Here is a 72,089-nt window from a genome sequence, read left to right as displayed (position 1 = left end):
TCCGTTAGAAAAATTGGCTGAGTTGTATATTGAGAAGATTGTAAGTTTGCATGGTATTCCGTCGAGTATTGTTTCGGACAGAGATCCTAGATTTACATCGAAGTTCTGGGAAGGTTTGCAGAGAGCTTTGGGAACTAAGCTGAGATTGAGTTCTGCATATCACCCGCAGACTGACGGTCAGACTGAGAGGACGATTCAGTCATTAGAAGATCTTTTGAGAGCTTGTGTTTTGGAAAAAGGAGGTGGTTGGGATTGTTATTTACCGTTGATTGAGTTTACCTACAACAATAGTTTTCATTCGAGCATTGGTATGGCGCCGTTTGAAGCTTTGTATGGTAGGAGATGTCGGACACCGTTATGTTGGTGTGAGTCCGGTGAGAGTGCTGTGGTCGGACCGGAAATTGTTCAACAGACTACAGAAAAGATTAAGATGATTCAGGAGAAGATGAGGATGGCTCAGAGTCGTCAGAAGAGTTATCATGACAAGAGGAGGAAGTCACTTGAGTTTCAAGAGGGAGATCATGTGTTTCTTCGTGTTACTCCGATAACAGGTGTTGGTCGGGCTTTGAAGTCGAAGAAGTTGACACCTCGATTTATTGGTCCTTATCAGATTTTAGAGAGGATAGGAGAGGTAGCCTATCGTATCGCTTTACCGCCGTCACTTGCGAATTTGCATGAGGTTTTTCATGTGTCTCAGTTGAGGAGGTACATTCATGATCCGTCGCATGTAGTCCAAGTGGATGATGTACAGGTGAGAGATAACCTGACTGTTGAAACATCGCCTATGAGGATCGAGGATCGGGAGTTGAAGCAGTTGCGGGGTAAAGAGATTGCCTTAGTGAAGGTAGCTTGGGGAGTACCAGCAGGTGGCAATGTGACTTGGGAACTGGAGAGTCAGATGAAGGAGTCCTATCCAGAGTTATTTGTTTGAGGTATGTTTTCGAGGACGAAAACTCTTTTAGTGGGGGAGAGTTGTAACACCCCAAATAAAGTAAAAGAATTATTTAATTAAGTTAATAATATATTTAATAATTTAATTAAATAAATTGAATTATTGGATTATTATTATTATTTTGGAATAATAATTATTATTGGAAAATATATAAGTGGAATAAGAGAAAAGGTTTTCATTTTTTTGGAAAAGGTTTTTTTACGTGAAAACTGAGAAGCTGCAGAGAAGAGGAAAAGGGCAAAGAGCTGTAGAGCAAAGGTTGGAGAACGGAAAAGCTTGAAGCTCGAAGAGTTGCCGGATTGTTAAGGTAAGGGGGGTTTATCGTCGTTTAATGGGTATTATCGATTAACATGTAATGGGTAGTGATAAGCCGTCGATTGACCCTAATTGGGATTTAGAATGCTGAGAAATTATGTTGGATAAGTTGTATTAAAGCTGAAATTGAATTTGTGTTTGAGTGTATTGTGAATTTCTGAGCGTATAGCTTTTTACGGAAGTTGAATCGGAGGTTCGGAAGTCCTCCAACGGCGGAAAATGCGGAAACTCTGCATTCTGCCTTGTGTTAGCGCAGGAACTGCTGTTTCGCCTGCGTTAACCGGTTAACCCAGGGTGTTAACCGGTTAACACTGTTATAAATTGTGAAAAATGTTGAGTTTTGCCTGCGTTAACCGGTTAACCTATAGCGTTAACCGGTTAACACTGTGGCGTGTTGCCTGGAAGTGTAATTTTCCTGCGTTAACCGGTTAACCTATAGCGTTAACCGGTTAACACTGTTGCAGTATGTAAAAATGGTTGATTTTTATGATGTAAGTGTAATTGGTGATTGGCCTATTGTATCCAATTGTGATAAATAAATTCGTGGAGTCTATGTTGTGAAATGTTGATGCAAATATGTTGATAAGTTGTTTGTGGAAAATATTAAGTTGTAGGCTGATGAGCCAAAGTTGAATACAAGTTGTTGTGTTGAAAATGCTGAGTTGTAGGCTGATGAGCCAAAGTTGATTTTTAAGTTGTTGTTGCTGAAAAAGCTGTTATGTTGTCGTTGTTATTATGTTGTTGAACGTTCAAGTCGTACATGCCATATACATTCATATGCATTAAGTCGGGGCTTTTGCTCACACCACGTTGGCCTGGATTGGCAAAATTATGGGGCTTTTGCTCACACCACGTTGGCCTGGATTGGCAAAAATTTTAAGTTGAAAGTTGAAGGCTTATGCCTTGATGCCCACTAAACTGGCAATGATTTTAAGTTGGGAGTTTTACTCCAAATGGTACCACATGCATGAAGAGTCGAGTCTCATTTGAGTTGCATTTACGTTGTGTTTGAATATGATGTTGAGTTGAATATGCTGCTACCGAATGCATGATATGATGTGGGTGATTAACGTGTAAAGTTACTTAACATAACATGATGATTTATAATATTTGTTATATCGATTGAGGAACTCACCCTTACAGTTATATTTTTCAGGTAACGAGCAGTGAGTTGAGTAGAAGCTAGTGCTTGAAGTCTAGAGTGGTTTTAGTGGGTCATGCTCTGATAGATGTAACATCGGGACGGGATGTTTTATTTGTTGAATAAATGTTAATTTTAAGATATTACAGATGTTGAATGTTTCTATCCGCTGCGAATTGTTAAAGAAGTGTTTATGTTGGATTAAATAATGAGCATGACTGATTTTTACGGTGAATTATGTGAAGTATTATGTGACACCCTTGGTGCATGATTACTCTGATATTGATTTATATGCTATTGTTTTAATTAAATATTTGGGGTATTTAGAAGGGTGTTACAAGAATAGCTAGAAGCTTCCCATGGCGAGCTTTGAACTCCAAGGGCTCTAATACGTAAGATGTCAGACGCCTTAACTCTCTCAAGTCGGGTTGTCTGAAACTGTACTTCTTCGTATTCCTTCTTTGCTTATCCATGTCTAAAAATTTGCAAATACACCTTTTAAGTTCCTTGTAAAAATCTTATTGTCGATGACATGAATGCGGATGCACGCATGAATGCATGGATGCAACAAACACACTCAAGGATCAAGCAAGTCACACCATACAAAGGTCACGGGATGGTTCAAGTCATCGTCAATATCAATCATCCATTTTGGTGGATTATGGTTTACACCTTATCAACACCCAAGTTCCACTGATTTTGAAGATATACGAGAACGGATCGACCGTGAATCACGGGTTTGTTGTGAGTCACGAGCATGGAGTCTCGGCTAAGAACCACCCAACAGGAGTGTACTATGGTTAAACCTGACAATCATGTTCTAAAAGGTTCCCATAGTCATTATCCCATCTTTCGGATATTATCGAACAAAATGACTACTCGTCCTCCAAAAATATTCTCAAGAGGGACTCTTATGAGTGTAGTATCGCGTAACAATCACATCAAGTCTTACACTTGAACGACCTTCACACTACGTCCTAAAATAGGCCAAGATAGGCTAGGTATCTAAGGTCCTTGGCTTCTAGGGTTCCTATTGGAAAGAGTAATGTCTAACCATGACTACTCGTGTGACATTAGTGATCCCAATAAAACCTCCACCAAGTGAATGAGCTTGCAAGTTAACTTGTTAAGGAATAACTCCACACAAGTCAACAAGATTATGCCATTCTCCTATCATAAGTGCACTCGAGTTCAGGTATAGAACTCATCTCACAAGAAACCACTAGGCATACAAGCAATTAATATGTCAAGCAATTCATACATTACAAACAACACATTCATCCCAAATTTGCACAAAAATATGCCACAAATAAATATAAACATACAACACATACAAGCAAAAAGTAGGCTAAACCCACGGGGCTTGAGTGTCCCCAGTGAAGTCGTCACTTTTCTGTAGCGGGGTTTTCGTTACCTTTAGGTTTATTGACTAAACCAAAAGTCAACATACAATTCGAGTCGCCACTGCACTTTTATTTGTCCAAAGGAAAGGCTAAAAAGTGAACAAAAGCCAAGTAAGAAGTTTTTCAAATCAAAAACTAATAAAAATTCAGAGATCTAGGTAAGGGGGTTGGTTATAAAATGGGAAGGTTTTACGCACCCAAAACATCCTTAGTACTCTAAGGGAACCTCTTTTTGCAAATATGTGTTGTAGGTTGATATTTGTGACAATATTTATGCAAAAGATTGGAGGGATGAGAAGAGAATAAATTATATTTACAAATTTTGTTGTTTGAATGGATGAACCCATTGCCTACGTACCATCACAAAGGAGGATCAAAACCTCGTAGTTCGTGGTAAAAATTTCAAAGGTTGGTGAATTGATTTTAACCAAAAGCCTTGAGGTCTTTTGTTATCAAAGGGAGAAAACTCAACCTAAACCAACAATCCACCATGTGAGGAAGGCTTCAACATGCTAGTGATGAGTTAACCCTATAATAAGCATGGAAGGCTTATAATCCAACACTAAGGATGAGGTGAGATTTACATTAACCACTATGATAACTCAAACCTATGACTAATGTTTTTGAAAAGGGTTTAACAAGTGGCCATTGGAACCACAAAACAAACTTGAAATGAGTTATATTTACAAGTTAGATTTATTTACAAAATGAAGTCAAAGTTGGATTAAAGTTTATTTACAATGAGTATTTATGAAAAGGGTTTTGAAAAGTCAAAGGCTTAAGGCCTAGATTTCTAATTTGAAATAAAGTCAAAGTTTAGAAAATGATTTTCGGCTTGGTTAGAATGGGGAGAAGAGAGAAAGGCTATTCCTAAAGCATACAAAGATAAGAGGGGAAAGATAACCCTTGGAGTTACTTTTCTTGGAGTCATAGAGATGACTCAAGATGCTCATTTCCTTTGGATTTAGCATATAAAACAAGTAATCAATAATTTGAATTCAAGCTCCTAGGATCTTCATTGGGCTTGGTTCTTAATTTGGCTACTCATGACAATGGACCTCTTTTCACAATCTTAAGATGAGGTTCCTATCACACAAAAGCACACATCAAAAAGCTCACAACATAATAAGAGGAATGGGCAAAGAATAAGTTTGAGGAGAAGTCCTTTGAGGTCAACTTTGAATTTTAGCATTCTAAAGGCATGAGGCGTAGTTTCTCTTCAACAAATTTTGCATTCTAAAGGCATGAGGCCTAGTTGCTCTTGAACTCCTTTAAGCATGGGTAAATCCTAATTCTAAGTCCTTTCTCTTTTTGCATTTTGGTTCACATTAAAACAAACATAAATAACACAAAATAGCAATATATTTATATACAATAATGGGCTCAAATGAGCAAAAGAAATATGACATAAACATAAAATATATGCTCAAGTGAGCAAAATAAAAATCAAGATGAATAATGAGCAAGAAATAAATGACATTAAAAGTAAATGACAAGAATTTAAAAGCTCAAATTAAAGTTAGTAGTTAGTAGAGTTATGTTAGCTTGTCATAAGACAATGTAGCGCTATGTTAAGCAATTGTAAGTGGACTAATGTAGTAGCCACACCTATCTGAGGCCGGTCAATAAGAATATAGGCAAAGAACACAAGTTAGAGGTCATGACTAGTAAGCCAAGCTCCATAAACTTGCCATGCCAAACAAAAGGGGAAGGGCCTTGTATTGACTTTTGGTTATTTGCTTGACCAAGAAGTAACCTATCTTTGACACAAAATAACTCACTTGATCATGGATCAAGTTGAGTTTGGTTTGGATAAAAGAAGGTTAAACTCCTATTTGTCAAGACCAACCTCAAGACTTTAACTCATTGGCCATTGAGGGAAAGAAAGGGATGAAGATGAAAGGGAGGGGTAAGAAGTCAACAACCAATCCCAATTGATCAAGGGATAACTCATCCTTGATCAAATTCATTCATCTTTCTAGGTGATGATCCTTAAGGATTTTCAAACCACAAGATCCAATGAATTTGATCAAAGTTGAATCAATTCAACCTCAATCAACACCAAACAGAAGAGAAATGATGATAACAAGTCAAGGAGTCAATGATATTTTTTTGGTATTTTTTGAACTAAAAGAAAATACAAATAAAAATAAACAAACAAAGTTGAACCTCAAATTCAATTCATATCAACTTGAAAAAGTCCAATTAAATTCTCATAGGTTTAACTTAGTCAAACAAACTTTGACTAATTTACTCACAAATTTTTAAAGTCAGAAAGTAATTAAAATCAATTAAAAAACAACCAAAAGTAGCATATTATGAATTAAAATCTCAAATAATATCAAAACAAACAAGAAATTATTGAGACTATTTTTCATTGACTTATCATGATCCATAGATGCTATGAAAATATTTTTGTATTTTTTAAAAGTCAAAAAGTATTTTAAAATGAATTAAAATCAATAAAAACTAAGTAATTCATAAAAAATATCAAATGAAGTCACAAAAATAATTAAAAATCATAATATGAAACTAGATTTTTCAAGAAATTTTTTTGAGTTGGTCTCATTTTTTTCTGACTTCAAATGAATTATTGAAAATGAAATAAATTAACAGAAAATAAAAAGAAAATGAAATAAGCGAAAAAGTCTGAGCCACTAGATCCAGATTCATTAATTGACGTGGCACAAGGCACGATTTAGATCTGATGACACACGATATACTCAAGTCAAACGCGAAGCATGGTGCATTAAAATAAGTAATTAAAACGGATGATCAAGATTAGATCGTGGGAGCAAGATCCAAAGGCCCTGGTTAACACACGTGGTGGTGGTGGAAACCACCGTCTTCTCCGGCCAACCACACAAACTCCATCCAAATTTGCAGAAAAATAAATCTCAATAAAAATGGAAAACAAGGACATGGAAATGAAGCTCGTGTGATGTAGATCATCATTGTACTAATGGATTTCTTCCAATCTTCCTATATTGAGAGAAAGATGAAGGAGAAAATCATGGTGTCCACACGGATTGTTCATGAAATGGCAAATTGAATGCATCAAAAGCTTGCCTCAAGTATGAGGACTTCAGAGAACCACCAAAACACAAGAAAACCACATTGAATTAGGAGTTTCAGATCCAAAAAGTTTGAGTTGATACCTTCAAATTGATGAGTTTCTGGCCATGATTTCTTCAAGTTCTTTGCTCCTCTTTGACCTCTGAATGTATGGAAGATGATTGGTGAAGGAATCTAGCTTTGAAACTCAGCTAATGTTACTAAATTTCAAGCTCGAAAATCTGAAAAATTATGAGTGATTCCTTTGGTGAGGGTTATGGTTTCTGTGCAGCAGTATATGGGATCTCCAAAAGGTTCTGAAATGAAGCTCATGAGGTATTTATTTATAGGTGAATGCAGCTGAGTTCACACTTTGCTCATGTGCATGAGATTTGAATTTTTGGATGCATGGGCCTTTGTGGAAGTGTGAAAGGCCCATGGATGATTGCAGAAACTTGCTGAATTCATGTGAAAGGCATTTGGTCATGCACATTGGATGGTAAATGCTTGCAATTCAAGTTTCAACATAAAATATCAAGAATGCACCTAAATGGAAATAAATTCGAATCTCCCAAATGGTGGACCCCAAGGACTATTGTAAGTAATGGTTGGAAAGAAATTGAAATAAGGAACAAAAGTCATGTTGGGAAAAAAATCATTTGGCATGTGCAAATTGATCAAAACTGGCTTGGAAAATTCAAGTGTAAAACATATTCAAATCATTTTGAAAAAGTCACCCAAAAGTAAGCTTAATCAAGCCCCTATGTCCTCATGATAAAAGCTTCAAATGAAACAATCTCCAACATCAAAGTTGTATATCGTTTCAAGATGGTCAATCTAGACTCAAAGTTTGCATCATTTGGATTTTATATGACAAAGTTATGGGCATTTGAAGTTGGGTACTTTTTTCAAATTCAATGAATTAGGTCCGAGATGACCTATAATGTTTTGCATTATCGCATGTATTTACTTTAAGATTATGAAATTTTGTACAACATAACATTTGAAGTAGACATACAAAAATAACCAAGAAATGAGGAGTTTTTCAACAGTTTAATTTCACTTGTCATGAGACATTTCACATTTATGACACATAGCAGGACATGTTCCAGAGGTGAAGGTGTGAAAAACACAAGAAATGGGGGTTTAAATTGGGTTTTACAAACAAAAGCTTTTTACTAACTCAAAAAAACCACTAACGAGTTAATAACAAAGAGATAAAAACACAAGTATTTTTATCCTGGTTCGCTTAAAACTAAAAACTACTCCAGAGCACTCGCCAAGGTGATTTTTCCTTATACGCAAGGACTTAATCCACTATAATCAACAGATTACAACAATCACAAAGAATAATCTTCTTTGTATTCTCAAGGATCCAACTATACCCTAGTATCCTTAAGTACTCACAAAGAATAACCTTATTTGTCTTCTTAAGGATTCGACTATACCCTAGTCTCCTTAAGGAATCAAACAAACAGTTTGAATAATATTTGTGTGTTACAAGTTCCTTCTATACAAGTAGATTTTCCACAAATGATAAATAATTACTTAAAGAAAAACTGTGTACAAAAGTTGATAGCTTTTCCCAAAGAAACAGACTTGTCAAAATGTTTGTAGCACCGACATTTTCTTCAAGTCTCCAAGTATCACTTATATAACATAAGAAGAACATTGTTGGAGGGTAAAATGGGGAAATCTCATAGAGCGGTTGTCCACTGTTGGATGGTGAAAGGAGTCATACTGTGTACTGTCCTTCTCCTATAAAATTAGTGACATGTGTGATGTATGGTACTGTCCTTTGCCCATGAAATCAGGTAGTGGAAAGGATATTTGATTTGTACTAGGTACTATTTAATCACATTCTCATTTGATCTTATCTTCAAGTTCATTGGCTTCTGATAAAAATTGATGAAGCATGAGATGAAGAAACATAAAGCTGGATTCAGAAACTTAGGAATCTTCGATCAGAATCTTGACAACGTCAATAGTCTGTCTTTAGATCTTCAGTATCTCAAAATCTTTAGAGTCTTCAGAATCTATAGGCAGAACCTTGATAACCTCAATCGTCTAGCTTGAGATCTTCAAAATCTTAGCTATGTAACAGAACTTCAGAAGCTTGCAATTCTTTAGAAGTTTGGTGATCATATCACGTTTAAAAGCACAAACTGAGAGAACGTTGCAACAGCAACATAACGTCTCCTCAGAAGCTTCTCTGGAGTGAATCAGCACATAAGTAGAAAGATCGTTGCAGCAACAACATTTAACATCTTTTAGAACTTCTAATAACTGGCATAGAAGCGGATTTAGAACTCATTATTCAGAAACTGATGACGTTACACGACATATACACAGAATTAGAACTGGTTATTAAACCTACACAATAACAAACCATTAGGGTACCAAATTTGTTCTCACACAAATACAACATTGTTATCATCAAAACTCAAGGTATAGATGCAAAACCAAATCTTGTTCTAACAATCTCTCCCTTTTTAATGATGATAAAACATGTATTTTGATGAACAATTTTATTCAGGGTAATCACAGAAGAATACATCTTACAGAAGTACAAAGCGCCCCCTGAGATGTATAATCCTTAAAAAGATAAAATCAGAATGAAAGAACACTTTCCTGATTAACCTTTTTGAAGTGCCAAAGTAAATTTTCAATCAGAATTTGGTTTATCTTCAGAAGTTGATTGATGTTGTCCAAATAACTAGATTGTTATCATCTACATTCTAACGAGCTTCACTTCAGAAGCTTGGTTTAGTTTTTTTGAAGAAGCTTTAGAGTTGGTTGTGTTCAGTCAGAACATGAATTCTGGTTCTCTTTGAAATTCTCTTTTAGAGCTAGATTTTCTTTGAAAAGTAGAACTCTTTAAAAAGAACTTTCAAAACCTGGTTAAGAATTCTTCTTAAAAACCAAGTCTGATCACTATGGAGGAGACTCTTCCTCATAGTTAAATGCCAAAATTTTCTAATTCTTCAGAACTTGATGCCAAGTACCAAATGTTCTAAGTTAATAAATGGTTATTAATTCCTTGAAAATTCATGTGCTTGAATCTGATTTTCAATCATCAGCGTGAAGGTTTTACGGACTAAGATAGAAGACCGTTTCATCAGAAACTGGTAACTTTTATTCTGATCTTTAAACCTTCATAAAATCTTATGATGTTTGAACTAAACCATTATGGCTTATGAACTTAACCTTGCAAAACAGTTAACAAACTATTCTCCAAAGTAGTTCTTACCAGAAAATATTAAACAATGTTTGGGTTCTTTAGTTAGGCATTTAGGCATGTACAAAAAATAATTACGAATCTTCCCCCTTAAATATGTTTCTCCCCCTTTGTCATCAATCAACAAGACATAAAAAAATAAAAATAGGAAAGTAAATAATGAGAAACAAACACATTTTTCATTAATCAATGCCAACAGGCAGAAAAGGTACCGTCTGAAACATCAAAACACTGAAAAGAAGAAAAAAAGTTAAGAAAACAAAGTGCTAAGGGTTCTGAGGAGGAGGCGGAGGAACTCTGGATAGTATCATTTGAAACATCATATCCTGTTTGTCCAGACGCTCTTTCGCCAACGCATTATCAGCTTTGATTTCCTCAATGGTCTTTAAAAGTGCATTAGGAATATCTCTAGACGAAGTTTTAGCAGATTGTTGAGGAACAAAAGCTTCAAATTGTTGGATCTCAGAGAAAACTATCTGAGAAATAGCTTCTTCCATGACACAATCTTGATGTCCAGAATCAGCCTTAGCATCCTGAATAGTTTCGTCATCCATTTCTTGAATGACTTCCTTAACCTCTGGAGCAGGAAGACACAACTGGGAATTTCGTAACTTCTAGACATCCATTAAGGGAACAAACCCATAACATAAGTTTCTTTCAAATACTTTATACCTGAAGTTATTCAGCTTAGAGATCTTGGAATTAATCCACCTTCTGTAGGCTTCCCAAGCAGAATCACTATCATCCGGATTTGCTGAAGAACAACTGATTATCATTGCTTCATGCAGACGGCTTCTTGACTCTGATTCAAACTTCCTCAGAATCATACCAATATTGGGAGTAGGTTTAGGTGGTTTGGGGAAACTGAAAATTACGTCCATTTTGGTTTCATCAAGATCGTGATCAAAGAGAGTTAGAAGTGAGAAGAAAGTGATTGGAGGTGTTTTTCGATCAAATACTACTGGTTTAGGTTCAAAGTTGAACATGCCCTCAGGAGTACCCTTAGACATATGGTTTCCAGAATCTCTTGAAGGATATGTTCTAGGGGTTGTTCTATTTGGATTTTCTGTGTGGGGAGCAGAAATAGATGGTGGTGGAGTGGGTGAAGTTTGTAACTATGAAGGAAATGATGTTGATGGTATCATGTTGTTGTTGCGACTAAGTTTCATAAACTTGAGGAGTTTTTGTAACAGGTTCTATAATATGTTTTTTTGGAGGAGGTGGAAGTAAAACGGGTTCAGATATTGGTTGGGAAAATATACAAATGGGTTGAGAAGAAGGAGGTGACTGGATTGGTAAGATCCTTTCAGAAACTATAGAATAAGAAAAAATAGAAGTCCTAGCTTTAAGAAGCTTACCATAAGTAGTGTCAGAAGCTCTTGAAGATTATTGGACAGCTCTAGATGTGTCCTTCAGAAGCATAGCTTTCTGGCGCTCACTGAAAGGCACCTCATCTTCATCCAGAAGGACAACAACATTCTTATTCTTTTTCTTCTGAGGCCTTCAAGATCCTTATCCTCTTGATTCCTTTTTCCTTTTCCCATGAACACTTAGATATGTTTCTGGTAGATTTAAAGGATCCATCAATAGATCAATTCTATCCTTATGACAACTTTCCAAATAGTACTGCATAACCTCTGGAGGATTAATCTGAGTGAAGATTGGGATGTTGTCTACTAGAATCCTCATACCATAGATATCATCCTTTGAGGGAATAAACTTTGGCCTTACAAATTTAGATATGAGACCCATGCTCTTGAGATTCTTCCCCTAGAAGATATTTCCAGCATCCTATATAAGTTCATCAATTAAGCCACTAACCAAAAGGTCGTCTACCAGACCATTCTCAACAAGAATGTCAGAAATAAGCCTTCCATTGGGGATGAACTTTATTTTTCTCTTATTTGAAGAACCTCAAGTTCCGGATTCTCTAATTGAATCCTGCATGAATTTGAATAAGATAGAAGGGAGTGCCAGCTTGAGATCCTTCTCCAGAAAGAACAACATAAACTTCTGACGAGTGTTGAGATAGTCAAAATTGTTGGTGTTAAGCCTATGATGAATGCAACCCATAATGATCTTGAACCATACTTTTAGGTTGCTGGTTAAATCCTTAGCACTTGGATCTTTATTATCTTCAAGGTTGGTTCCAGCTTTGAAAATGACAAGAGCAATATTTGCTACTCTCTTAGCATTGATCTTGGCACTGTGAATTCTTTTTCCTTTTCCATTGTGCGATATTAAGTCAACAATAGATTTCTCAATAATGACAATCTTCCTGTTTATAACATAGGAAGTTATTGTTTCCTTTTCTGCAGTAGCATGCACCCAAAACTGCTGCACCAATACTGGATACACATGACTAGTTAGTCTTTCAAAGAAATTCTTCCATCCTGGAAGATCCAAGGTTTCAGAGAAGTCGAAACCACTTCCCTTCAGATTCTTGAAGTCCATAATCGTTTTGCAAAGCACCATTAACTCATTAACAAGAGTGTTTAGAGTTAACTCAGCGATCCCTTCCATGACGATATGGTTTTCGTCAGCCATGGAGCGACTGGGAGAAAGTTGTTGTTGAAGTTGAAGGAGAGGTTGAACAGTTGCAGAGAGGTGTTTTAGTTTGAAAGAAGAAAGTATGGGAATATTGTGCACGTAGTGTGAAATTGTGAGTGAAGTGAGTTTATATAGAAAAAATTTGTAATGATGACAAGGTAAAAATAAGCAGTCATAGCGGGAAGCGTAAGAGTTTTTAACCTAATTCCAAGAATTGAGAAACCCAATGTGTCACGCTTTTATCACACATGCTCATAAAGTAGGACATTTGTCACCACTCGGGACCACATGAAATCAATTGATATGACAACCATTTAATGCAACAACTGTTCAAAATCAAGAAGGCAAATCAATAAGATTGCTTCTGATCAGAACCTTTATGATTCATGACATTTCCTTACTTCATAAAGCTCATGTTTTAGAGTCAACAAGAAATATTCTTAGAATCTAATCTAGAATTTTGAAGACTTAAACATTCTGAATTACATCCTTTCATTCTGGACAAAAATCCATAAATAAGTTTTTCAGGATGAAAACGAATCTATCTTCAGCAAGGGGTTTTGTAAAGATATCATCCCATTGATGGTCTGTATCAACAAATTTTAGATGAAAAATACCATAGTCACATAAAAAATGATGTTTAATTTCAATATGCTTAGCCCTAGAATGCAAGATAGGATTCTTAGATAAACAGATAGTAGAAGTATTATCACAGAGAATAGGAATGTTACTCTCAGATTTCTGATAATCTTCCAGCTGACTCTTCATCTAGAGTATCTGAGTCTTACATCCAAAAGATATAATATATTTAGCTTCAGCTGTTGAAAGTGCAATTGTTGACTGTCCTTTGCTGGACCATGAGATCAAATTGTCTCCCAAAAATTGACAACTTCCAGAAGTACTTTTTCTTTCTATTTTGTCTCCATCGTAGTCAGCATCGCAATACCTTACTAATTTATATTCATTTGATTTTCTATAAAACAAACCAAGGTTAATAGTACCTTTCGAATACCTAAAGATTCTCTTAACAGCATTTAAGTGATTTTCCCTAGGATCTGATTTGAAGCGAGCACATAAGCAGACACTCAATAAATATCAGGTCTAGAAGCGGTTAGATAAAAGAGAGATCTTATCATACCTATGAATAACTTCTGATTTACCTTACTGCTTACCTCTTCTTTCTCCAGAATACATGTAGGATGCGTTGGAGTCTTTTCTTGCTTGCATTCTGATAAATTAAACTTCTTCAAAAGTTCCTTTGCATGTTTTCTATGATGAATGTACGTTCCTTCTGAATGTTGATCAATATGGATTCCCAGAAAGAACTTGAGTTCTCCCATGAGACTCATTTCAAATTCTGCCTACATTGACTTAGCAAAATCCTTGCATAACGAAGCGTTAACACAACCAAAAATAATATCATCAACATAAATTTTCACAACTAGAATATCATTCTTAAAGGTTTTGCAAAAGAGAGTTGTGTCCACTTTTTCTCTGGTAAAATTATTTTCCAAAAGGAAGTTACTTAGTCTATCATACCAAGCTTTGGGAGCTTGTTTTAGACCATATAACGACTTTTTTAGTTTAAAAAAAATTCAGGATTTTAAGATCTTTCAAAGCCAGGAGGTTGATGCACATATATTTCTTCAGAAACATATCCATTTAATAATGCACTCTTAACATCCATTTGATAAAGGATGGCGTTATGTTTGATTACAAACGAAATTAAAAGATGAATAGACTCTAACCTGGAAATTGGAGCAAATGTTTATGTATAGTCTATACCTTCTTGCTGACTATAACCTTGTGCTACCAGTCGAGCCTTGTTTCTGACAACCTCACCCTTCTCATTGAGCTTGTTTCTGAAGACCCATCTGGTTCCAATGATATGGAAACCCCTTGGTTTCTGAACAAGACCTCAAACTTTGTTTCTGGTGAATTGATTCAGTTCTTCTTGCATAGCCTGAATCCATTCATTATCTAGAAGAGCTTCATCAATAGATATGGGTTCTATTTGAGATACCAATCCTAGAAGAGTCTCTTCAGAAGGTTTGAATGAAGATATTATTCTGACTGGAGCATTTTTATTTCCGAGAATCAGTTCTTCAGAATGATAAGTTCTTGATCTACTATTCTTTTGATGAGTTGGATCAATGACAACTTCTGGTTGAGTCATATCTGAGTCATTTGCTTCAAATTTTTTAACTTCTCCTTCTAAGTCTTTTTCTCTAGAATTAGTATTTGTTACAAATAGATCCAGAGCCAATGATCTTTCCTTTATGATTTCATCTAAAACAAATGAAGCCTCTAGGCTTAAGTTCCAAATCTTGGAACATAGACCTTCTTCCCATCATATGTCGCGAGCATCCATTGTCTAGCTACCGTGACTGGTGTTTCAGCTGAGCTGCTAAGGATGTTTGCGATATAAATTATTTTATCCTTAGGAACCCACTTTTTGGGTCATATCTTGTTAGTTTTCCCAAAGTTTCTTACAACTTTGGGTCTTTTAGAAGAAGGATAAGCATGGGGAATGTTTGCATGATACTTAGGTTTCAGAACTGAGTTCTTACCCTTTGTATGTTTCTGTGTTTGTGCAGAAATATCAATCTCAGTGCTAACAGGCACGAAATGCACATAGAGAGGTTTTGGTTTTACCTTATGACTTTCGTCAGGTTTTATAGTTTCTGTATAATCTAGACATTTCTTTCCATTTCTGTTAACTCCATAGATCAGAGAAGCCACATAACTTCTATCTATGCTTTTAGCTAGAAAGTACTGGAATACTATGTCATATCTAATGATGCAATCAGTACCAGAAGCTTCTGATATTATTTCCTCCTCTAGTTTTGAAATTTTTCTTTTCAAAGCATAGTTGTTACTTTCTAAAGAAAATACTTTTTCATTTAGAGAGGAAATATATTTCTCAAGCTTACTGCGAGTTTCAGAATCAACTACTTGGACTTGTTTAAGGTCCTTGTATTTACTCTAAAGACTCTGGTACTTTTCTGGCATTTCAGAGAGACATGACTCAAGATCAGAATGAGATAGGTTAGAAAACACCTCTTCAAAATCAGAGTCAGATCCAGATTATGATAATACCTTATCTTCTGGTTCTTCAGAACCTTCAGAATCATCTGTAGTTTCCATCAATGCAACGCTGGCTTTTTCTTCGTCAGAATCTTCTTTTTTGAATTCTGAGTCATCCCATGCAGTCATCAACCCCTTCTTACCTTTATAAAAATTCTTCTTAGGCATTTTGTCCTTTTTCAACTTAGGACAATCATTTTTGTAGTGGTCTGACTCCTTGCACTCAAAGCAGATAACTTCTTTTCCAGAACCTTGCTTCTTCTGTCCAGACGAAGAATCAAAATGACCATTAGTCCTTCTGGCTCCTCTGAACTTCCCTTGACCATTGTACCTATGATTCCAGAGTCTGTTGACTCTCTTTGAAATTATAGAGAACTCATCATCATCTTCTGAGTCTTCGTCAGATCCTTATGATTCTTCCTCAACTTTATAAGCTTCTATCTTCTCAGGCTTAGACTTTAAGGTAACAAATTTACCTCGCTTCTGAGGTTCATCTTCCTTGAGTTCAATCTCGTGGATTCTTGAAGAACTAATAAGTTCTTCAAGACTAATATTGTTGAGATCCTTTGTCGACTTCAAATCAGTACCCATAAGTCTCCATTTTTTAGGAAGACTTATGATAATGTTATTGACATGGTCAGCTGTAGAGTATCTTTTGTCTAGAACTTTACAAGTATCTAAAACCTTGAGAATATAGTCTCAACTGTTTCGTCATCTTCCATTTTGAATGCCTCGTACTTCTGGATTAAGGCCAAGGCCTTTGTCTCCTTTACTTGAGCATTCCTCTCATGAGTCATCCTCAGCGAGTCGAAAATAAATTTGGAAGAATCTCTGTTTGTTATCTTCTCATACTCAGCATAAGAGATAGCATTTAGAAATATAGTTTTGGCCTTATGATTATTTTTGAAATCTTTCTTCTGTTGATCCGTCATAACACTTCTTGTTATATTATTTCCTTCAACATTAATTGGGTAAACGTAGCCATCGACTACAAGATCCCAAAGATCAACATCGTAACCAAGAAGAAAGACTTTCTATTCTATCTTTCCAATAATCAAATTTATCACCATCAAGGATTGGTGGTTTAGCGTTGTATTGATCTCTTTAATTATTGTTAACCATGTTAGCAACGACCATTGTTTATCACACAAACTGGATCAGTATTGAACGCAGTGAAGTCTTGATAAAACTTTTATCACAATCAGAACCGGAGCTCGGATACCAATTGAAGGTGTGAAAAAAACAAGAAAGGGGCGTTTGAATTGGGTTCTACAAACAAAATCTTTTTACCAACTCAAAATCTTTTTACCAACTCAAGAACACCACTAACGAGTTAATAACAAAGAGATAAAAACAAAAGTCTTTTTATCCTAGTTCGCTTGAAACTCAAAGCTACTCCAGTCCACCCGCCAAGGTGATTTTACCTTATACATAAGGACTTAATCCATTATAATCAACAGATTAAAATAATCACAAAAAATAACCTTCTTTGTCTTCTCAAGGATCCGACTATACCCTAGTTTCCTTAAGGACTCACAAAGAATAAACTTCTTTGTCTTCTCAAGGATCCGACTGTACCCTAGTCTCCTTAAGGAATCAAACAAACAGTTTGAATAATATTTGTGTGTTACAAGTTGCTTCTATACAAGCAAATTTTACACAAATGATAAACAATTAATTAAATAAAATATGTGTACAAAAGTTGATAGCTTTTCACAAAGAAACATACTTGTCAATATGTTTGTAGCATCGATATTTTCTTCAAGTCTCTAAGTTTCACTTATATAGCATAAGAAGAAGACAGTTGGAGGGTAAAACGGGGAAAGCTCATAGAGAGGTTGTCAATTGTTGGATGGTGAAAGGAGTGATATTGCATATTGTACTATGTACTATTTGATCACGTACCCATTTGATCTTATATTCAAGTTCATTGGCTTCTGATAAAAAATGATGAATCATGAGATGAAGAAACATAGAGATGGATTCAGAAACTTCAGAATCTTTGGTCAGAACCTTGATAGCGTCAGTAGTCTGGCTTGAGATCTTCAATATCTTTAGAATCTTCAAAGTCTTTAGAATCTACAGTCAGAATGTTGATAACCTCAATCGTCTAGCTTGAGATCTTCAGAATCTTCAGCTACGTAACACAACTTTAGAAGCTTGCCATTCTTCAGAAGTTTGGTGATCAGCGTCGCGTCCAAAAGCATGAACTGAGAGAACGTTGCTGCAGCAACATCACATTTCCTCATAAGCCTCTCAGGGGTGAATCAACACAAAAGCAGAAAGATCATTCCAACATCAACATTGAACGTCTTTCAGAACTTCTAATAACTGATGTAAAAGCAGATTTGGAACTCATTATTCAGAAACTGATGAAGTTTTATGTTATATACTCAGAATTAGAACTGGATGTTAAAGCTACATAATAACAAACCATTAAGGTATCAAAAAGTTTCTCACACAAATACAACATTGTTATCATCAAAACTCAAGGTATAGATGCAGAACCAAATCTTGTTCTAACAAGAGGTAGTTACCACTAAGCGTTCATATTTGTGCACATCAGAGGTAGTTTGTCTTATTCATAGTATCAGAGGTTGTAATGCTTCCAAGGCTATTTATTCATCAGAAGCTGATAAGAAGCTTATAATCAAGGTAGCTTATGAACATCATTAGATTCTGATGTAGAGAAAGATTCTTTACCAACTGATGGAAGTAGAATTATCACAGTAAATTGTAACTCTTCTTTCATAAATATGAAGTTTTTCTGACAAAAAATATAGGACCAGGGACTGTTGCATAAAAACATAATCATACCTCTCTTTGTAGTATAAGCTTTTATGATTTTCCAAGAGGAAAAATATAGTTCCAAAAATGCTCTTTTGAACACTACCAGAAGTCTCTTAAGACTTCTTAAAATAAATGGACAAACTTTAAAGACATAGCCATAAGTATGAATGACATGTTCATCATAGGAGACTTTCAGTCTTCCCAGTACCAGTGATCTTGTCTTACTATTTTCTTCTAGATTCCACATCTCCTTCCTCCTTTAGAGTTATGATTTGGGATGTAGGTCATCTTCTTGTTGAAGGTTGTAAGCAACCATTATCTTGGAGCAGTGGTTGCTTTGTTATTTCCTTTAAGCATATCTACAACAAAAATAATCTCATTCTTTGATACCCATACTTTTATGGGTCCTCTAAGGTTATTTTTATAGGACTTCCTCTTGCTTTGTGCATTATCCTTATAGTAAGGTTTATACTCATTCCAGATTTGTTGTCCATTAACATTAAAATATGTTCTTCTTCCTGGTCAAGTGTTGAAATATTTTGATGATAAAGGCTAATTCATCATCATTAGATTCTTCATCAGAAGCTTCATCATGAGTGGCTTCTTTAAACATTTTAGTTTGAGAGGATTTCTTAGATCTCCCAACAGATTTTAAAGCCACCGTTTTAACTTCCTTTTCATGCTCATCCCCATTTAAATCCATTTTGTGACTTTGGTTATTGCTAACAAGACCTTCAATACTTAAAGAGTTTAAATCGTTATCTTCTTGAATAGAAGTTACTTTGGGTCTGTATTTGGTAGGAAGATTCCTAAGAATCTTCTTGACATGATCCATAGTGGTATAGATCTTGACTCGGAACCTGAAGCCCAGACACAAGAACTTGAAATCTTGAGAACATATATTCAATGTTCTCATCATTTTTCACTATGAATAGATCATATTGTTGAACCATAAGATTTTCTTTAGCTTTTTGAACTGTTGATTACCTTTATAGGTAGCACATAAAGAATTAAAGATAGTATGAGTAATAGACTTATCAATAATCTTTATTTACTCAGAATGAGGAAATGCATCAATAAGAATGCCTCTCACTCTGATGTTTTATATAAATCTTTTTATGATCAGGAGTGAGACACTTTCTTTCAGAAACCATTCCAACACCATTGACATGAAAGTCAATGCCATCTTCCAAGATATCCCAAAACTCATCATCCAAACTAATGATATGAATGTACATCTTGCTTTTCCACCATTCAAATTCAGAAGAGTCACCACTGCATGTTGGTGGTCTAGTAATATAGTTTTTTTGACCATATGTACTTTGATCATGGTTATTATTACCACGAGGAGAACCTCCAACATGGCTAATTACTCCAGAACTATTAACCATGATGGAAATAGTATTTTTCTCAAGATCCTTTATGTACCATAATTAAGTGCTTAGTATAGATTGTGCTTAACTGAAGGTAAGAAAAATACACAATAATGAAAGGGGAGGGTTGAATTGTGTAGCCAAAAATATTTTCGCTTATGATATAACAACTTCAGGGTCTGAACAACGTTCAAAGTCTAATATCAAAAATGGTAGCAGCAACAGAAATAATAATGATCAGAAGTAAAAGCAAGCAACACACAAAATTTATCCTGATTCCTCTCCTCGATTATGAGTAGTGAATTCCCATTGCCTCAACAAGAGCTTTTCACTATAATCAACTGATTACACTTTTCTCAAGCACACTTGCAAGATACTTCACTTGCTCCATCAACCTAGAAAGAGACTTCTACTCAAGCAACCTTGCAAGAGACTTCTTCTCAATCAACATAGAAAAAGACTTCACGACTCAAGTACATATACAAGAGACTTAACTTGCTTAATCACCCAAGAAAGAGACTTCTGCTTAACCAACCTAGAAAGAGACTTCACTACTCAAGTACACAAACAAGATACTTCTACTTAATCAACCTAGAAAGAGATTTCACTATTCAAGTACACAGACAATAGACTTCCTTGCTCAAGCACGCAGGTAAAAGACTTCATTTATTTAAAATAAATAGGTTAGTAAAAATGGTAAGCACTATACTTAGATACACAATCAGAAGTATAATAGTTTTGCAACAACCACAAAGGTTTTTAACCTCTTGAGATTTCTAAGATATACAAAGATAAGAAAGCTTAAGATTATGAAATAACAGTTAGAAATGAAAGCTCAGATTTATGGTCAAGATATTGTATTTTGTGTTGTTGTACAACTTCCTTCAAATCTCTGGCGTCCTTTTATAGAAGTGGAGAAGGATTTGTTGGAAGGTTTGAACATAAGAGAAAAATTAGTGAAGAAGCATGCCAAGAGAGACGTTGGAGAATGCATCTTGTTAGAAGCATTATCCATTAAATGATGGAATTATTCACAACACCTTTCAAAGTACTAGGTATCTACCAAAAGGTAGAACAAACTAAAGTGGTCACATCACCATTCCTTGATCCTTTCAAAATGAAATCCTAGTTGACTCTATCCAGAATTCCGGGGCTCTGACAAGACTAGGCTGCTTTGGTACAATGTACAGATCAGAGGCTCTTCAAGCCTTCATAGTATGAGCTGTCACCAGAGGTTGGAACACATGACCTTTGCCTGAACCTTAAGAGGCTGATTATCATATTCAGAGTCATCGATTTCTGATTAACCAAAATCAGACTTATATTGCTTCTTCATATATGCTTTTAATCAGGATTAATTCCATGCTTATTATTCCGAACACTTGAACATATGTTAGTTTATCCATTTTTTCTTTAAGTACTTTGTTATCATCAAAACAAGAATATGAACAATCTTGTTCCAACAATCTGAGTAGATTATCTTATGAGTCACTTTCGACTTGCTTCTTGCATCATTGTTGAAGCTATTCTTGTGTTGTTTTGCTTGAACACATTCTTCACATACTTCTTCTAGAATATGGATTTCCGGTAGGCATGAAACCATATTCTTTCTATTCAGATTACTAATTTCATTGAAATTTAAGTGACCGAGTATGTAATGTCATAACCATTCATCTATGTTGGTTGCAGTCGCTAGGCACTTGTGTTCCAACATATCAAGTTCACCTGAAGATTCTATTCTGAGACATAAGAGCCTTCAAGATTAACCTGTTACTTGAGTCGATTACTCTCATCATTCTATCTTTGATAAATACTTTTTTATTCCTCTCGATCAGCTGGTCTATACTTACCAAATTACTCTTCATGCCAGGTATGTACAACACATTGGAAATTATTGATCATTTACCATCCTTTCTCCTGATCAGAACATCACCAATAGCTTCAGAAGATGGGGTGTTGTCATTTGTAAATTTTACCTTGTTCTTCAATGAGGGACTGTTGTTGATGAACCAATCTTTTTCTTCCACTCATGTGTGATGAACAACCTGAGTCGAGATACCATTGATCTTCTAATATTTCTTCTTCATTTGTGGTGACCATTAGAATCACTTCATCTTATTTTGTAAGCTTTGCATCACTTTCTTGATCTCTCTTTCCTCCTCGATATTGATTTGCATAATGACCATACTTTTGATAATTGTAGTACTAAATATGACTTTTATCAGGTTTTCTTCCATCACTTATTCCTCTACATGTACCACCACCTATGTGGTTGCCTTGGTTAGAAGATTGTTTCTGATTTGATGAACTACCTTCTTGATGGTTTCTTCTGTCTTTTCCTACATTCTATTTTCCTTTGCCTTTCTTTTCTTTAGTCGACTGAGCCTGTAAAGCCACGATAGTCTTTGACTTACTTGCAGTTCTTTCAGCCATTCTTTCTTCGTGACATTCAAGCGTCCCTCGAATCTCTTGTTTTATCATACTTGACAAATCCTTTGATTCTTTTATGGCTACTACCACATGATCTAACTTTGGATGTAACGATCTCAAAATATTTGACATTATAGATTTTGATGTCAACATTTCTCCACACGTTTTGATTTAATTCACTAATCTTGTTACTCTGGTGAAGAAATTAGTCACATTTTCATTGTCTTCCTTCTGAAACAATTCATACATTCTTTTGTGAGTTTGTAACCTCACCTCCTTCACTTTCTCAACGCCTCTAAATTATTTTTCCAAGATATCCCTTGCTACCTTTGTTGAATCTACATAACCAACTTTCTCAAAGTTGTCTGGATTACCACATTGATGTATTAAAAAGAGAGCCTTATAATCCTTCTTCTTCAAATTTTTATGTTCATCCGTAACATTCTCTCTATTTGGTGTTACTCAATTATTCATAAGATCCCAAATATCTTGATAAGAGAAAACAATCTTCATCTGATTACACCATTTTTCATAATTCTTACTATTCAAGATTGGAAGATTTTCTGAAAAATGTTTGTTCGGATGATTCATCGTGATTAAATCGTCTCAAAGATCATACATCCAATGCTCTATATACCAGATATTGGGAAAAATTCAATCTTGAAGTTAACCGAATCAGTCTCGATGAACAAGAATCAATCTTTCTGATTGATCATGCATGTTGTTCTTTACCCTTTATTCAAGTGAAAAAATCACTCCTTGGTTGCAAGATGATTCTACACTACACATAGAATTGAAATAAGAAAACAACATAATTGAAAATGAAAGAAAAGAAATTATGGAGGAAGGAGAGTGTATTGTTGTGCAAACTACACTCTGAGTGTTTGCTACAATGTGTGTTAATCACAATTGTGATTTCTGAAACTACACAGAGCTCTTACAAAACTTCTTATTCTCACATACAAATGAAATATAGCTCATCTCTATTTATATATGAGAATACTTGCACTCTAAATAATCACAAAAATAACTAGCTCAATTAAACTAAGTTAGGTCAGTCTATTTCGACTTTGTCTACTCCTTCGACAGCTACATGTTTCGAATGCATCATTGTACAAACTATATTTGACTTTTTGCTCAATGCAGTAAATACAGACTCTGATTGACATAAACTATAATACGATATTTCAACTTCGATACAAGGGATTACATATTTATCAAAATCTAGTAACGTTACCTACAACATATGCTTAGTTTTAGTTTTTAGTGATTCAATGTATCAAGTGCTTGTGTAATCTCTTATGAAAGACTATGCCACCAAATGTTACTGAGTAGGTGCGAGAGGTGAACTTGAATATGCACTTAATATAATTCTCAATGGTGGTGGATGGTTAAGGAGTGTTTTTATTTATACGATGTGTATTGATGGATTAATTTTGTAGGGATTGTGTGATTGGTAATCGATTTTTAAAATTTAAATTTTCCCTTGAAATTTATACTTCTTTAATTTTGAGGGAAAACTTATTCAAGCATGGAAGGATGTAACATCCTATATTTTTTTCTTGAATAATTTCTTATTTGAGCTCTAAATTTTATTATTAAAGAACATATATTACCTCTTTCTATAGAATTGACATTTTAATTGCTTTTGGAGTGTTTAAAGCAATTTGAATAAAATTTCATCATGAATGTAGGACTTATAAATAATGATGTGTATTTAGTAATGAAACCTAACCTTAAAAAATCTTTTTCAAAGTGATGGTAGTAGTTTAGGCCCTAGCAAGAATAAAAGGGTTAATAGTACATTTTGGTGTAAATCCACCGATATTTAAAAAATCAAATCAAAAAAGAAGTAGAAGTGAAGAGAAAGAAATAATAAAAGAAAAAGGAATAAAAAGGAAATGATAAAAGAGCGAGGAGAAGGGGAAGAATATATATATATATATATATATATATAGAGAGAGAGAGAGAAGATGAAGCTAGATGGAGTGAACATCACTTCATAATCATATCTATTCTTAGGGTCAAAATTTGGATCAACAAGAAGATACATAAAATTTGATCACAAACATGTACCACCATCCCCACATAATTGTGAAAAAAAAACTTTTAATTACGATTATTGGGTATAAATTGACGTGTGGATTTTTTCTCCTCGAATTCTTTAATCGGAACACTTATTATTATTTCATTTTATAAACAAAACCTTAAAAAACTATTCCTAAATTCAAGGACTCTTTTCAATTATTATATTTATTTATTAAAAAAAACATGGAAGGACAAAAACCTAATCTACTAAAAAAACTAAAACTAAAGAAATAGAAAAGGAAAAAGAAAAGAAGAAGAAAAAATAACCTAAATAGTGTTATGAAATTTAACACTATAGTCTACGAAGATGAGCGATCAATAATTTAACAAATCATTTCACAAAAAAGAAGTTTAATAATATTATCCCTGTCTTAAATGATATATCATTTTGTATAAAAGAAATTTATCATAAATTATAAATTGTTTTAAATTACAATGAAATATTAATATTTACTTTGAAATATATATCTACAAAATATTTTTTTTATTAAAAAGACAGCCAACATAAATAATAAGTGCATCCAAATTAATTTTCGATTTACTTTGCAATGAATAAAAGTTTCTAAAAAAACTACATTTTGTGAACTCAACGAAAACTCTACTATAAGCACTTACGAAAAATTACATTTTGTGAACTCATCATCCAACCTAATGATGTGAGTGTACATCTTGCTCTTCCACCATTCAAATTAAGTACAGTCACCACTGAATGTTGGTGGTCTAATAGTATAGTTATTTTAACCAGATGTACTTTGATCATGTATATTATTACCACGAGGAGAACCTCCAACAGGGCTAGTTACTTTAGAATTATCAACCATGACGGAAATAGTATTTTTTTTCTCAAGTCTTTTATGTACCACAGTTAAGTGTTCAGTATAGAATATGCTCTGATGTCAATTGAAGGTAAGAAAAATACACAATAATGGGGAGGGGGGTTGAATTGTGTATGCCAAAAATATTTTCGCCTCTGATATAACAACTTCATATTCTGAATAATGTTCAGAGTCTTATATCGAAAATGGTAGTTGCAACGAAAATAATAATGATAAGAAATAAAAGCAAGTAAGACACAAAGTTTATCCTGATTCCTCTCCTCAACTAAGAGTAGTGAAGTCCCATTGCCTAAACAAGATATTTTCACTATAATCAACAAATTACACTTTTGTCAAGCATTGCAAGATACTTCACTTGCTCAATCAACCTAGAAAGAAACTTCTACTCAAGCAACCTTACAAGAGACTTCTGCTCAATCAGCATAGAAAGATACTTCACGACTCAAGTACATATACAAGATACTTCACTTGCTCAATCAACCTAGAAAGAGACTTCTGCTTAATCAACCTAGAAAGAAACTTCATTACTCAAGTACATAGACAAGAGACTTCCTTGCTCAAGCACGCAGGTAAGAGACTTCATTTACTCTAAACAAATAATTTAGTAGAAATGGTAACCATTATACTTAGATACACAATCAGAAGTATAATAGTTTTGCAACAATCATAAATGTTTTTAACCTCTTGAGATTTCTAAAATATACAAAGATAAGAAAGCTTAAGATCATATGAAATAACAGTTATAATTGAAAGCTCAGAGTTATGCTCAAGATATTGTATTATGTTGTTGTTGTACGACTTCCTTCAAATCTTCAGCTTCATTTTATAGAGATGGATAACGATTCGTTAGAGGGTTTGAACATAAGAGCAAACTTAGTGAAGAAGCATGCCAAGAGAGACTTGGAGAATGCATCTAGTTAGAAGCATTGTCCACTAAATAATGGAATTATTCACAACACATTTCGCAGTACTAGGTATCTACCAGAAGGTAGAACAAACTGAAGTGGTCACATCGTCATTCCTTGATCCTTTCAAAATGAAACCCAAGTCGACTCTATCCAGAATTTTGGGGCTTTGACAAGACTAGCCTACTTTGGTATAATGTACGGATTTATGCTCTTCAGGCCTTCAAAGTATGATTTGTCACCAGAGGTTTGAACACATGATCAGAGTCTGAACCTTAAGAGGCTGATGAACATATTCAGAGTCATAAGATTCTAATTAATCAAAATTCGACTTATATTGCTTCTCAACATATGCTTTCAAGTATATTGCTGAGGCCGAGTATATTGCTGTCTCAAGTGCAGCAAAGGAAGTTGTTTGGATCAGGAAGTTCATTAGTGAACTTGGCACAGTCCCTAGCATTGTGTATCCCATTGGCCTCTATTGTGATAACAATGGTGCTATCGCATAAGCTAAGGAGCCTAGATCTCACCAACGATCCAAACACATACTTAGGCGTTATCATCTCATTCGAGAGATAATAGATAGACGAGATGTGAAAATATGTAAAGTACCTACACTTGACAATATAGTTGACCCACTAACAAAGCCTCTTGCGCAGCAGAAGCATGATGGCCATACTAGATCAATGGGCATACGGGGTATGCCTGATTGGCTCTAGTGCTAGTGGGAGATTGTTGGTGTAAGCCCTAGAGGCCAATACTTTTGGTACTTGTATCTAATTATTTATTAATAATAAAAGGCATTTTCTTTATTATGGTTGATTAATAAAGTCCCTGGAATAGATAGTCCGTTTAATGTATTAAGTGTGACTTAATCATGAGAGCGTATTAAACATAAGGACATTATTCTTAAAGTATCTGTAGTCGAGCTTTAGTGTGAAGTGGGATAACATTAAAGCATTAAGACTATTATGTTTGTAGACTGATGATCACATCTCATGGATCATGGATAAAGAGTTATCAAGTCTTAAACATAGGTATGAATATTAGGAGTAATATTTATACCGGATTGACCCGCTATGAGAATACTATATAGAAAGTTATGCAAAGTGTCATAAGTTATTCTCATGGTGATAATAGTGTATACCACTCTTCGACCTGAAACCACTATGGATCCTAGATGTAGAGTCGAGTGCTTTATTGCTGATCCAACATTGTCCGTAACTGGATAACCATAAAGACAGTTGATGGGTACTCCACAAAGCATGCTGAGGAACATGAGTGTCCTAGATGGAATTTGCCCATCCTGCGTAACAGGATAAAATGTCTATGGGCCCAATATTGAACTGGACAAGGATGACACGGTCTATACCTTGTGTTCAATATAGACATAAGGGCAAAGGGGTAATTATACACATAATTATTATCACAGGAGGTTTTGTCAGATCACATGACATTTTCGTGTCTTAGGTAGCAGTGATGTGTTGCTAGATACCGCTCACTGTTTATTATGTTAAATACGTGATTTAATATAATTGCCAACGTCGCGAAAACCTACAGGGTCACACACAAAGGACGGATTGATGAGAGATAGAGCAACTAAGGAACATCGTAAGGTACGGTGTACTTAAGTAGAATACGAAGTATGGTAAGGTACCAAATACTTAAGTGATTTTGGCATATTATGAGATATGGGCCAGAATACACTTAAGTGGGCTTTTTGGCTTGAAGCCCACACAAGGGGTTCTATAAATAGAACTCTTGTGCAGAAGCATTGTATGGGAATACAACACAACTGAAGAGTTGGAATTTCGTATCTCTCTTTCTCTCACTCAAAGCCTTCATTCATAACAGCTAGCACTGCGATTGAAGGAATTCGTTCGTGTGGACTGAGTAAAGACGTTGTCATCGTTCAACGTTCGTGATCGTTCCATGGATCTGTATCAAAGTTTTTGATCGTTATTAGAGATCTGCACCAAAGGTTTGAATCTCCACAAGAGGTAACGATTCTATCACTGATTCATGCCCATTCGTAAGGATCACTAAATGGAGAAAAATTTAAATTCCGCTGCGCCTTGGATGGCAATTCTCCTTCACTTGGAACTTACACAATCATCCTTCATTACTCTCCTCACGGAGTAGAGATAATCGTCCAAAGCATTTATTGCTTTAGCTTTCTTTTTGAACAGCATGTCTTGAGCCTTAAAAAATTCAGCCTCTTGAATCATTCTCTCAATTTCTTCCCTTGATAGTCTTCCATTTTCATTAGTTATTGTAATATCTTTCTTATTACCACTTGTTTCTTCCTCTGCCGACACGTTTAACATACCATCAGTGTAACACCCCGATTATCGTTAGAATAATTTAAATATTATTTAATATGATTATTTGAAGGTAAAAAGGAATTTTTAAATAATATTGGGAATTATTATTATTATTATTATTATAAGTGTTATTTATTTTAATAATAATTAAATAATAAAATAAATGGAATATGAAGAGTGGAAGGGTAAAAGTGGAAATTTGATAAGAGGCCAAAGGGAGAACTCAGAGTTTTCACGTGTTGTTGCCTCAGAGTCAGAGAAAGGGGAGAAACGCTGAAGAGAAAAAGAAGGAAGAGGAAAAGGCCAAAGATTGCTCAGAGCTTCCTTCAATCCAAAGAGGTAAGGGGTCTGAACCTTATTAAATAATAATATGCTGAAAATGGTGAAATATTATGTGAACGAAATTGGGATTTTAATCGAAGGAATTCGTAGAAATTATATGCAATGATGTTAGGATTTGTGAAATCGAATAGGAGACTAATTGTATTAGATGATATGAGTGATTTTGTGTGAAATTTGGACTGTGGAGGGATGAATTTGGATAGATCTCGTAGCAGAGGGAGACATTGCAGATCTGGAAATCTGGTTTCTGGTCATACGCGTATGGCACTAGGCAATACGCGTATGAGATGGCCTGGTACGCGTATGGCACTAGGCAATACGCGTATGGAGGAGGAAGATGGAATTTTGAACGTGAAATGGTCTCTGGTGGTACGCGTATGGGGAAGTGATACGCGTAGCATACGCGTATGGGAGTGGCCAATACGCGTATGGATTTGGTCAGGCGTGGGCAATACGCGTATGAGCATAGGCAATACGCGTATGGGCAGACTTGTGGTCTTTCCTGGGCTGTTGTTGTACAGTTTCGGTTGTTTAGGCTGAGCGAGGTAACTTAGCTGATGCATAGTATACGAGGGATCATTTCCCGTTGCTTTGAGTGGTATAGATATTAGTAGAGTGTGATAATACTGTGTTTGATTATGTGGCATGATGTGATATGCTTTGTGATAGAATGTGTTAATGATGATGATAACATGACTATATGATGTTGTTGTTGCTATGTTGATTATGATGCATGCTTGGTGTGCATGCATTCATGAAAGGCCGATGCCTAGTGATGAACGGACTGAGTTCCAATGATGTTGTTGACTCCGGGCTTGTTGAGAGGCTTGGTTCCTTACGGGGAACTCGGATTCTATGGTGATGAATCTGGGAGTGGTGATCCTGTAGTTGGTCACAAAATGGGTATACCGAGTCGTGTTGAGTCATGCATGGGTGTGTGCATTGCATTTGATGTGTTGTGTTGTTGATGTTCATGAGTTTATGGATTATGATGATTATGATGAATTGTGTTGGCATATGTGAAATATATTTATGTTTATATTTCTGTCGTTATATTATTATTTAATAATGTAATTCTCACCCCTTCTGCATGTGTTTATGTTCATCTATGATGGGCAATGTGCAGATAAAGTGGAGTAGCTATTGTTGAGGTTCGAAGAATAAGTGTAGAGTTATTCTACAGAGTCGAGTCAAATGCTCTGGTCATGTGACACCGGGGATTATGGGATTCGATAGCTAAATTATTATTATTATTTACGTTGTTTATGATGACTAATTTGTTGAGATAATGTTGAAACATTTTTATAATATTTATGTTGTTGTCCGCTGCGAAGTTTTAATAAAATAAATAATATGATTTATGTTGTGATGCGATAAGTGTTATGTTTTAAGAAATGTAAACTCTTCTACATGTTGTACTCTGATAATCTATTTAAATATGTCGTTTGGGGTAGAAGGGTGTTACATTAGTGGTATCAGAGCCTGGTCAGTCCAGTCGAGTCATAATGTGAGGTTTTCCCTGTTGGTCGATTAGTGTAAATGACACTGTCGATATTTAACGGTTGTAGTTGTGTTGTGCAGAGTATGGCTGGAGAAAATGACCGTGCGATTGCTGAGGCTTTGACTGCTATGGCGCAGGCTATGCAGGCGCAGCAGAATCCGCCAGTCGACGAGTTTAGGAATTTGGGAAGGTTTCTGAAGAATAACCCTCCTACATTCAAAGGGCGCTATGATCCAGATGGTGCTCAGATTTGGCTGAAGGAAATTGAGAAGATTTTCCGGGTGATGACGTGTACTGAAGCACAGAAGGTGCAGTTTGGTACGCATATGTTATCTGAAGAGGCTGAAAACTGGTGGGATAACACTCGCCAGAGAATTGCAGTACCAGGTGCTGATATGACTTGGGAAAGGTTCAAGACGGCCTTTCTGGAGAAATATTTTCCTGCGGATGTGCGATGTAAGAAGGAAATGGAATTTCTAGAACTGAAGCAGGGTAACCTGTCTGTTGCTGATTACGCTTCAAAGTTTGAGGAGCTGGTGCAGTATTGTCCTCATTATAATAATGCTGATGCTGAGGAATCCAAGTGTGTCAAGTTTGAGAACGGGTTGCGTCCCGAAATCAAACAAGGCATTGGTTACCAGGAGATTCGTAGGTTTCCTACGCTGGTTAATAAGTGCAGGATATTTGATGAAGATAGCAAGGCTAGGACTGCTCATTACAAGAGTCTTAGTGAGAAGAAGAATAAGGATCGTGGTAGTCCTTATGCATCTCCAAATGATAAAGGTAAGCAGAAAGTGGCAGATGAGAAGAAGCCAAGTGGGGGAGGATCTTCCATAGCTGGTAAATGTTTCAAGTGTGGCGAGCCAGGCCACCGTGCTGATAGCTGTACCAAGAAAGTGCTGAGATGTTTCCGATGCGGTCAGGCTGGTCATAGAGTTACGGAATGTAAGGATGCTGGTCCGACATGTTTTAATTGTGGCGAGAAAGGCCATATCAGTTCGCAGTGCTCGAAACCGAAGAAGGCGGCTACTGCAGCTCATACTACTGGTAGGGTGTTTGCTCTGAGTGGGACTGAAACTCCTAAAGAAGATAATCTGATTAAAGGTACTTGCTTGATTAATAATGTTGAATTGCTTGCTATTGTTGACACTGGTGCTACTCATTCGTTTATTTCGTATGAGTGTGCGACCAGGATTGGTGTGATTATGTCGTCCCTAGGCGGAAGTATGGTGATAGATACTCCTGCTAATGGTTCTGTGAAGACTTCTGTTGTCTGTCGAGGTTGTCGTTTGACGATCCTTGAGAGAGAGTTCGTGGTTGATTTGGTGTGCTTGCCCTTACACCAAATTGATATTATTCTGGGAATGAATTGGCTAGAATTCTATGGCGTGTTTATCGACTGCTATAGGAAGACGGTGCGGTTTTCTGAAGTTGGTGAGAATGAAGAGGCAAGATTTCTATCTGCTAGGCAGGTGGGGGAATTTGTGAAAGATGAAGCGCAGATATTCGCTTTATTTGCGTCTCTGCAAGCGAATAAGAAAGTGGTGAGTGTAGATTTGCCTGTTGTCTGTGAATTTCAGGATGTGTTTCCGGAGGATGTAAGTGAATTACCTCCAGAACGTGAAGTCGAATTTGCCATTGACTTAGTACCAGGTACGAGTCCGGTGTCGATGTCTCCTTATAGAATGTCGGCAACTGAATTAGTTGAATTGAAGAAGCAACTTGAAGAATTGCTTGAGAAGAAGTTTGTGCGTCCAAGTGTTTCTCCTTGGGGTGCACCAGTATTGTTAGTGAAGAAGAAAGAAGGTACGATGAGGTTGTGTGTCGATTATCGGCAGTTGAATAAGGTGACTATCAAGAATCGGTATCCATTGCCGAGGATTGATGATTTGATGGACCAGTTGGTTGGAGCGCATGTTTTCAGTAAGATTGATTTGCGGTCGGGTTATCATCAGATCCGAGTGAAGTCAGATGATATTGCGAAGACTGCTTTCCGTACGAGGTATGGTCATTATGAATACACTGTGATGCCGTTCGGTGTGTCTAATGCTCCAGGTGTGTTTATGGAATATATGAATCGTATATTTCATCCGTACCTTGATAATTTTGTTGTGGTGTTCATAGATGATATATTGATATATTCTAAGACGGAAGAAGAGCATGCAGGGCATCTGAGAATTGCTTTGCAAGTGTTAAGAGAAAAGAAATTATATGCAAAGTTATCTAAATGTGAGTTCTGGTTGAAGGAAGTGAGTTTCCTTGGCCATGTGATTTCGAGTGGTGGGATTTCTGTTGATCCTGCTAAAGTTGTTGCTGTATTACAGTGGGAGACTCCAAAGTCTGCTACTGAGATACGCAGTTTTCTGGGGTTAGCTGGTTATTATCGCAGATTTATTGAGGGCTTCTCTAAGTTGGCATTGCCGTTGACGCAGTTGACTAAGAAGGGTCAAGTGTATGTGTGGGATGCGGCTTGTGAAGCGAGTTTTGTTGAGTTGAAGAGGCGGTTGACCAGTGCTCCAGTGTTGATCTTGCCTAATCCTGGTGAGTCCTTCGTTGTTTATTGTGATGCTTCTTTGATGGGTCTTGGTGGTGTCTTGATGCAGAACGGTAAAGTTGTAGCTTATGCTTCTAGACAGTTGAAAGTTCATGAGAGGAATTACCCTACGCATGATCTAGAACTTGCAGCTGTTGTATTTGTGTTGAAAATGTGGAGGCATTATCTGTATGGTTCCAGATTCGAAGTGTTCAGTGATCACAAGAGTCTGAAGTATCTGTTTGATCAGAAAGAGTTAAATATGAGGCAGAGAAGGTGGTTAGAATTACTGAAGGATTTTGACTTTGAATTGAGTTATCACCCCGGTAAGGCTAATGTAGTTGCAGATGCGCTAAGTAGGAAGTCTCTACATATGTCTATGATGATGGTTCGGGAGCTTGAGTTAATTGAACAATTCCGTGATATGAGTTTAGGTTGTGAAGTTTCCGCCAATAGTGTAAAGTTGGGTATGCTGAAGTTGACTGGTGGAATTCTGGAAGATATTCGGAATGGCCAGCAAGTTGATGTCGCTCTAGTCGATCATATTACTATGGTTAACCAGGGTAATGGTGGTAATTTTGAGATTGATGGGAATGACATCCTGCGATTTAAGGGTAGAGTTTGTGTTCCTGAGGTGTCTGAATTGAAAAAGAGTATTCTTGAAGAGGGCCATAGGAGTGGATTGAGTATCCATCCAGGTGCAACTAAAATGTATCAAGATTTGAAGAAGTTGTTTTGGTGGGCTGGTATGAAAAGAGATGTTGCTAAGTTTGTGTATGCCTGTTTGACTTGTCAGAAGTCAAAGATTGAACATCAGAAACCGGCAGGTATGATGCAACCTTTGAAGATTCCTGAATGGAAGTGGGATAGCATTTCCATGGATTTTGTGACGGGATTGCCGAGGACGGTGAAAGGTAATGATTCTATTTGGGTGATTGTGGATCGATTGACTAAGTCGGCGCATTTCTTGCCGATGAAGATTAATCACTCTTTAGAGAAGTTGGCAGAGTTGTATATTGAGGAGATAGTGAGGCTGCATGGTATTCCATCCAGTATTGTGTCTGATAGAGATCCCAGATTTACTTCTAGATTTTGGGAAAGTTTGCAGAAAGCGTTGGGGACTAAGTTGAGGTTGAGTTCAGCTTATCATCCTCAGACTGATGGTCAGACCGAAAGAACCATCCAATCCTTGGAGGATTTGTTGAGAGCTTGTGTGTTGGAGCAGAGTGGTTCTTGGGATAGTTATTTGCCGTTGGTGGAGTTTACTTATAATAATAGTTTTCATGCTAGTATCGGTATGGCTCCATATGAAGCATTGTATGGTAGGAGGTGTAGAACTCCATTGTGTTGGTATGAATCAGGTGAGAGTGTTGTACTCGGACCTGAGATTGTGCAGCAGACGACTGAAAGGGTTAAGATGATTCAGGAGAAAATGAAGATTTCTCAGAGTCGTCAGAAGAGTTATCATGATAACAGGAGAAAGGCACTTGAGTTCCAAGAGGGAGATCATGTGTTCTTGAGAGTTACTCCGACGACAGGTGTGGGTAGAGCTTTAAAGTCTAAAAAGCTTACTCCGAGGTTTGTGGGTCCGTATCAGATTTTGAAGAGGGTTGGGGAAGTGGCGTATCGGATAGCTCTACCGCCGTCGCTTTCTAATCTACATGATGTGTTTCATGTATCTCAGTTGAGAAAATATATTGCGGATCCTTTGCATGTTGTTCAGTTGGATGATATCCAGGTGAGGGATAATTTGACCGTTGAGGTGTTGCCAATTCGGATAGATGACCGAGAAGAGAAGACCCTGAGAGGTAAGAAGATTGCTCTAGTGAAAGTTGTTTGGGGAGGTCCAGCTGGTGAGAGCTTGACTTGGGAGCGTGAAGATCAGATGAAGGAGTCGTATCCGGCTCTATTTGCTTGAGGTATGTTTTCGAGGACGAAAACTCTTTTAGTGGGGGAGAGTTGTAACACCCCGATTATCGTTAGAATAATTTAAATATTATTTAATATGATTATTTGAAGGTAAAAAGGAATTTTTAAATAATATTGGGAATTATTATTATTATTATTATTATTATTATAAGTGTTATTTATTTTAATAATAATTAAATAATAAAATAAATGGAATATGAAGAGTGGAAGGGTAAAAGTGGAAATTTGATAAGAGGCCAAAGGGAGAACTCAGAGTTTTCACGTGTTGTTGCCTCAGAGTCAGAGAAAGGGGAGAAACGCTGAAGAGAAAAAGAAGGAAGAGGAAAAGGCCAAAGATTGCTCAGAGCTTCCTTCAATCCAAAGAGGTAAGGGGTCTGAACCTTATTAAATAATAATATGCTGAAAATGGTGAAATATTATGTGAACGAAATTGGGATTTTAATCGAAGGAATTCGTAGAAATTATATGCAATGATGTTAGGATTTGTGAAATCGAATAGGAGACTAATTGTATTAGATGATATGAGTGATTTTGTGTGAAATTTGGACTGTGGAGGGATGAATTTGGATAGATCTCGTAGCAGAGGGAGACATTGCAGATCTGGAAATCTGGTTTCTGGTCATACGCGTATGGCACTAGGCAATACGCGTATGAGATGGCCTGGTACGCGTATGGCACTAGGCAATACGCGTATGGAGGAGGAAGATGGAATTTTGAACGTGAAATGGTCTCTGGTGGTACGCGTATGGGGAAGTGATACGCGTAGCATACGCGTATGGGAGTGGCCAATACGCGTATGGATTTGGTCAGGCGTGGGCAATACGCGTATGAGCATAGGCAATACGCGTATGGGCAGACTTGTGGTCTTTCCTGGGCTGTTGTTGTACAGTTTCGGTTGTTTAGGCTGAGCGAGGTAACTTAGCTGATGCATAGTATACGAGGGATCATTTCCCGTTGCTTTGAGTGGTATAGATATTAGTAGAGTGTGATAATACTGTGTTTGATTATGTGGCATGATGTGATATGCTTTGTGATAGAATGTGTTAATGATGATGATAACATGACTATATGATGCTGTTGTTGCTATGTTGATTATGATGCATGCTTGGTGTGCATGCATTCATGAAAGGCCGATGCCTAGTGATGAACGGACTGAGTTCCAATGATGTTGTTGACTCCGGGCTTGTTGAGAGGCTTGGTTCCTTACGGGGAACTCGGATTCTATGGTGATGAATCTGGGAGTGGTGATCCTGTAGTTGGTCACAAAATGGGTATACCGAGTCGTGTTGAGTCATGCATGGGTGTGTGCATTGCATTTGATGTGTTGTGTTGTTGATGTTCATGAGTTTATGGATTATGATGATTATGATGAATTGTGTTGGCATATGTGAAATATATTTATGTTTATATTTCTGTCGTTATATTATTATTTAATAATGTAATTCTCACCCCTTCTGCATGTGTTTATGTTCATCTATGATGGGCAATGTGTAGATAAAGTGGAGTAGCTATTGTTGAGGTTCGAAGAATAAGTGTAGAGTTATTCTACAGAGTCGAGTCAAATGCTCTGGTCATGTGACACCGGGGATTATGGGATTCGATAGCTAAATTATTATTATTATTTACGTTGTTTATGATGACTAATTTGTTGAGATAATGTTGAAACATTTTTATAATATTTATGTTGTTGTCCGCTGCGAAGTTTTAATAAAATAAATAATATGATTTATGTTGTGATGCGATAAGTGTTATGTTTTAAGAAATGTAAACTCTTCTACATGTTGTACTCTGATAATCTATTTAAATATGTCGTTTGGGGTAGAAGGGTGTTACAATCAGCATCTATAGCAAAGCATAGATTGACAGAAATATGGCCTTGAGGAGCAGGAGGAAATGAGAGTCTAAAAAAACCCAGCAAATTATTCTCATTGGCTTTGATTCTCTCACCTTCATAAACTTCAATCAACATGCGGTGTTGGTTATCTACCCCAGTAACATAAGGTTTGGTATTTTTGACAGGAATAGAAGTATTCCTAGGAATCAGCACACTCATGATATCTCCGTAAGTTGAGATACCAAGTGACAGAGGGATAACATCTTGCAACATCAAATTTGGAACATTCTTAAAACCTTCACTCAGCAAAGCAGCTTGTACAGCTGCACCATAAGCAACAGCCTCATCAGGGTTGATGCTCTTGCATAGTTCCTTCCCCTTGAAAAACTCCTGCAATAGTTGCTTCCCTTTGGGTATCCTAGAAGAGCCACCAACCAGAACAATGTCATCAACACTACTCTTGTCTATCTTAGAATCAACAAGACAGTTTTCAACATTCTGCATACACTTTTCAAACAAGTCCATATTTAATTGCTCAAACTTGGCCCGAGTAATTGATGAACAGAAGTCAATTCCCTCATATATAGCATCTATGTCAATTGTGGCCTCAGTATCATATGACAATGTCCTTTTTGCCCTCTCATAGACAGTTCTCAATCTCCTCAGAGCTTTTGAGTTCCCACTAATGTCAACTTTATTCTTCCTCTTAAACTCCTTCACAAAGTGATTCAATATCCGATCATCAAAGTCTTCTCCTCCAAGATGAGTATCTCCAACAGTGGCCTTGACTTCAAAGACGTTATTCCTAATAGTAAGGAGAGACACGTCAAAAGTTCCTCCACCAAGATCAAAGATGAAGATAGTTCTCTCTTCAACACAATTAGCTCTCTTTTGAAGTCCATATGCAAGAGCCGCCGCAGTTGGCTCATTGATTATCCTCATAACATTGAGACCAGCAATATCACCTGCGTCTTTGGTGGCTCTTCGCTGCGAATCATTAAAATAAGCAGGTACGGTAATCACTACATTCTTAACAGGAGACTCCAAAAATGCTCCGACAATCTCTTGCATCTGTGTGAGAATCATGGCTGATATTTCCTTAGCAACAAGGTGTTTTTCCTTACCCTTGTAGCTCACTAGGATTATCGGTTTGTCATCATCCCCGGCAATGACCTTAAAGGTCTATAATAGAATATCACTTTGAATAACAAAATCGCTATATTTCCTTCCGATCAACCTCTTAGCATCTGAAAAAATTAAAGTGGTGACATATATTTTCAAACAATAATGTAAAAAAGGGACAAAAATTGACAATAATAGGAAATATATTTAACCTAATAACACTAGAAACTAAACGATGGTGGAACAAAATAATAAATGAGTTACCAAAGACAGTGTTGGTTGGGTTAGAGGAAGCTTGATTTTTGGCAGCACCAACCAATCAATCTTTGGGTGTTGGTAAAAGCAACACAAGAAGGTGTTGTTTTGTTTCCTTGATCATTGTGAATGATTTCAACACGGTCGTTTTATTCTTGCCACACTCCAACACATTAGTACGTCGTGCCTAGGTCAATTACTATAGCAACTCCCTCATATTTCTTCGCCATTCTCTAGCAAGTAAATGAAGACAAACTATTTGTAGAAAAGATTTTGATTCAAAATTAGGAAGAGTCACTTCGATTATTCATTTGGAAGTTATTCATTTGGAAGGAATAGAGGGTTTTTTTTACAAAAATAACCCAGTTTTTTAATGAAATTCCCAAAATACCCCTAGTTTAAAAAAAAATCCTAAAATACCCCACTTTGAGGAGGAGTCTCTAATTGAATTGGCGACTCCTCTTAAAACCTACACATAGGCGCATATTGGATTGGCTAGGGCACCTGCCCTAGCCAATCCAATTGGCGCCTTCATTCAAGTTTTAAGAGGAGTCGCCAATTCAATTGGAGAATCCTCCTAAAATGCATTTTCTGTCTTATAAATAGATGCATTGTGTGACCAATTGTTCCATATCTCATATAATCATTTGACTATCATGTTTGGTGTTCGTCGCCGATACGGAAAGGTGATTTATGCGAGAGACAAACCTCAAATGTTGATGCTGTTTTGGAACATCACCATGTTCGATCAACTGAAGAGGGAGTTGGTTCGATGGTTAGATGGGAAAATACCAGATGGGAAAAAATCAGAAGTATTGAGAGACTTGACAGTATCTTTGGTTGGGTGCGAATGAAGACTGATAAGGATGCTAGGGAAATGATGTTCGGTCGAGATGACATCAATTTGATTGTTGTAATCAGTTAGAAATATTTATGTTTTCAGATGTTTTGTACTGATGTTTGTTGAGAAACTCGTTGTAACAAGAACTTAATGATATATAATGATTGAATGTTACAGAAATACAATGTTACAAAAAGCTTAAGACCTAGATGATGCTCCTCGATTGGGACAGTTGTTCTTGTTGTGTCCTGGTTGACGACAGATACTATATAATCTTATCATTTTATCTGTGGAATCCATCTATATTCTGATACGTATGTTGTTTGGCCTTCCTTTCTTCTTTCTACGCATCTCGTCATTGTGCCAAAAAATATCTCCTTCATATGGAGGCCAGTAATCCTCCATTGGTAGTACTGAGAAGCTTTGAGTATATACATTCATGATGGTGTTAGCCTTGTATGCAACAGATAAATGGTTGTAAGCGTCTTGACGAGTATAAGCGCATGCTGCAATGACATAGGAGCAAGGTATGCGGAAGGCCTGGAATTTTCCACAATTGCACCAACTTCTGTTTAGTCTAAAGCGTAGGCTAAATTCGGTCTCCCCTCATTGTTGCCCATTATTTCCTGGACGCTGAAATTTTGTTTATGATAGTCAAAGACTGTTACAGCGTGTGTGGTAGCTTTAATGCTCTCCTCTTTCATGACCTTAATGCAACACTCACTGAATACTTGCCCGGACATTAACATTGCACTCCATCTTTCACCTCTGGTTGCGAACATAGAAGCCAACCTATAATAGGTTGATCTTACCAAGGCGGTTATCGGCAGATTTCGAATTCCTTTGAAAACCCCGTTCATGCATTCCACAATGTTTGTTGTCATGTGGCCTCATCGACAACCACCATCAAATGCCCTTGTCCACTGCTCTACTGGTATGTTATTTATCCATCTCCCTGCGTCTGCATTAGACAGTCTAATTTCATCATGATAATATTGAAATGACGGTTGAGTTAAAGCATACCCAGCATTCACCACCTTCTTGCGAAGATTCTTATCTTTTATAGCACACATGAAGTTTTGTGCAATGTGTCTGATTCAGTAGACATGTGTAGAAGGAGGATCATGCCATCCGTTGTCATGGTTGTTGTAGGCACTCTCAATGGCAGCATGTCTATCAGAAATCAAACAGAGATTGGCTTGTGGAGCCACATGCGTTCTGAGATGTCGAAGAAAGAAACCCCATCCACCAGTCGTTTCACCTTCAACAAGAGCAAAGGCAATGGGAAAGACATTGTTGTTGTCGTCTTGTGCAACCGCCATGAGCAAAGTACCCTTGTATTTTCCGTATAACCAAGTGCCATCAATTTGAATAATAGGTTTGCAGAATGCGAAACCTTTGATGCACGGGTCAAATGCCCAAAAGAGACGGTGAAATATTCTATTACCTGTAGCACAGGTTCCGTCTGGCATCATTGCTGGCACTGTCTCCATAATTGCCACAGTTCCTATGACATATGTTTTTAGTGCCCATAAAAACCGTGGCAATTCCTTGAATGAATCCTCCCAGTTGCCGAAAACCTGTTCAACAGCCTTTGCCCTCGCAATCCAGACTTTCTTGTAAGATAGAGTATAATTATATGTTGTTCTGATATGGGATATAATTATACTCACCTTCACTGATGGGTCTTTATTTACCAATGGCAGAATGTCTTGACATATCAAAGTTGCGCTTAGTTTATGGTGATCTTGTTCAACGTTAGTTGCAATGCAACTGTGCGGTGGGTCTATTGAAGCGATCTCCCAAGAGTCGTTTTTCTTCTTGTAAGACGCAGCCAAACGAAAATTACAAAGCATGTTACGACATTCGATAACATACCTTCTAGAATCAGTGCGTTTCACTGTAAAGTCAGCAGAGTTGTTCACGTGGAATTTTTTGATTGCCAGAACACATTCTTCTTTGATACGAAACATGTCTCCCACCTTTAATTCACCTTCTGATCTCGGATACGGATTATAGAAACCACTGTTGGATGTTTCATCGTCGTGAAGATCCATATTTGTCATATGTTGAGGCGGATTGTAGACATGACTAGGAGGTATTGGTGGTGGTTGATCATCATCTTCATCGTCGTTGTTCAGCATGTGATCAACCTGTATCTCGGTCTCCTCTTCTTCTTCATCAACAACGTCGACTTCTGCTTCTGCTTCTAGGTTGAGTTCATATGACCATTGTGCATCATCTTCACCAGCTTCATCCTGATCGGTTAGTTGAGACTGTTGAGATGATATACATGGTTGAAGAGTAATGTACAACTCGATACAGTTGCAGCCTGAATGTTCATGACTAACAAACATGTATTCAACATCTTCATCGTCTCGTACCTTAAGGGGGAAATACTTGCATTGACCATTCTCAAAAAATATTGGATTTTGATATGTGATCTTTGACACAATACCCGATCCTATAAAGGATTGTATTATTTTTTTCAAATGCAAGAAGGTTGCATTTCTCTTAATCGTGATTATAGTGGTATCAGTGTTTCGAAAACAAAAACCATGTAGCTCAGACTCGAATGTTTCACCGTTGCAGTGAACGTTGACACTGTATAATGATGAAGATGACATTGTGCAGATGAAAACTATTTTCTTACTGCAGATGAATGTGAGTGAAGTGTCTTGGATGTTGATAGTAAGACACTTAAATAGATGGTATCAGTCTCACATGCTAGCTAGTCCGGAGTGACGTGTCGGACATGCAAGATAGTCTGAGATGACGTGTCGGACATGCGAGCTAGTCTGAGATGATGTGTCAGTCATGCAAGATAGTCTGAGATGATGTGTCAACCATGCAAGCTATCAAGAAGTGACTTGTTCAGCCATACATAAACACACAAAACATAATGTTTGACATAATCGTCGTTAAATAGAGTAAGGATCCTATAATTCTATGTCAATAAGTACATTTGAAGTCATAGGTGTTAAAATGCTCCGTAAATTTTTCATATCGAACTTCTTGAGAAGCTCTAAGCAATACTTTGTTTGACTTATGAAAGTTCCTTCTTCAGCTTGCTTAATTTGCAATCCTAAGAAATATGTGAGATCTCCCGTGGGCGACATCTCAAACTTTCCCTGCATCAAACTTGCAAACGCTTGACAAAGAGATTCGTCAGTAGAACCGAAAAATAATATCATCAACATATGTTTAAACTAAAATAATATGCTTTATTTTGCGCCTAATAAACTAAGTGATGTCTACTTTACCACGAATTAATCCTTATTTGATTAAAAATCTACTAAGACACTCATACCAAGCTATTAGAGTTTATTTGAGACTCTAGAGAACTTTTTTGAGTTTAAAAATATAATCAGAATTATCATGACCATCAAAACCAAAAAATTAAAAGTCATAGACTTCTTCATTTATATAGTCGTTAAAGAAAACATATTTAGTATTTATTTGTCAAAGCTTAAAATCCGTTACTCAATTTTTTTAATTTCCATCACCAAATTTAAATGTAATAAAATTAATTAGAAACAGGATACAATGTTTAAATTTAAAAATGTGTCCACGTAATCTAAGAAATATGAAAAAGGGGAACAAAGACCTAATTTTTTTAAAAGGTGACTATAAAATAGAAAATAAAAATCAAAATAGGATATTTTGTCCTAAGGTGGATTTAAGGAAAAAAAACTTTTAAAATATATTTCATATAAGAACATATTAAAATAGATGGGTGGGTAGTTAAATAACTTGTTTAGGACCGTTCTCAAGTTCTGAGGGATTGAACCCTGATCAAACACTTGCACCCAATTAAACCAATTTACAACAAATGCTACAATTGTTGAGATGAATGAACAATTTAGCAATTATTCTCTTATTTAGAATAAAATAATGTGTTAAAATGAATGATTCGTTTTAAATTTTCAATGCAAATCTTTCAATTTTATCTTTTAATTAATATTAATTTTATTATTTTTAATATATAATAAGATATTTTAGTAAAAATATTATTTATTTATTTATTTATTTATTTTTCTTAATATATATGATATGATCAAATTGATCACTCATTATAGATCAGAGAGGATAAATATTTACAAGTAAACCTACCGAAAACCTAAATTATTCTTTTAGAAGCTTTAAACATCTAAAAGTAAATATACATGATATAGGTTTAAGTTCTTACACATAATAAAAAATACATATTTTTACTAAAACAAATTTTATTGTTATTGATGTGTTTTCCACCATAGAGGAAAAATATTCTTCCACCATCTCACTAAAGTAAAAAGTAAAAAGTGATTCAAAATAAATACCACCTCCCTTTTTTTATTATAAGTCATTTTGGAAAAATATTTGATACCACACTATAAATTATTTTATATTATAAAATAAATTATTTATAATATTTTTTCTATTATACCCTTAAATATTTATTATTCTCTCTCCTCAATTATGTTAATTTATAAAATTCTTCCTAATTTCTCTTTTTTTATACCATAATTATTATATTTTTTAATACGCGTGAAAATTCAAAAACAATTTATAATAAAACGACTTAATAAATGTGAAAAGTCAAAAACAACTTTTCAATGCACATCTTTTATTTCTACGTCTACTTAATATTACTTTCATCATTCTCAATATTGTATAAGGGATATTTTAGTAAACTAACCATTCTCTTTTTTATTTATTTATTTTTCTTAAACTATATGAAATAGTCAACTGAATTTGCAGGAATACTTTAAAATATTTAACATTAATTGAATGACTAAGTTGAAAACAAATATTTAATTACTAAAGTGACAGGTTTTAGTCATGGCACCATTCATCATGGGTTAGTGCTTCATCCTAAATTCCAGTTTGCTTTGTAAATGTTTCTGCATGAAAGTTATTCTTCAATCCTTACTTATCTGACTTTTCTGGTATTCTTTTTCTGTTCTACCGTTTATTTGTTCTAGTTTCGGCAGTAACTTCGAATGCTAAAGTTATAAAAGAGTTTGTACTATATGAATTATTAGATATGACACTCAATTTCGAAAGTCGAAAGTCGAAAGGTCAAACAGCAACAGAAATTAAAATAACAGTAGTAGTTATGTCATAGATTTTTGTTTACTTCACAATGAAAACAAGTGTACTTAACTCAAACAGTAATAAGATTGAAAAGAAATAAGTACCAAATATTTCATATTCAATCAAAATCTGTCATCTCAGAAGCAGAACAAGCTCATACATTATACATGAGGAAGCAAATCAAATAACAAAATTGTCATTAGGAATCTGAATCACTCTCCTCATCAAAGTAACTTTTGTTGACCTTGTTCATAGCAGATTCAAAGACGCTCTCAAGCTCCTTCAAACAATCCACAAACATAAACGTACCCTCCTCCTTGCTATCATCAATCATACTTTTTCCCTTTATCATTGCAGAGTTAATCTTCACTTTGTCAACAGGGTTAAGCTTGGAACTTACACAATCATCCTTCATTACTTTCCTCACGGAGTAGAGATAATCGTCCAAAGCATTTATTGCTTTAGCTTTCTTTTTGAACTTCATGTCTTGAGCCTTAAAAAATTCAGCCTCTTGAATCATTCTCTCAATTTCTTCCCTTGACAGTCTTCCATTCTCATTAGTTATTGTAATATCTTTCTTATTACCACTTGTTTCTTCCTCTGCCGACACGTTTAACATACCATCAGCATCTATAGCAAAGCATACATCGACAGAAATATGGCCTCGAGGAGCAGGAGGAAGTGAGAGTCTAAAAAAACCCAGCAAATTATTCTCACTGGCTTTGATTCTCTCACCTTCATAAACTTTAATCAACATGCGGTGTTGGTTATCTACCACACTAACATAAGGTTTGGTATTCTTGACAGGAATAGAAGTGTTCCTAGCAATCACGACATCCATGATATCTCCTTTTGTTCTCATACCTAGTGACAGAGGGATAACATCTTGCAGCATCAAATTTGGAACATTCTTACTGCCTTCACTCAACAAAGCAGCCTGTACAGCTGCACCATAAGCAACAGCCTCATCAGGGTTTATGCTCTTGCATAACTCCTTTCCCTTGAAAAAGTCCTGCAACAACTGTTTAACTTTGGGTATCCTAGAAGAGCCACCAACCAGAACAATGTCATCAACACTACTCTTGTCTATCTTAGAATCAACAAGACAGTTTTCAACAGTCTGCATACACTTTTCAAACAAGTCCATATTTAATTGCTCAAACTTGGCCCGAGTAATTGATGAACAGAAGTCAATTCCCTCATATATAGCATCTATGTCAATTGTGGCCTCAGTATCATATGACAGTGTCCTTTTTGCCCTCTCACAGACAGTTCTCAATCTCCTCAGAGCTTTTGAGTTCCCACTAATGTCAACTTTATTCTTCCTCTTAAACTCCTTCACAAAGTGATTCAATATTCGATTATCAAAGTCTTCTCCTCCAAGATGAGTATCTCCAGCAGTGGCCTTGACTTCAAAGACGTTATTCCTAATAGTAAGGAGAGACACGTCAAAAGTCCCGCCACCAAGATCAAAGATGAAGATAGTTCTCTCTTCAACACAATTAGCTCGCTTTTGAAGTCCATATGCAAGAGCCGCTGCAGTTGGCTCATTGATTATCCGAATTACATTGAGACCAGCAATATCACCGGCGTCTTTGGTGGCTCTTCGCTGTGAATCATTAAAATAAGCAGGTACGGTAATCACTGCATTCTTAACAGGAGATTCCAAAAATGCCCCCGCAATCTCTCGCATCTGTGTGAGAATCATGGCTGATATTTCCTCAGCAACAAGGTGTTTTTCCTCACCCTTGTAGCTCACAAGGATCATCGGCTTGTCATTATCATCGGCAATGACCTTAAAGGGCCATAATAGAATATCACTTTGAATAACAGAATCGCTATATTTCCTTCCGATCAACCTCTTAGCATCTGAAAAAATTAAAGTGGTGACATATATTTTCAAACAATAATGTAAAAAAAGACATAAAAATTAACAATAATAGGAAATATATTTAACCTAATAACACTAGAAACTAAACGATGGTGGAACAAAATAATAAATGAGTTACCAAATACAGTGTTGGTTGGGTTAGAGGAAGCTTGATTTTTGGCAGCATCACCAATCAATCTTTGAGTGTTGGTAAAAGCAACACAAGAAGGTGTTGTTTTGTTTCCTTGATCATTGTGAATGATTTCAACACGGTCGTTTTGTTCTTGCCACACTCCAACACATGAGTACGTCGTGCCTAGGTCAATTCCTATAGCAACTCCCTCGTATTTCTTCGCCATTCTCTAGCAAGTAAATGAAGACAAACTGTTTGTAGAAAAGATTTTGATTCAAAATTAGGAAGAGTCACTTCGATTATTCATTTGGAAGTTATTTATTTGGAAGGAATAGAGGGGTTTTTTTTACAAAAATAATCCAATTTTTTTAATGAAATTCTCAAAATATCTCTGGTTTCAAAAAAATTCTCAAAATACCTCACTTTTAGGAGGAGTCTCTAATTGAATTGGCGACTCCTTTTAAAACCTACACATAGGCGTCAATTGGATTGGCTAGGGCACCTGCCCTAGCCAATCCAATTGGCGCCTCCATTCAAGTTTTAAGAGGAGTCGCCAATTCAATTGGAGACTCCTCCTAAAATGCATTTTTTGTCTTATAAATAGATGCGTTGTGTGACCAATTGTTCCACATCTCATATAATCATTTGGCTATCATGTTTGGTGTTCGTCGCCGATACGGAAAGATGATTTATGCGAGAGACAAACCTCAAATGTCGATGATATTTTGGAACATCACCATGTTCGATCAACTGAAGAGGGAGCTGGTTCGATGGTTAGACGGGAAAATACCAGATGGGAAAAAAATCAGAAGTATTGAGAGACTTGACAGTATCTTTGGTTGGGTGCGAATGAATACTGATAAGGATGCTAGAGAAATGATGTTTGGTCGAGACGACATCAATTTGATTGTTGTAATCAGTTAGAAATATTTATGTTTTCAGATGTTTTGTACTGGTGTTTGTTGTGAAACTCGTTGTAACAAGAACTTAATGATATATAATGATTGAATGTTACAGAAATACAATGTTACAAAAAGCTTAAGACCTAGATGATGCTCCTCGATTGGGACAGTTGTTCTTGTTGTGTCTTGGTTGACGACAGATACTACATAATCTTATCATTTTATCTGTGGAATCCATCTATGTTCTGATACGTTTGCTGTTTGCCTTTCCTTTCTTCTTTCTACGCATCTTGTGCCAAACAATATCTCCTTCATATGGAGGCCAGTAATCCTCCATTGGTAGTACTGTGAAGCTTTGAGTATATACATTCATGATGGTGTTGGCCTTGTAGACATCAGATAAATGGTTGTAAGCGTCTTGACGAGTATAAGCGCATGTTGCAATGACATGGGAGCAAGGTATGCGGAAGGCCTGGAATTTTCCACAATCGCACCAACTTCTGTTTAGTCTAACAACGTAGGCTAAATTTGGTATCCCCTCGTTGTTGCCCATTGTTTCCTGGACGCTGAAATTTTGTCTATGACAGTCAAAGACTATTACGGCGTGTGTGGTAGCTTTGATGCTCTCCTCTTTCATGACCTTCATGCAACACTCACTGAATACTTGCCCGGACATTAACACTGCACTCCATCTTTCACCTCTGGTTGCGAACATAGAAGCCAACCTATAATAGGTTGATCTTACCAAGGAGGTTATCGGCAGATTTCGAATTCCTTTGAAAACCCCGTTCATGCATTCCACAATGTTTGTTGTCATGTGGCCCCATCGACAACCACCGTCAAATGCCCTTGTCCACTGCTCTACTGGTATGTTATTTATCCATCTCCCTGCGTCTTCATTAGACAGTCTAATTTCATCACGATAATATTGAAATGACGGTTGAGTTAAAGCATACCCAACATTCACCACCTTCTTGCAAAGATTCTTATCTTTTATAGCACGCATGAAATTTTGTGCAATGTGTTTGATACAGTAGACATGTGTAGAAGGAGGATCATGCCATCCGTTGTCATGGTTGTTGTAGGCACTCTCAATGGCAGCATGTCTATCAGAAATCAAACAGAGATTGGCTTGTGGAGCCACATGCATTCTGAGATGTCGAAGAAAGAAACCCCATCCACCAGTCGTTTCACCTTCAACAAGAGCAAAGGCAATGGGAAAGACATTGTTGTTGTCGTCTTGTGCAACCGCCATGAGCAAAGTACCCTTGTATTTTCCGTATAACCAAGTGCCATCAATTTGAATAATAGGTTTGCAGAATGCGAAACCTTTGATGCACGGGTCAAATGCCCAAAAGAGACGATGAAATATTCTATTACCTGTAGCACAGGTTCCGTCTGGCATCATTGTTGGCACTGTCTCCATAATTGTCACAGTTACTGTGACATATGTTTTTAGTGCCCATAAAAACCGTGGCAATTCCTTGAATGAATCCTCCCAGTTGCCGAAAACCTATTCAACAGCCTTTGTCCTCGCAATCCAGACTTTCTTGTAAGATGGAGTATAATTATATGTTGTTCTGATATGGGATATAATTATACTCACCTTCACTGATGGGTCTTTATTTACCAATGGCAGAATGTCTTGACATATCAAAGTTGCATTTAGTTTACGGTGATCTTGTTCAACGTTAATTGCAATGCAACTGTGCGGTGGGGCTATTGAAGCGATCTCCCAAGAGTCGTTTTTCTTCTTGTAAGACGCAGCCAAACGAAACTTACGAAGCATGTTACGACATTCGATAACATACCTTCTAGAATCAGTGCGTTTCATTGTAAAGTCAGCAGAGTTGTTCATGTGGAATTTTTTGATTGCCAGAACACATTCTTCTTTGATACAAAACATGTCTCCCACCTTTAATTCGCCTTCTGATCTTGGATATGGATTATAGAAACCACTGTTGGATGCTTCATCGTCGTGAAGATTCGTATTTGTCATATGTTGAGGCGGATTGTAGACATGACTAGGAGGTATTGGTGGTGGTTGATCATCATCTTCATCGTCGTTGTTTAGCATGTGATCAACCTGTATCTCGGTCTCCTCTTCTTCTTCATCAACAACGTCGACTTCTGCTTCTGCTTCTAGGTTGAGTTCATATGACCATTGTGCATCATCTTAACCAGCTTCATCCTGATCGGTTAGTTGAGACTGTTGAGATGATATACATGGTTGAAGAGTAATGTACAACTCGATACAGTTGCAGCCTGAATGTTCATGACTAACAAACATGTATTCCACATCTTCATCGTCTCGTACCTTAAGGGGGAAATAATTGCATTGACCATTCTCAAAAAATATTGGATTTTGATATGTGATCTCTAGATGTTTGATTGGCTGCATTTTATGTTAAAACACTAACTGTACTCTGATGTCTTGATTGATGTCATGACATGCTTTGTAGATGTTTGATTGGCTTCATTTTGGGTTAAAACACTAATTGTACTCTGATGTCTTGACTGATGTCATGACATACTTGAGTAGTATGCTGCAGGTTTAGCTAATACAGGATTTACTGAATGTCAACCTAGATGTTATGACATTCATCCCTGACAGGAGATACTGAGATATAGAATAGTTGGTTGTCTGTTATAACTCAGTATTTAATTCAGTCTGTTTATCAAGGGAATGACAGACCTGGCATATGGCCTACTGTCTGAATGTCAAACTGAATTCTATGACATTCATCATTGAAAGCATATACTGAATAATAGGCAGGTTGGTTTTTCTCTGCTACAGTTCAGTATTTATTTCAATCTGTTTTTCAGGAGGATAACAGACCTGGCATATGGCCCATTGTCTAAATGTCAAACTGGATGTTATGACATTTATTTCTGTCAGCTGATACTGAAGTACAGACTGGTTGGTCTTTTACAGTACAACATTTAGTACAGTCTGTTTTCAGGAAAATAACAGACCTAGCATATGGCCTATGTTCTGGACGTCAAACTGAATGTTGTGACATTCATTCCTGATAGCATATGCTAAAATGTAGGATGGTTAGTTTTTCTGTTTCAGTATTTTTCTCAGGCTATTTTTCAGGAATCCAACAGCTGAGTTAAAATCCAGGAAACTAACAACTGAGCTACAATTAATGAACCTAACAAATAGCCTATTTGTTAGCACCATAATATGTGGAAATTAGGTTAACTTGCTTAACCTTATTTTTAGGAAATACAAGTACAAGGTCCAAGTGCTGCAATATAAAAGGATGGCAATCCTTCTTTCAGAATTCAGGGGTTTTAAGCGTGAAGCATTCATTGTTCCATCATACTTCACTGCTGTATTTTATGTGTGTCTTGTATTAGGTGTATCTTGTGAGCCAAGCAATTATCACCTAGATGATTGCATTGGACTAGGGTGTTCATTGAGTTGTAAGAGTTGTGTCACTCTAAGCTTTTAAGCGTGAGTGATGTGTATCTTGATTAAAGTTGTTAAGCACAATCAAGAGTTGTTTGAAGTGTAACTTCACCATTAACTTTAATCTAATTAAAGGTTGTAATCACTGTGGTGATTGAGGGGGAGTGGGTAGGAACTCTGGTCTTAGTTTAAGATTGAAATTGAATTGGGTAGGTATTAAGTGATAGGATTAAACAAGTGGTTTAAGGCCTGAATTAATACTGCTAATAGTGGATTTCCTCCCTGTCTTGGTAGCCCCCAGACGTAGGTGTGTGTGACACCAAACTGGGTAAACAATTCCTTGTGTTATTTACTGCACTTACATTTACCTGCTGTTTACATTCATGTCTGCGCAGAATCGGATGTCATAACATCCTGTGTGACATCGATAGTCTGTTAACTAGAATTTCAATTGGCTTCAGAGCAGGCACCCTGCCTGTTAATTTCTGGGTGAGATCTAGAGACGTTACTTTCTAGTACCATGGACAAGGATGTAGGATACTCAAATAGACCACCCATGCTGGATGGTTCTAACTATGATGACTGGAAACCTCGTACGATAGCCTTCTTGAGGTCTATAGATAGCAAGGTCTGGAGAGCTATCAACAAAGGATGGGAACATCCAACGAAGATAGGTAAAGATGGAATCATTATGCAAATTCCTGAAGAAGAGTGGGACAAGGAGCTAGAGGCATTAGCACTTGGAAACAATAAGGCCTTGAATGCATTGTTCAATGGAATAAATAAGAACATCTTCAGACTGGTGCATCACTGTGAGCTGGCTAAAGAAGTTTGGGATACCCTCAAGATAACTCATGAAGGTACCTCCAAGGTGAGGATGTCTAAACTTCAGATGCTGACCACCAAGTTTGAAAATCTGAGGATGAAAGAGGATGAGACTATTCATGACTTCCACATGAATATTCTTGAAATTGCCAACACTTCTGGTGGCTTAGGAGAGAAAATGGCTGAAGAAAAACTTGTAAGAAAGATTCTCAGATCATTGCCAAAGATATTTTCCATGAAGGTCACTGCTATAGAAGAGGCCCAAGATATCTGCAATATGAAGGTTGATGAGCTTATTGGTTCTCTCCAAACTTTTGAAATGGGCTTGTGTGAGAATGTTGAAAAGAAGAACAAAAGCATAGATTTTGTATCAAATACTGAAGAGGATTCAAAAGAAGGAAGTACTGGAGGTGATGAAAGCATATCAGAAGCCATAGCCATGCTTGGGAGATAGTTCAACAAGTTCATAAAGAAGATTGATAAAAAAAGGTAGACCAAATGTCAAGAACATTTCGTCTGACATCAGGAAAAGATCAACATTTGAAGAAAAGTTCAACAGAGGCAAGGGAATCAAGTGTCATGGATGTGAAGGTTTTGGACACGTTAGAGCTGAATGTCCTACTTACCTCAAGATGCAAAAGAAAGGGCTATCTGTCACCTGGTCTGAAGAAGATTCTGAGAGTGAATCTGAAGGAGAATCTGCTAAACATGTCATTGCACTAACTAGTGTCTGTGCCTCTGATGATGACTCAAGTGGAGATGAACTTACATTTGATGAACTTGCTGCTTCATATAAAGAGTTATGTGTCAAAAGTGCAGAAGTGTGTATTCAAGGAGAAAAGCAGAAGAAACTCGTCAAGGAGCTGGAAGTTGAGAAGAAGAAGCATCTGACAGTCATAAATGGTCTAAATGGTGAGATAACCTTGTTGTTGTAACACCCTTCTAAAATACCCCAAATATCTAATTAAAATAACAATATATCAATCAGAGTAAATATGCAATTAAGGGTGTCACACAATTATTTCACACCATTCACCATGATAACTGTCATGCTCTTTTATTTAAACAAAGTAACACTTGCATAATACGCAGCGGATAGAGACCAATTCAATCATGCGAAACATGTAACACATTACATGTAAAATGGTTCACAACCAACAATAAAACATTTAAAACATCCCATCCCGATGTTACATCTACCAGAGCATGACCCACTAAGGAACTACACTAGACTCCAAGCACTAGCTCCTACTCAATCACTGCTCGTTACCTGAAAAATAGTTGTAAGGGTGAGTTCCTCAATCGATATAATAAGCATTATAAAATATCATGTAATGCTAAGTAATTTAACACATTTCATCACCCAAATCAGATTACACATTAAGCAACGGCAATATCAACTCAATCATACTCAACATCAACACAACACACAACACACAACACACGTATAATACTGGAATACATCCATTCATATTATACGCCATACATACATTATGCAATGAGACTCCATGCATGCGGTACCGACTATTCGTGAACATATAGTTCAACCTCACCGATCAAATCCAGATACGGCTACCAAGCCCACTAGTCCCACTCATTTGAGACCTAGTGACTCACTCACTAATTCCTCACCATGGGAATTAGCTACCACCCCAAGGGCCATGCTATGCACGCTAATCACCTAGCATGCAAACATCAACAACAGTCCATAATGACTAACTCACTAATTCCTCACCATGGGAATTAGCTACCACCATAAAGGCCACAATATGCACGCTAAATCACCTAGCAATGCAACATCATCAACAATAATCCACAATGGACATATGCTCACACTCTAAGCCATAAACAGTCCATTCACAATTGCATACATAATAGATACACTCACAGCATTATGCATACAATCATACATCATCAACACATTTATCAAAACATCATATCATGTCAAATAATTAATCACAGTATTAGCACACTCTACTAATACCCCTACTGCTCAAAACAACGGGAATTAATCCCTATTACATCATACGCCAATATAGGCCAACCACCAATTACGTACACATTATTCAAATATTAATTTTTCACCTTTCCAACAGTGTTAACCGGTTAACGCCCTGGGTTAACCGGTTAACGCAGACAGAACACGCTTTCTGGCAAAACTCAACAGTGTTAACCGGTTAACGCCCTGGGTTAACCGGTTAACGCAGACAGAACAGCAATTTCTCAGAAATCACAACAGTGTTAACCGGTTAACGCCCTGGGTTAACCGGTTAACGCAAGCAAAACAGCAATACTTCACAATACATAACAGTGTTAACCGGTTAACACCCTGGGTTAACCGGTTAACGCAAGACAGAAAGCTGTTCCTGCGCTAACACGACGCAGAATGCAGAATTCTCCGCATTTTCCGCCGTTGGAGGACTTCCGGACCTCCGATTTCAATTCCGTAAAAAGCTACACTTTCGGAAAATCACTACCCATCCAATTACAGATTCAATTTCAGTTTTAGCACAACTTATCCATCACAATTTTTCAGCATTCAACATCCAAATTAGGGTCAAATCAATGGTTCATCACTACCCATTACATGTTAACCCATAATACCCATTAAACGACGATAAACCCCCCTTACCTGAGTTAATCCGGAAATCTTCAAGCTTCAAGCTCTTCTCTTCTCCAACCTTTGCTCTCTTGCTCTTCCTCTTTGCCCTTTCTCCCTTTCAGTCGCTTCTCTGCTTTTCACGTGAAAACCTTTTTACCCAAATGGAACTCTTTTCTTATTTCCCACTTATATATATTTTCCAATAATAATAATAATAATAATCCAATAATTCCAATTATTTACTTAAATTAATAAATATAATATTAACTTAAATTAAATAATTATCTTATTTTTATCGGGGTGTTACAGTTGTCCTCTAAGCTAGATCACATGACAAAATCCATCAGAATACTGAATAAAGGAACTGACACTTTGGAAGAAATTCTAAAGGTGGGACAGAAATCAGGAACCATGTCTGGTTTAGGCTTTGTTAAGGAATCCCCATCTGAATTCAACAACTCAAAGGCTGAAGTTCAGGAAACCAAGCAAAAGTCACAACCAATGTCACAACATCATGGAAGCAGGAGGTTTAACCATCAAAAGAAGAAATTTCAAAGATGGAGATGCCACTACTGTGGTAGATTTGGTCACATAAAACCCTTCTGTTACAGGTTGCATGGTTATCCTAACCAGACCCCTCATGTCAGACCTAAGCATAAGGCATATAAGCATAATGCCCCCATCAAGAAACGACAATGGGTTGCTAGGTTAGCTCACACAGCTCTAAGGGCATCTATCAGAGAAGACTGATACTTTGATAGTGGCTGCTCAAGACATATGACTGGTATGGAGAATTTATTGGTGGATATACAACCTCACACTACCAGTTATGTGACCTTTGGTGATGGTGCTAAAGGAAAAATCAAAGGTGTAGGTAAGCTGGACAGTTCTGGAGTTCCAAAACTGAATAATGTGCTGTTAGTAAAAGGACTAACTGCTAATCTCATCAGCATAAGCCAGCTGTGTGATCAAGGGTTCTATGTTCAGTTCACTAAGGAGCTATGTGTTGTCATGAATGGAGATAATCAGGAAGTTATTATAGGATCCAGATCCAAAGATAACTTCTATCTATGGGAACCTAAAGTCTCAAACTACTCCTCAATTTTCTCCTTAGCCAAGGAAGAACAGGAGGTGAAACTGTGGCTCACACGTCTTGGTCATCTTCATTTAAGGGGAATGAAAAAAATCATATCCAAGGAAGCAGTTAGAGGAATCCCAAAGCTGCTTATTAATGAAGGAAGAGTCTGTGGAGAATGTCAGGTTGGCAAGAAAACCAAGATGTCACATCCTAAGCTGGGACATCCTACAATATCCAAAACTCTGGAACTTTTGCACATGGACTTAATGGGACCTATGCAGGTTGAAAGTCTGGGTGGAAAGAGATACGCCTATGTGGTTGTTGATGACCATTCCAGATACACATGGATAAACTTCATCAGAGAAAAATCAGATGCATTTGATGTATTCAAAGATCTGTGCATCAGACTTCAAAGGGAAAAGGATAGTTGTGTTGTCCGAATTAGGAGTGACCATGAGACGGAGTTTAAAAATTCCAAGTTTGATGAGTTCTGCTCATCTGAAGGGATAAGTCATGAGTTTTCCTCACCTATTACTCTTCAGCAAAATGGGATAGTTGAAAGGAAAAACAGAATTATTCAAGAATCTGCCAGGGCTATGATTCATGCAAAGAAGCTTCCTATGCACTTTTGGGCCGAAGCTATGAATACAGCTTGCTATGTTCACAATAGAGTTACCTTGAGAAAAGGAACCTCTTCCACTTTGTATGAAATATGGAAAGGCAGAAAACCCACTGTGAAGTACTTTCATATTTTTGGAAGCAAATGCTACATTCTTACAGATCGTGAACAGAGAAGGAAAATGGACCCCAAAAGTGATGAGGGTATATTCCTAGGATACTCAACTAACAGTAGAGCCTACAGAGTGTTCAACTCCAGGACCAATGTCCTGATGGAATCCATAAATGTGATTGTGGATGATAAAGAGGAAGGAACCAATGTCATATAGGATGTTGGAACATTCCTTGATACTTCAACAGACATACCAGTCAAGACTGAAGAGGTACAGGAAACTCCTCCTGAATGTGAGGTAGATGCATCCAATAAGGTTCCTTCTATCAGAATTCAGAAAGACCACCCTAAGGATCTTATCATAGGGGATCCCAATAGTGGTGTGACTACCAGATCAAGGGAGAATAGCTCAAATTCCTGTTTTGTATCCAAGGTTAAACCAAAAAATGTGAAAGAAGCATTGACTGATGAATATTGGATCAATGCCATGCAAGATGAACTGGAGCAGTTTAAAAGGAATGAAGTATGGGAGTTAGTTCCACGACCTGAAGGGACTAACATCATTGGTACCAAGTGGATTTACAAGAACAAGTCTGATGAGAAAGGAGTAATCACTAGGAATAAAGCAAGACTAGTGGCACACGGGTATACTCAAGTTGAAGGGGTTGATTTTGATGAGACTTTTGCACCTGTTGCAAGGCTTGAATCAATAAGATTGTTGTTAGGTGTTGCCTGCATTCTGAAGTTCAAATTGTTCCAAATGGATGTGAAGAGTGCTTTTTTAAATGGCTACTTGAATGAAGAATTCTATGTGGAACAACCTAAAGGGTTCTGTGATCCTAACCTGCCTAAACATGTGTACAAGTTGAGGAAAGCTTTGTATGGGTTGAAGCAAGCTCCTAGAGCTTATTATGAAAGGTTGACTGGATTTCTGACCTCTAATGGGTACAGAAAAGGAGGGATAGATAAGACCTTGTTTGTGAAGGATGAAGATGGCAAAATCATGATTGCCCAAATGTATGTGGATGATATTGTCTTTGGTGGAATGTCAGAGCAAATGGTGAAACATTTTGTTCACCAGATGCAATCTGAGTTTGAAATGAGTCTGGTTGGGGAATTGACTTATTTTCTTGGACTGCAAGTTAACCAAATGGAGGATTCTATGTTTCTCTCCCAAAGAAAATATGCCAAGAACATAGTTAAGAAGTTTGGTATGGATAATGCTAGTCACAAAAGAACTCCTGCACATACTCATTTGAAATTAACCAAAGATGAAGGAGGTCCCAGTGTTGATCAATGTTTGTATAGAAGCATGATAGGTAGTCTATTATATCTAACTGCCAGTAGACCTGATATTTCCTATGCAGTTGGTGTGCGTGCTAGATACCAAGCAGAACCCAAAGTGAGTCACTTAAATCAAGTCAAGAGAATTCTCAAGTATATCAATGGAACTTATGACTATGGTATGCTATACTCTCATGGCTCTGAGCCTGTCTTATCTGGGTATTGTGATGATGATTGGGCTGGGAGTGCTGATGATAGAAAAAGCACATCAGAAGGATGTTTCTTTTTGGGAAACAATCTCATATCATGGTTCAGCAAGAAACAGAACTGTGTATCACTGTCCACTGCAGAGGCTGAGTACATAGCAGCTGGAAGTAGTTGTTCCCAACTGGTATGGATGAAACAGATGCTGACTGAGTACAATGTCTCTCAAAATGTCATGACATTGTTCTGTGACAATCTCAGTGCCATCAATATTTCAAAGAATCCCATCCAGCACAGCAGGACCAAACATATTGACATTATACATCACTTCATCAGAGATCTGGTGGAAGACAAAGTGATTACCTTGGAACATGTAGCTACTGACCTACAACTTGCTGACATATTCACAAAGGCTTTGGATGCTACTCAATTTGAAAATTTAAGGGGCAAATTGGGAATATGCCTTTCTGAGGATTTATAGAAACCAAGGATGTTAGGGATGTATTGTTTAATATCTCAACCTATTAAACAATTGAAAGTGTGCTATGACTGGACAACAGATCATATCTATGTTACTTGCTGCAAGTGTGGTAACAAGATGTTAAGGGGATATCCTAACATGAGACAACCTATGTGCCTGCTGGAGTTCAAGAAAGTGTTCATGCAGGAGTGGTTCAAGATGTCAGACTCAAAGTCATGGCATCTGATATGGGTGTACCAGCTGTAAAGCAAGAGTGTGTGTCTACTTGATCAAAGTTGTGGAGCAAGATCAAGTGGGTGGTGTCTTGATCACAGCTGTAAAGCAAGATCAAGAGGGGGTATTCTTGATTGAAACTGTGAAGTAAAATCAAGTTTGTGTTTTTGAAAATTGTGTGTAATTTTATTTTGTTTTGGGTCTGTAATTTTAAGTGTTGCTTTGGCAACATTTTTGACAAAAAGGGGGAGTAACACATGTGCCCCAGGACAACAGATGTGCTATGTGCTTGAACAGATATTGAAGATCCTCTAATCCAGAGGTTGTGTTGTAGCTTGATGTTCACCTTCTAAGTGTGTTGATGTGTGCATTCTGTATGTGTGCTGCTGTTTGAAGTTTTTATTTAACTTCTGTGTGTGTGCTGCTAGTTGAAGTTTTTATTTAACTTCTATGTGTGCTGAGTGTGGAGCTATTATGAGTGTATTAGCTATGTTAATTTCTCTGCTAGGATGTGTGTTTTCCGCTGCTGTGAACTCTGTTGTGATGCCAAGTTGTTTTAGCCAAAAATTTGCCAAAGGGGGAGTTTGTAGATGTTTGATTGGCTGCATTTTGTGTTAAAACACTAACTGTACTATGATGTCTTGACTGATGTCATGACATGCTTTGTAGATGTTTGATTGGCTGCATTTTATGTTAAAACACTAACTATACTCTGATGTCTTGACTGATGTCATGACATACTTGAGTAGTATGCTGCAGGTTTAGCTAAAACATGATTTACTGAATGTCAAACTAGATGTTATGACATTCATCCCTGACAGCAGATACTGAGGTATAGAATAGTTGGTTGTCTGTTATAACTCAGTATTTAATTCAGTATGTTTATCAAGGGAATAACAGACCTAGCATAAGGCCTACTGTCTGAATGTCAAACTGAATGATATGACATTCATCATTGACAACATATACTGAATAATAGGCAGGTTGGTTTTTCTCTGCTACAGTTCAATATTTATTTCAATCTGTTTTTCAAGAGGATAACAGACCTGGCATATGGCTCATTGTCTAAATGTCAAACTGGATGTTGTGACATTTATTTCTGTCAGTTGATACTGAAGTACAGACTGGTTGGTCTTTTACAGTACAACATTTAGTACAGTCTGTTTTTAGGAAAATAACAGACCTAGCATATGGCCTATGTTCTGGACGTCAAACTGAATGTTGTGACATTCATTCCTGACAGCATATGCTAAAGTGTAGAATGGTTAGTTTTTCTGTTTCAGTATTTTTCTCAGGCTATTTTTCAGGAATCCAACAACTGAGCTAAAATCCAGGAAACTAACAACTGAGCTACAATTAATGAACCTAACAAATAGCCTATTTGTTAGCACCCTAATATGTGGAAATTAGGTTAACTTGCTTAACCTTATTTTTAGGAAATACAAGTACAAGGCCCAAGTGCTGCAATATAAAAGGATGGCAATACTTCTTTCAGAATTCAGGGGTTTTAAGCGTGAAGCATTCATTGTTCCATCATACTGCACAGCTGTATTTTATGTGTGTCTTGTATTAGGTGTATCTTGTGAGCCAAGCAATTATCACCTAGATGATTGCATTGGACTAGGGTGTTCATTGAGTTGTAAGAGTTGTGTCACTCTAAGCTTTTAAGCGTGAGTGCTGTGTATCTTGATTAAAGCTGTTAAGCACAATCAAGAGTTGTTTGAAGTGTAACTTCACCATTAACTTTAATCTAATTAAAGGTTGTAATCACTATGGTGATTGAGGGGGAGTGAGTAGGAACTCTGGTCTTAGTTTAAGATTGAAATTGCATTGGGTAAGTATTAAGTGATAGGATTAAACATGTGGTTTAAGGCCTGAATTAATACTGCTAATAGTGGATTTCCTCCCTGACTTGGTAGCCCCCAGACGTAGGTGTGTGTGACACCGAACTGGGTAAACAATTCCTTGTGTTATTTACTACACTTACATTTACCTGCTGTTTACATTCCTGTCTGCGCAGAATCGGATGTCATAACATCCTGTGTGACATCGATAGTCTGTTAACTAGAATTTCATGATCTTTGACACAATACCCGATCCTATAAAGGATTGTATTCTTTTTTTCAAATGCAAGAAGGTTGCATTTCTCTTGATCGTGATTATAATGGTATCAGTGTTTCGAAAATAAAAACCATGTAGCTCAGACTCGAATGTTTCACCGTTGCAGTGAACGTTGACACTATATAATGATGAAGATGACATTGTGCAGATGAAAACTATTTTCTTACTGCAGATGAATGTGAGTGAAGTGTCTTGGATGTTGATAGTAAGACACTTAAATATATGGTATCAGTCTCACATGCTAGCTAGCTCGGAGTGACGTGTTAGACATACAAGATAGTCTGAGATGACGTGTCGGACATGCAAGCTAGTCTGAGATGATGTGTCAGTCATGCAAGATAGTCTGAGATGATGTGTCAACCATGCAAGCTATCAAGAAGTGACTTGTTCAACCATACATAAACACACAAAACATAATATTTGACCTAATCGTTGTTAAATAGAGTAAGGATCCTATAATTCTATGTCAATAAGTACATTTGAAGTCATATGTGTTAAGATGCTCCGTAAATTTTTCATATCGAACTTGTTGAGAAGCTCTAAGCAATACTTCGTTTGACTTATGAGAGTTCCTTCTTCAGCTTGCTTAATTTGCAATCCTAAGAAATATGTAAGATTTCCCATGGGCGACATCTCAAACTTTTCCTGCATCAAACTTGCAAACGCTTGACAAAGAGATTCGTCAGTAGAACCGAAAATAATATCATTAACATATGTTTGAACTAAAATAATATGCTTTATTTTGCGCCTAATAAATAAAGTGATGTCTACAGTACCACGAATTAATCCTTATTTGATTAAAAATATACTAAGGCACTCATACCGAACTATTATTAGAATTTGTTTGAGATTCTAGAGAACTTTTTTAAGTTTAAAAATATAATCAGGATTATCATGACCACCAAAATCAAAAAATTAAAAGTTATTGACTTTTTCATTTATATAGTCGTTAAAGAAAACATATTTAGTATTCATTTGTCAAACCATTGCTCAAATTTTTTAATTTCCATCACCAAATTTAAATGTAATAAAAATAATTAGAAACAGGTACAATGTTTAAATTTAAAAATTTATCCACGTAATCTAAGAAACATGAAAAAGGGGAACAAAGACCTAATTTTTTTTAAAAGGTGACTATAAAATAGAAAATAAAAATCAAAATAGGATATTTTGTCCTAAGGTGGATTTAAGGAAAAAAAACTTTTAAAATATATTTCATATAAGAATATATTAAAATAGATGGGTGGGTAGTTAAAGAACTTGTTTAGAACCGTTCTCAAGTTCTGAGGGATTGAACCCTTGATCAAACACTTGCACCCAATTAAACCAACTTACAACAATGCTACAATTGTTAAGATGAATGAACAATTTAGCAATTATTCTCTTTCAATAAAATAATGTTGATTCGTTTTAATTTTTAATGTACATCTTTTAATTTTATCTTTTAATTAATATTAATTTTATCATATTCAAATATATAATAAAAGTATTTTAGTAAAAATATTATTCTTTTTTTTTATTTGTTTATTTTTTTTAATATATATGAAATGATCAAATGGATTACTCATTACAGATCAAAGAGGATAAATATTTACAAGTAAACCGACTAAAAATCGAAATTATTCTTTTAGAAGCTTTAAACATCTAAAAGTAAATATACATGATATAGGTTTAATTAAGTTCTTACACACAATGAAAAATACATATTTTTACTAAAAATAAATTTTATTGTTATTGATGTGTTTTCCACCTAGAATAAAATATTCTTCCACCATGTCACTAAAATTCAAAATAAATACTAACTCCGTTTTTTATTATAAGTCATTTTAGAAAAATATTTTATACCACACTATAAATCATTTTATATTATAAAATAAATCATTAATAATATTTTTTCTATTATACAATTAAATATTTATTATTCTGTCTCCTCAATTACGTTAATTTGTAAAATTCTTCATAATTTCTCTTTTTTTATACCATAATTATTATATTTTTTAATACGCGTGAAAATTCAAAAACGACTTATAATAAAACGACTTAATAAGTGTGAAAAGTCAAAAGCAACTTTTCAATACATATTTTTCATTTCTACGTCTACTTAATATTACTTTCATCATTCTCAATACTGTATAAGGGATATTTTAGTAAACTAATCATTCTCTTTTTTATTTATTTATTTTTCTTAATCTATATGAAATAGTCAACGGGATTTGCGGGAATACTTTAAAATATTTAACATTAATTAAATGACTAAGTTGAAAACAAATATTTAATTACTAAAGTGACAGGTTTTAGTCATGGCACCATTCATCATGGGTTAGTGCTTCATCCTAAATTCCAGTTTGCTTTGTGAATGTTCCTGCATGAAAGTTATTCTTCAATCCTAACATCAAAGTCCTCTCCTCCGAGGTGAGTGTCACCAGCAGTGGCCTTGACTTCAAAGGAATTATTCTTAATTGTAAGGAGAGACACATCAAAAGTCCCGCCACCAAGATCAAAGATGAAAATAGTTCTCTCTTCAACACAATCAGCTCTCTTTTGAAGGCCATATGCAAGAGCCGCCGCAGTTGGCTCATTGATTATCCTCATAACATTGAGACCAGCAATATCACCTGCATCTTTGGTGGCTCTTCGCTGCGAATCATTAAAATAAGCAGGTACGGTAATCACTGCATTCTTAACAGGAGACTCCAAAAATGCCCCGGCAATCTCTCGCATCTGTGTGAGAATCATGGCTGATATTTCCTCAGCAACAAGGTGTTTTTCCTTACCCTTGTAGCTCACTAGGATTATCGGTTTGTCATTATCCCCAGCAATGACCTTAAAGGGCCACAGTAAAATATCATTCTGAATAACAGAATCTGTATATTTCCTTCCGATCAGCCTCTTTACATCTAAAAATATTAAATTGGTGATGTATAATTTGTTGTCAGAGGTAAAAAAAAAGCCCAAAAAACATAACAGCTATAGTAGTAAATGAAATAGTCTTCCTTAGGAACTAAAACTATATTATGTACACACACTTTTCAGTCCTACATATTTCACATCAGCATGATTTTAGTCTTCCTTATAAACTAAAACTATAGCATAACTAAAAATGAAACAATATAGAATAACAAACATAAAAATGAGTTACCAAATACAGTGTTGGTTGGGTTAGAGGAAGCTTGATTTTTGGCAGCATCACCAATCAATCTTTGAGTGTTGGTAAAAGCAACACAAGAAGGTGATGTTTTGTTTCCTTGATCATTGTGAATGATTTCAACACGGTCCTTTTGTTCTTGCCACACTCCAACACATGAGTACGTCGTACCTACGTCAATTCCTATTGCAAGCCCCTCATGCTTTTTGGGCATTCTCTTTCAAGTAAATGAAACTGATGAGCTTGAGTTGGCTTCAAACTTTGGAGAAGAGATATAATAACACTCTATGTAATTGAGATTGGTCTTGAATTTATATGTGTACATTCTCTTCTTTGTCCGTTCAAATTGCATGCGTATAGAAATTGGGTAGAAAAAACTGAAGTGATAGCTGTGTCTTTTGGTTGGTTTATCCGTTTTTTAACTTATCAAATACTACTACTATTATTGTATTTATTATAAACGTCCTGATCTAAATCTTTTATATAAGGATATGTAAGTCATAGCTCACTACAAAAGCTGTACACACTCACATTTATGTGTAGCTTTTAGTAATTGTAAATTGTGATTACTATCATAAAAAAAAATACACTCTTCATTTCTTATTAATAATATTCTTAGTTATTGATTGTTAAGATTGAAATACCTTTAAAACTATATATATATATATATATATATATATATATATATATATATATATATATATATATATATATGACTTTTACCAAATTATCCCTATTGATAAAATATAGTTGTCAAAAAAATTTCTTGAGTGTTGTAATAATTAGGGGTTTAAAGAAGAATGAATAAGAAAAAAGAGAGAGCAACTATATTGTGAAAAAGAATTTTTATTAACGGAAAAATTGCAGTACAGTACATCGCTATGTTTAGACTTATATCGTTACAGGTATATATAGGCAACCAAAGATAATTCACTAACTGCAGTATTCGACTCTATAGAATACATGCTTACACATATTGACACTCATGTTGTATTTGACTCCGTCGAACACAACTTACTTCTACTTAGCTTACTTCGACTATGTTGTCTAACACAACTATGTCAAATACAACTTTCCTACTAAAACACTGAATTACATCTTCTCATCCTAGTGCTTCTCTTCAACTCATCAAATCTGACTTTCTTCAAGGGCTTGGTAAGTATATCAACTTATTGCAATTCTAATTTGCAATTCTCAAGTTCGAGTTTTTCTTTATTTACTGGATCCCTGAGGAAATGATACCTCATTTCCATTTGCTTAATTCGACCATGATACACATGATGATTTGTTAGGTCGATAACTAACTTGTTATCGACAAACAACTCCATTTTCTTAGGTTCCATGATCTTGAGTTCTTCGAACAACATCTCTATCCATATTGTTTCACATGCTACATATGATGCAACCGCGTATTCAACTTCACCAGATGTTAAAGCCACAGTGATTTGCTTTCTTGAGCTCCAAGAGATTAGTGTTTCCCCAATCATGAATATGTTGTCTACAATACTCTTCTTTTCATCTTGATCTCCACTGAAGTCTGAGTCGGTGTAACCATGAACTTCTGCATCTATATTGCTATTCTTTTGCCTTGACATAAGCACACCATGATCAATTGTACATTTTATGTATATTAACACTCTCTTGATTGTAGTGAGATGTCATTCTAAATATTTTTCCATGAATCTGCTCAAAAGTCCAACACTTTGACAAATGGCTGGCCTGGTATTACATAAATACCTTAAGGATCCAATGATTTGCGTGTACATTATTGCACTTACAGACTCATCATTTGTATCCTTTCTTAATTTTGCTCCAATCTCCAATGGTATAATCCTGCATTATAATTACTCATCTTGAATCTTTTTAAGATATCTTGGACAAACTTTGCCTGGTGCAGGAACACTCCTTCACTTGTGTCTTTAAACTTCATCCCTAAGAAATACGACAAATTACCTAGGTCATACATTTCAAATTCCTGCATCAGTTTGAACTTGACCCTTTTTATTTCTGCTTCATTTACACTTGTAATCAGTAAGTCATCCACATACAAGCATATAATAACTTGATTGAGTCTGCTTGCATTGTTGACATACACTCCATGTTCTGAGACACATTTTGAGAAATCTGACCCAATCAGGAAGCCATCTATTTTGTTGTTCTAATTCCTTATCGCTTGCTTCAAACCATATAGAGCCTTTCTCAACTTGTACACCTCTTATTCATGTCCTTTGATTTTGAATCCTGGTGGTTGATAGACATAGACCTCTTCTTCCAATGGTCCATTCATAAATTCTCACTTTACATCTAATTGTTGTAGCTTTCATCATTTGTATGTTGCGGTCATGTTTTAGGGCAAGGTAGGCATGTTGGACCAACTTGGCCATTGCAAAAATTGAGGTTCTTGCTTAGTGAATTGTGTCTTGGACATTGAAACAAAGTTGAATAGGAACTTATTTAGGACATTTGGCTCGAAGTGGAACTTAAAATCTTGTGAAATGAGAAAGTTATGGTCTTTGGAACTTTCCATAGGCCATTCTTACCAAAATGTGACTAATTAACATGACCTAAAAATGTGATTTTAAGATTCCTTAATTTTTATGATGCAATGATGGATGTTTAATGCTAATATGATCATATCATGATGTAAAATGAGGCTTGCAGCTTTGTGGGATGTTTTAAAGTCATGTGCATGGGTGAATCAAATGCCTTGAAAATTCAAAAACCATGATCAAACCAAGTACTTGTAACATGAATTGAATGAGTGGTTGAATGGTGAATTATGGTTTTAATTGTCATGAATTTATGTTGAATGAGTAGGGGTATGATAGGGTAATCAAAATGAAGCATGGTCAATGATCAAAGGATGCCATAATTAGGGTTTCTTGAACCACAAACTTCATCAAGAACCATGGTCAGACAAATTAGGGTTTGGTGATGCAAGAGACATATTTAGATGTTTCAAAGGTTTGGGACATGAACAAACTTTGGATTTTAGGGGTTCTCAATGACATGGTCAAGATCCATGGTGAATCATGACTTGAATCTCAAAAATTGAAACTCTGTTTTGGATGGTTCAGCTCGGGTTTGCAGCAGAGTGTTTTTGGCTTGTGAAGTTGGTTAAATGAATGGAACACATTCCCCTATTTATAGGAAATGTGATGGAGTGGTTTGGAAGGAAAAATGGATAAAGTTTGATCAGAAAAGGGTGGTGGCTCGAAGCGTGCTCAAGGTTGAAATTTGTTGGACAAGTGTGGTTGTGTTCAGACATGGTTTGCCCTCCACTCAATATATTTTCATCCTATCATAGAAAAGGAGGGACCAAGGGCTTGAATCAGAGTTGTGCTAGCTTTTCCATTTTTCCATTTTGGGAAAAAAGTTGCCTTTGACTTTGGTTTCGATTTGGCTTCATGTGGACCTGATCCTCTCCATTATGACTTGCAAATGTGTCTTGGTATGTTTAGAAACATATTTGGAACCAAATGGGATCATAACAAAACAAGTCTAAAGGCCCAAAACATGATTATGAAAAATTTGGCTGAAGCATGTCTGGTTTGTGCATCATGGCAAGTCAACAACTTTGAACCAAGGCAAAATAAAATTGACTCGTGCATTTTGCATGAAACTTATGCCAAATGTTACTTACCATGTCCTTCACTAGATGCAAAATGAACCAGGTCAAAAGGACTAGGGTTTGGAAATGGAAATTTGGTAAAGTAGTAGTCTTGGTCATGTTTTATGACATGGTAGGTATGTTGGACCAGCTTGGCCATTGCAAACATTGAGATCTTTTCTCAATGAATTAGGTCTTGGACCTTGAAACAAAGTTAAAGAGGAACTTATTTAGGACATTTGGCTCAAAGTGGTACTTAAAAATATTGTAAAATGAGATAGTTATGGTCTTTGAAACGTTCCATAAGCCATTCTTGTCAAAATGTGACCAACCAACATGACCTAAAAATGTGATTTTGAGATTCCTTGTATTTTATGGTGCAATGATGGGTGTTTAAAGCTCATATGATGATATCATGATGTAAAATGAGGCTTTGAGCTTTGTGGGATGTTTTTAGGCCATGTTCATAGGTGAATCAAATGCCTTGAAAATTCAAAAACCATGATCAAACCAAGTACTCATAACATGAATTGAATGAGTGCTTGAATGGTGAATTGTGGTTCTAATTGTAATGAGTTGATGTTGAATGAGTGATGGTATGATAGGGTAATCAAAATTAAGCAAGGTCAATGATCAAAGGATGCCTAAATTAGGGTTTCTTGAACCACAAGTTTCATCAAGAACCATGGTCAAATAAATTAGGCTTTGGTGATGCAAGGGACATATTGAGATGTTTCAAAGGTTTGAGGCATGAACAAACTTTGGATTTTAGGGGTTCTCAATGACATGATCAAGATCCATGGTGAAGCATGGCTTGTACAAGTCAATGAAGGTCAAGAGCAAGAGTTAGGGTCATTGGGTGACCAGATGAATCTTGATGTGTCTTCAAAGGGGACACACCATTCAATTAGGGTTTTGGAGAGTGAGTGAGATGCCTTGAATGATGCTCCAAGTTTGTTGCATGCTGGAGGATGGAGATTAGGGTTAATGTGGCTTGTGCACACCTTAACATGATCAGAGGGTCTTAAGGCTTCACAAATGAATCACATGCCCTGGGTTTATGGATTATTGAGAGTCATTAAATACAAATACATATGGGATGATATGTATAAAAAGTATGCTCATGAATTGGGGTTTAAGACGGTGATGTAGAGGTAGGGTATATTTGAGGGTATGACATTTCCCAGTCCCTCAGAATCAAGATATGTAATTATGTTACAATTTCGAACTTCAATTCGCTGTAAATTTTAGAACCAAAATCAATCACACACGCTTCACACTCACTCGTGTTTCCCTTGGTATATCCCGTGGATCTGAATCGAAACTCTAAATACTAATTATTGGTGCACAAGAAGGAAGAAGATGAAGATGTAAAAGAGAAAATTTTGTAACTAACTTTTAACAGATTTGAAGAAAAACAGTTACGAATCAGATTCTGTTACAATTACTTTCCAAAAATTGAAACTTGGGTTATATACTATCAAAACCTAAATGACATTCAAATGCAAGCCAAATTAAACTCTAAATGCAACTCAAATGAAAATGAATTATATCTAACATAATCGACCCTGGTATTTCTACAAATATTTTATTCCATAGCACATTCTAGGGGCTCCAGATGGATCCCTACAACATTGGATCTTTTCAAGAGTCCTTGATTGGTCTGTTGGGCGAACATGTGCAGGTCAAGGACCATATCGCACTCGAAACAACATTTGACTCAAAGGCGAGTGACATAACCATAAAGGTAAAACATCTTGTAGTAGAAACCACACCCCATACAAAAACATCATAAGGAGGCCCACTCTCAACCTACTTGGGGTTGTCATGTCCATCATCCACTTAAGTAAAATATCAAATACCTAATGGTTGTGTGGGTACGGTAAGAGTCGATCGTCCAAGAGCATTATTTAAGTAGCTTGAAATGGATGACGTCAATACAACAAGTTGTGACCCAAGATTAGGGAAAAAGTGGAAGGCTTAATCCAACCGAAGATTTGGAAGAGGTCCAGATTAGGCCCTTGCATTACTAAGTCACTCACTAGTTTGGCATCTCAATAATTAATTTATTTTTAATATTTTTTATTTTCAGTTTTGTTCCGATTCGGTTTCATTTCGATTAAGTTTATTTATCATTTGATTCGATTCTTAAATTGTTTGTGTAACATGATTAAGTTTATATAACCATTCAGTTATTTCAAATTCAACTCGGTTTAAGAGCTCAAATGTATTCTTAATAGTCGACACAAAACAATAATTCTGCAACGGAATACTAGAATTCATTAAACCATTAAACTAAAAGAGGATTTAAATTTTTTTTATAGAAAAACCATTAAACTGCCAAGAAACCAAACCGTCGTGAGTTCATGCAAGATGGATTTTTTTCATCCTGTGTGCCAATTATTATGACATTAAGAACTTAGTATATGATGGTAGTAGAGTAATTGAGAAGAGTATTGAGAAGTCACGAAATTAACACTCTTGTAGACAAACCTGTAAATTAAATAGGATAATGAAAATTCATCCGTTCATATACGAAGATAATTAAATTATCTTCATGGAATCAAGACAGACACATGCAAAGTACAATTATATAATCTAAATGCTTGCACATAAGTTACTATTCCACACATGCTAAGCTATTTCTCTTTCCTTTTTAGAGTCTGACTTCAAATATTCTTCTAGACAGTCTTCAACCGATTGAAAAATATGGCCAAAAAATACAAAGGTCCGGCTATTGGAATTGACCTTGGAACAACCTAAGGAAACAGAACTACACCTTCTTTTGTGGCTTTTACTGGTTCTCAAAGGTTGATTGGTGATGCTGCTAAAAATCAGGCTGCTTCAAACCCAGCCAACACTATCTTCGGTAATCTATCTTTTTGTATCTTCGTGCATAGTTTATATATTATTTATATCTATGATATCATTAGAACATAAAATGTATATATAATTGATATTTTGATTGTTGTAGATGCAAAGAGGTTAATTGGAAGGAAATATAGTGATTCTGTTCTCCAGCAATTCCTCCTACTCCTCGCGGGGACATTCCTGTCAAAGTATGTTTTTGTATAGATGTTGATGGTATTTTAAACGTCTCGGCGAAGGAAGAAACTAGTGGGAATGAGAAAGATATTACAATAACAAGTGAAAAGGGAAGGTTATCAACTGCTGAAATAGACAGAATGATTCAGGAAGCTGAGAATTTTAAGGTTGAAGACATGAAGTTTATGAAGAGAGTTAAGGCGGTGAATGATTTGGATGATTATCTTTACAACATGAGGAAAATAATGAAAGATGATAGTGTTACTTCTATGCTCAAACCAATTGACAAAATGAAGACCAATTCTGCAATGATAAAAGGGAAACAGTTGATTGATAGCAAGCAGGACCAACAAACATTTAATTTTGTGGACTTTCAAAAGGTGCTTGAGAGCATCTTTGAATCAGCTATGAAAAAGATCAACAAAGATTACTCTGTTGAAGAAAGTGAGTGAGTCTTAAGTTCGGGAAAAAAATAAGGGAAAAAAAGAGAATGTAGGAGAAATATTTGAAGGATTTGATAATTTTTGTTTATGATATAATATCAAAATTAGTCATTCAATCAAAAAATAACAATTATAAATCTTTTTATAATATTTTAAAGAACATTTTTATAAAAATCATTTTTAAATATTTTTAAAAAATCTATTTTTTTAAAGTTAAAACAGATGAGACTTTATCTTATAGAAGTACATAAACTGAACAATAAAATCAGTAACTTTTTAAAGTTAATGGATTTAGTGACTAAATCACTTAAATATTAGTTAATAGTTAGTTTTATTTTTAATTTTTAATTTTTTGTTAATTATTAAATAATAAATACGAACTAATAACAATTAATAGTTTGTATAATTTTGAATAGTGAAAATGATATAAGATATAAAAAAGTGTAGTAAAAATCTGTCAAATATTAATTAAGTATTAATTTTATTTCAAAATTTATAAACTCTTTTGTTAATTATTAAATAATTAATAGTTTGTATAATTTTGAATAATGAAAAATCATATAAGATATAAAAGAAGAGTTTAAAAATGTGCGTGATTTATTTTTCTTAATCCGCAAAAAGTGAAATAAAATAGTTTTTATTAAATAACTAAAATAAAATAAAATAAAATAAATGAATATAAAAAATTAGTGGAAAGAAATTATAAAATGTAAAATATAAAAATAGGTGGTTAATGAGAAAAATAATAGTAAATAAATAATACATAAATATAAAATTGCTAACTAGTGAGACATACAAATATATAAACATAAATAAAAATATAAAATGTAAAATATAAAAATATAAAATTATTCTTAATTTTAACGCCAAAATATTAGATGATTTAGCAATTATTTTTATATATTAGTAATTGAACTCGTGCGATGCACTGAAAAAAATTTATTGCAATCAAAATTATGAAAAAAAATTAATTGATGTACAATGGTATAAAATATTTTCGATGGTCGTGCATCACCAACCATTTATAAATTATATTTTAGTTATTTATAAATTAAAAATCAAACACTTATAAAAATCTAACAATTATGATTAATTATCGTTAAAATATTTTAACAATAGTTTTAACAAAAGAATAATTCTCCATAAATACTCGATGCCTTACCTCTTCTCATACAACATAAACTAATAGAATTACCAAGACAAAATCAACTTTAACAATAGTTTTAGCAAAAGAAAATTATATTATAAGATGCTTCAAAACTGGATTTTTTTTAAAAAATAACCACCATTTTTAAAATTAATTCTAAAATAATATATTTTTTTTTTCTTTCAAAATAACCACTTTTAAAAGAAGATGCATCAGATGAATTGGCACATCCGTCTTGAATCAAGAGGAGGCGCCAAGGTCTAAGACGTCTGTATTGGAAGCCTCATGAGGAGGCGCCAAGGCCTATGGCGCCTGCATTGTGCCTCATTGTAAGACCCCAATTTTGTCCCTAAGATCCCTCATGGCCCATATCATATCATATCATGGCCTCAAGGATCATTGCATACCCTAGCTTCCCTCATAATGGGTGGGATATCTTGTGAGTGTGATTCTTGATCACCAAGCATGTATAGCATTTGTATATCATTGCTTTTCATATGTTTACTAACCAAAAGTACAAAAATATTGTCATCTAACCATGTTACTTGCAGATGAAGCAAACTAGGTCAAAGCAGTCAAATCAGGCATTGAGCCATTGATGGTGGCCATTCTTGAAGAATTTGGACACCATGATCATTCATAAAGAGTTCATATAAGTTGTGATATCATTTGGAATCAAGATCTCAAGTGGAAGAGGCTTGGTATTCATCAGAACTTGGCTCAGTCAACCAAAACCCTAGAAAAGTCAATTGTGGTCAACTGTGCATTTAATCAGGGATTGGAAGGTGTGAGATGGTTAGAAAGACCTCATTCATGTCTATACAAGTCTCATTTGACATTTCAAAGATCATCATTGAAGAATTTGAGGTCAGACAAAAAGTTTCCCAAAATAGAAATGCACTGTAATTTTCACCTGCCA

At 35.9% G+C, this 72,089-nt stretch overlaps 2 protein-coding genes and 1 pseudogene across 2 annotated transcripts; all 3 read right to left on the bottom strand.

Annotated features, from left to right (window-relative positions):
* Positions 1–19,029: 19,029 nt before the first annotated feature.
* On the bottom strand, positions 19,030–38,232 carry LOC127131724 (heat shock 70 kDa protein 18-like; annotated as a pseudogene).
* Positions 38,233–44,012: 5,780 nt separating this feature from the next.
* LOC127128252 (heat shock cognate 70 kDa protein) lies at positions 44,013–46,226 on the bottom strand. Its single transcript, XM_051057476.1, has 2 exons — positions 45,929–46,226; positions 44,013–45,788 (listed from the first exon to the last, which is right to left on the bottom strand). Exons 1-2 carry the CDS (start codon positions 46,146–46,148, stop codon positions 44,119–44,121), a joined length of 1,890 nt encoding a protein of 629 aa, XP_050913433.1. The 5' UTR covers positions 46,149–46,226; the 3' UTR covers positions 44,013–44,118.
* Positions 46,227–62,125: 15,899 nt separating this feature from the next.
* LOC127128253 (heat shock cognate 70 kDa protein 1) lies at positions 62,126–63,139 on the bottom strand. The gene is made up of 2 exons (XM_051057477.1): positions 62,920–63,139; positions 62,126–62,677 (listed from the first exon to the last, which is right to left on the bottom strand). Exons 1-2 carry the CDS (start codon positions 63,137–63,139, stop codon positions 62,154–62,156), a joined length of 744 nt encoding a protein of 247 aa, XP_050913434.1. The 3' UTR covers positions 62,126–62,153.
* Positions 63,140–72,089: the final 8,950 nt, after the last annotated feature.

This window comes from Lathyrus oleraceus, chromosome 3, assembly GCF_024323335.1.
Source record: "Lathyrus oleraceus cultivar Zhongwan6 chromosome 3, CAAS_Psat_ZW6_1.0, whole genome shotgun sequence".
Lineage (NCBI taxonomy): Eukaryota > Viridiplantae > Streptophyta > Magnoliopsida > Fabales > Fabaceae > Lathyrus > Lathyrus oleraceus.
Note: the sequence above shows the minus strand (reverse complement) of the source record. Positions and strands in the feature narration are given on the sequence as shown.

Bases quoted from the DNA above. Each gene is read 5' to 3' on its own strand.
- LOC127128252 (XM_051057476.1), bottom strand. From the start codon at position 46,148: ATGGCGAAGAAATACGAGGGAGTTGCTATAGGAATTGACCTAGGCACG. The intron at 45,789-45,928 runs GTAACTCATTTA...TAATTTTTTCAG, and splicing joins CCCAACCAACACTGTATTTG to ATGCTAAGAGGTTGATCGGA.
- LOC127128253 (XM_051057477.1), bottom strand. From the start codon at position 63,139: ATGCCCAAAAAGCATGAGGGGCTTGCAATAGGAATTGACGTAGGTACG. The intron at 62,678-62,919 runs GTAACTCATTTT...TAATATTTTTAG, and splicing joins CCCAACCAACACTGTATTTG to ATGTAAAGAGGCTGATCGGA.